Source organism: Salvelinus alpinus, chromosome 16, assembly GCF_045679555.1.
Source record: "Salvelinus alpinus chromosome 16, SLU_Salpinus.1, whole genome shotgun sequence".
NCBI classification, from domain to species: Eukaryota; Metazoa; Chordata; class Actinopteri; order Salmoniformes; family Salmonidae; genus Salvelinus; species Salvelinus alpinus.
Window position 1 is genome coordinate 54,170,153 of NC_092101.1, and position 72,089 is coordinate 54,242,241.

The 72,089-nt window shown below is 43.4% G+C and overlaps 1 protein-coding gene across 1 annotated transcript; it reads left to right on the forward strand.

The window, feature by feature from the left end:
* Positions 1 to 16,925: 16,925 nt before the first annotated feature.
* Positions 16,926 to 52,281, forward strand: LOC139541685 (sodium/potassium-transporting ATPase subunit beta-233-like). The gene is made up of 6 exons (XM_071346618.1): positions 16,926 to 17,255; positions 25,996 to 26,124; positions 35,945 to 36,100; positions 40,512 to 40,702; positions 47,623 to 47,706; positions 47,992 to 52,281. The coding sequence occupies exons 1-6, from the start codon at positions 17,162 to 17,164 to the stop codon at positions 48,250 to 48,252; spliced, it is 915 nt and encodes a 304-aa protein (XP_071202719.1). The 5' UTR covers positions 16,926 to 17,161; the 3' UTR covers positions 48,253 to 52,281.
* Positions 52,282 to 72,089: the final 19,808 nt, after the last annotated feature.

A 72,089-nucleotide genomic window follows, 5' to 3' on the forward strand; every position in this document is an offset into this window, starting at 1 on the left:
GGCCTACACATCCCCTGTTTCACCTGTTACTAGTGGTGTCTGAATAAAACCTCTCAGAATGACTAGGCCTACACATCCCCTGTTTCACCTGTTACTAGTGGTGTCTAAATAAACCTCTCAGAATGACTAGGCCTACACATCCCCTGTTTGTCCTCTGTTTCACCTGTTACTAGTGGTGTCTGAATAAACCTCTCAGAATGACTAGGCCTACACATCCCCTGTTTGTCCTCTGTTTCACCTGTTACTAGTGGTGTCTGAATAAACCTCTCAGAATGACTAGGCCTACACATCCCCTGTTTGTCCTCTATTTCACCTGTTACTAGTGGTGTCTGAATAAAACCTCTCAGAATGACTAGGCCTACACATCCCCTGTTTGTCCTCTGTTTCACCTGTTACTAGTGGTGTCTGAATAAAACCTCTCAGAATGACTAGGCCTACACATCCCCTGTTTGTCCTCTGTTTCACCTGTTACTAGTGGTGTCTGAATAAAACCTCTCAGAATGACTAGGCCTACACATCCCCTGTTTCACCTGTTACTAGTGGTGTCTGAATAAACCTCTCAGAATGACTAGGCCTACACATCCCCTGTTTGTCCTCTGTTTCACCTGTTACTAGTGGTGTCTGAATAAAACCTCTCAGAATGACTAGGCCTACACATCCCCTGTTTGTCCTCTGTTTCACCTGTTACTAGCGGTGTCTGAATAAACCTCTCAGAATGACTAGGCCTACACATCCCCTGTTTGTCCTCTGTTTCACCTGTTACTAGTGGTGTCTGAATAAAACCTCTCAGAATGACTAGGCCTACACATCCCCTGTTTCACCTGTTACTAGTGGTGTCTGAATAAACCTCTCAGAATGACTAGGCCTACACATCCCCTGTTTGTCCTCTGTTTCACCTGTTACTAGTGGTGTCTGAATAAACAATGTCTGTATCTGTCAAATCTTAAGATTAAGACACCAAATTTCCTTTGATCAACCCAGGTTCAAGATCAGCTTTCACTTTAGAAAAAGGGCTGATATTAAAGTGGTACAGTCCGGTAATAAATAGCAGGGAGGGGGGGGGGGGGTTACGCCGTACTGGTAAAACGGGAGTCTATCACAATAATGAAAAGAAAACGTCCAGAAAACTGTGGGCTATGGCACCACTATTAATCATTACCACATGTCAGAGGCAGGGAAACATTAGCGAATGGACTTGAAAAACGGGTGGTATAACCTACATTCAAAAATGCGATGTGGTTTCGACGAGAACACTGACATTTTGCCAAGGCAGAGATGAGTGGCTGAAACTGTGACGGGGGACTATGACTACGCCCACAGAGATCCTATGGAATTCATAGGGATTATATACGTACTTATATGATTAAGAGCATTCACACACAGGAGGTTCATACAGGAGGTCCACACAGGAAGTCCACACAGGAGGTACACACAGTACCACACATCTAGAGAAATGAGATAAACATCACAGGGGGCAACCCAGGAAACCTCCACATCTATAGAGATTACAGACAACTGGAGATGCAGACGGACAGAGCCCTCAGACGGACAGAGCCCTCAGACGGACAGAGCCCTCAGACGGACAGAGCCCTCAGACGGACAGGGCCCTCAGACGGACAGAGCCCTCAGACGGACAGAGCCCTCAGACGGACAGAGCCCTCAGACGGACAGAGCCCTCAGACGGACAGAGCCCTCAGATGCCATAAACATTCAACATTATAGACTTGGATCAGGGCACAGAACGCCCAGAGGTCACAGAGGTCAAAGCCCAGAAGTCACAGGGGTCAAAGAGGGACAAAGGTCAAAGAGAGACACAGAGGGCCAGAGATGGCACCAGGGACTTACCACTCCGTCCCGACACAGTTGATGTCGTGGTGGGAGTCTGGCCCAGAGGCGGTCGGACCCCTCCTCTCTGCAGGGCCACCAGCACCTCTCCATGGGGACATGGGATGTTGAACCCCTGGTGGAAAGTGTGGATCCAGGGGACAGAGAGCGGTCGATACTGACACAGTGGCTAGAAGGGTCAGAGCTCACAACAACAGCACAGCATTTTTGGGGGGTTTCGTTCAAACTTTTCTAAAAGTATTTGGATTGGAGAGTCCCCCGGTGTGTTTTGAATTTTTTTTCCGTTCTGTAGCCAATGGAAACAGAGCAATAACAAACACGCAAGGTGATAGGACATTTATTTTTCATTTATGAAACACCCAATATCCTATACTGTTTACAGTATACAAAGAGAGGGCATTAGAGGCTTTATAAATATTTTATAAACATCCGTTTATGTGACATATGCTCAGTTTATGACAGGCAGTGTGATCTGGGAGGAACTATAGTCTAATTCACCTAGGGGGCTATCTTCAAACAGAGTTAATGAGAAGCTATGGATCTGATACCCTGGTAATAAAGGATGACTGCAAAACAAACACATTTCATCAGCCTTCCCCTCTCTGTGAAAACAGAATGATCTCGTAAAAGACGTGAGAAAAGAGAGAGAGAGAGTAGAAAGAGAGAGAGAGTAGAAAGAGAGAGAGGGTAGAAAGAGAGAGAGAGAGAAGAAAGATAGAGAGAGTAGGAAGAGAGAGGGTAGAAAGAGAGAGAGAGAGAAGAAAGAGAGAGAGAGAGAGGGTAGAAAGAGAGAGAGAGTAGAGAGAGAGAGAGAGGGTAGAAAGAGAGAGAGTATAGAGAGAGAGGTTAGAGAGAGAGAGAGAGAGTAGAAAGAGAGAGAGAGAAGAAAGAGAGAGAGAGAGAAGAAAGAGAGAGAGTAGAAAGAGAGAGCGAGAGAGAGTAGAAAGAGAGATAGAGAGAGAGAGGGTAGAAAGAGAGCGAGAGAGAGCAGAGAGCTGTGGGTTGGCAGCGCACTACATTGCTGCCTGCCATAAGTTGAGGGACAGTGTCTGACAGAGCAACCAACCTGCACATGTCCTCTACTGTTTGCTTATTGTTATTGTTGTCCTCTACTGTTTGCTTATTGTTATTGTTGTCCTCTACTGTTTGCTTATTGTTATTGTTGAATGTATGTGTAACGGTTTTCTTCCTGGGATGAAGGAGAGGACCAAAACACAGCGTGGCTAGTGTTCAACATGTTTAATAAAGAATAAGAACGTGAACACTACAAGCTACAAAACAATAAAATGTGAAAACCGAAAACAGTCCTATCTGGTGCAGAACACAAAGACAGGAAACAATCACCCACAAACCAACAGTGCAAACAGGCTACCTTAATATGGTTCCCAATCAGAGACAATGACAAACACCTGCCTCTGATTGAGAACCATATTAGGCCAAACAACGAACCCAACATAGAAACACAAAACATAGACTACACCCACCCAGCTCACGTCCTGACCAACTAAACAAAGACTAAACCAAGGAAATAAGGTCAGGAACGTGACAGTATGGTTATTTTGACCCTTGGTTATTGTTGTTACTGTTGTCCCGTTGACAATATTGATTCTCATTTTTAAATTGTAAATAGCCAAAATAAGCTTTGGCAATATGTACACATGCCAATAAAGCAAATTGAATTGAATTGAGTAGAGAGAGAGAGTAGAAAGCCTAAACAGTATATTTACCTTTCAGCATCCCCATCAAATGAAACAATTTCAAACAGACAACCTAAGAAAATGAAAAACAATTACAAATGATTTGATGAAGAATGCAAAAACCAAAGAAAGAAATTGAGAGACCTATCCAATCAAAAACACAGAGACCCAGAAAACCTGAGTCTACGCCTTCACTATGGCGAATCACTAAAACAATACAGAAATACACTACGGAAAAAGAAGGAACAGCACGTCAGAAATCAGCTCAATGTAACTGAAGAATCCATAGACTCTAACCAATTCTGGGAACATTGGAAAACACTAAACAAACAACAACACGAAGAATTATCTATCCAAAATGGAGATGTATGGGTAAACCACTTCTCCAATCTATTTGGCTCTATAACAAAGAATAAAGAGCAAAAACATATACATGATCAAATACAAATCTTAGAATCAGTTATTAAAGACTACCAGAACCCACTGGATTCTCCAATTACATTAAATGAACTGCAGGACACAATACATACCCTTCAACCCAATAAGGCCTGTAGTGTTGATGGTATCCTCAATGAAATGATCAAATATACAGACAACAAATTCCAATTGATTATACTTAAACTATTTAACATCATCCTCAGCTCTGGCATCTTCCCCAATATTTGGAACCAAGGACTGATCACGCCACTCCACAAAAGTGGAGACAAATTTGGCCCCAATAACTACCGTGGGATATGAGTCAACGGCAAACTTGGGGAAATCCTCTGCATTATCATTAGCAGCATACTCTAACCAAGAATTTACAAAATGGGGCACACACGAAATTGAGACTTGACATGCAAAATTCAGCAAAAATATCCTTGGGTACAACGTAAAACACCAAATAATGCATGCAGAGCAGAATTAGGCCGATACCCGCTAATGATCAAAATCCAGAAAATAGACGTTAAATTCTACAACCACCTAAAAGGAAGCAATTCACAAACCTTCCATAACAAAGCCATGTGACTGTGACTGACCCCAAATTAAGGACTATGTACAGACTCAGTGAGCATAGCCTTGCTATTGAGAGAGGCCACCGTAGGCAGACCTGGCTCTCAAGAGAAGACATATGTGCACACTGTCCTCAAAAGGAGGTGGAAACTGAGCTGCACTTCCTAACCTCCTGCCAAATGCGTGACCATATTAGTGACACATATTTCCCTCAGATTACACAGATCCACAAAGAATTAGAAAACAAACCCGATTTTGATAAACTCCCATATCTACTGGGTGAAATACCACAGTGTGACATCACAGCAGCAAGATTTGTGACCTGTTGCCACAAGAAAAGGTCAACTAGTGAAGAACAAACACCATTGTAAATACAACCCATATTTATGCATTTTTATTTTCCCTTTTGTAGTTGAACTATTTGTATATCATTACAAAACAGACTACACAGCCATCATATGACATTTGAAATGTATATTCCTTTGTAATGTGTAATGTCTACTGTTCATTTTTTGGTTAATTTCACTTTTGTTTGGTATCTAGTTCACTTGCTTTGGCAATGTAAACATGTGTTTCCCATGCCAATAAATCCATTTAAATTGAGAGAGAGAGAGAGAGAGTTTCAGAGACAGAGACAGAAAGAGCGAGAGAGAGTTACAGGGACAGAGAGAGAGAGAAAGAGAGACAGAGAGAGAGAGAGTTACAGAGACAGAGAGAGAGAGAGAGAGAGAGAGAGAGAGAGAGAGAGAGAGAGAGAGAGAGAGAGAGAGAGAGAGAGAGAGAGAGAGAGAGAGAGAGAGAGAGAGAGAGAGAGAGAGAGAGAGAGAGTAAAATAGAGAGAGGACGAGACAGAGACAGAAAGAGAGAGAGAGAGAGAGAGAGAGAGAGAGAGAGAGAGAGAGAGAGAGAGAGAGAGAGAGAGAGAGAGAGAGAGAGAGAGAGAGAGAGAGAGAGAGAGAGAGAGAGAGAGAGAGAAAGAGAGAGAGAGAGAGAGAGTAAAATAGAGAGAGGACGAGACAGTGAGAGATAGAGAACGTGACTGCAGCGGCCATGTCTGAAGGCAAACGAGAGTTTAATGTGGGTGTCTCTTGTGTGTTCGTACGTGGCAAGCGTTTGTACTTTCACAGAACAGTACACAATTACAGTCACTCACCCTCACTCAAATCTTACCAGGTCTTGTGTATTGCTTGCTATTTGGGGTTTTAGGCTGGGTTTCTGTATAACACTTTGTGACATCTACTGATGTAAAAAGGGCTTTAGTCAACTTATTTCGAAAATTAGCTTCATCCCGACCGTGGCAAAATTGGTTTGACTTTGGATAGCCTAGCTCTGGGGCTAGTCAGGGACCGTCAATAAATTACCCAATGTAAATGGGATAATATTTTTATGTTGCACATCTTTTAGTTTTCTCATTAAATACTTTTAATATTTTTATATGAATTTCTACAATTTATAGTTGTTTTGAGGTTTTAAAGTCATTGAAATTTGGAGCTATTGACATTTTTAAATATTGTCCCGTGTACGTTGTGTAATTTACTGATGGTCCCTAACTATCCCCAAAGAGATATTGAATGTCAAACCAAATTGACCTTGGGCATTACGATCTGGTCACTTGGAGCTGTGCTCTGAATTGATTACTTGGGTGCTGCCAGCCATATGGGCAGGGTTGAAACAAACCAAGGAAAACTGTTACTCTTCATTCCTTGGCATACATTTTTTCCCTCGCACAGCTCAGTTTTGGACGAGACGGACTTTATGAATAAATAAATTCTGTTTACACTTTGTAGTCAATTTTGACCCTGGAATAAATGTTTCTGACTCATATCAATGCCACTTAGGCCGTTTTCAAAATGAGAAGTTGCTTTTTAGGGACAGCTGCTCTTTACTAAGCTATTGGCCTTTTACATTCAAACATTAACTGAAACTTATTAATGATTGGATGAAAAACTCAGCAAACTTTGTACCGGCATAGCAACCTGAAACGTCAGCTAGTCATTGGAGGAGCTGGTACGCAGCGGTTTGTTCAGCAATGAGTGTTTCAACACATCAATTAGGTGACCAGTAGTGTGTGGATTGAATATTACTGACGGAAGTCACACTTTGTTCCCTGACTCTGCAGTAGAGGACAGAGGTTGTATAAGAGGCCTCAGAGATCTTTATCAGGTGTGTGTGTGTGTGTGTGTGTGTGTGTGTGTGTGTGTGTGTGTGTGTGTGTGTGTGTGTGCATGTGAGAGAGAGTGAGAGAGAGAGAGAGTGAGAACAGTGTGAGCTGTATACTACCACAAGAACCCACTGGTCTTCTGTTTGGAGGAAAGACAGAGAGTCGAAGGTCACCCTTATTCCCCCCACAAGCCACTGCAGTACGTTCTGACTTCTCACCACTGGTTTCCTCTAAATGACAGATCTACCAGTACTACTACTACCACCTCTGTTAAAACGACCTCTGTGATCTACAGTATAGCCACCTCAATTGGACATTAGTAACTCAATTATTGTTCATTGTTAATAAACAAAATAGTCAAATCATGATAATTAACTATTTCTCAGACATCTCGTCGCTCAGAGTTGAAGAGGAATGAAAGATAGTCATGTCGTAGATTTATAATATATATATATATATATAATTTATTAAAAAAAATAAAAAAAAATAATAATAATAATATATATATATATATATACAGTGGGGAGAACAAGTATTTGATACACTGCCGATTTTGCAGGTTTTCCTACTTACAAAGCATGTAGAGGTCTGTCATTTTTATCATAGGTACACTTCAACTGTGAGAGACGGAATCTAAAACAAAAATCCAGAAAATCACATTGTATGATTTTTAAGTAATTCATTTGCATTTTATTGCATGACATAAGTATTTGATCACCTACCAACCAGTAAGAATTCCGGCTCTCACAGACCTGTTAGTTTTTCTTTAAGAAGCCCTCCTGTTCTCCACTCATTACCTGTATTAACTGCACCTGTTTGAACTCGTTACCTGTATAAAAGACACCTGTCCACACACTCAATCAAACAGACTCCAACCTCTCCACAATGGCCAAGACCAGAGAGCTGTGTAAGGACATCAGGGATAAAATTGTAGACCTGCACAAGGCTGGGATGGGCTACAGGACAATAGGCAAGCAGCTTGGTGAGAAGGCAACAACTGTTGGCGCAATTATTAGAAAATAGAAGAAAATAGAAGAAGTTCAAGATGATGGTCAATCACCCTCGGTCTGGGGCTCCATGCAAGATCTCACCTCGTGGGGCATCAATGATCATGAGGAAGGTGAGGGATCAGCCCAGAACTACACGGCAGGACCTGGTCAATGACCTGAAGAGAGCTGGGACCACAGTCTCAAAGAAAACCATTAGTAACACACTACGCCGTCATGGATTAAAATCCTGCAGCGCACACAAGGTCCCCCTGCTCAAGCAGGCGCATGTCCAGGCCCGTCTGAAGTTTGCCAATGACCATCTGGATGATCCAGAGGAGGAATGGGAGAAGGTCATGTGGTCTGATGATTCAAAAATAGAGCTTTTTGGTCTAAACTCCACTCGCCGTGTTTGGAGGAAGAAGAAGGATGAGTACAACCCCAAGAACACCATCCCAACCGTGAAGCATGGAGGTGGAAACATCATTCTTTGGGGATGCTTTTCTGCAAAGGGGACAGGACGACTGCACCGTATTGAGGGGAGGGTGGATGGGGCCATGTATTGCGAGATCTTAGCCAACAACCTCCTTCCCTCAGTAAGAGCATTGATGATGGGTCGTGGCTGGGTCTTCCAGCATGACAACGACCCGAAACACACAGCCAGGGCAACTAAGGAGTGGCTCCGTAAGAAGTATCTCAAGGTCCTGGAGTGGCCTAGCCAGTCTCCAGACCTGAACCCAATAGAAAATCTTTGGAGGGAGCTGAAAGTCCGTATTGCCCAGCGACAGCCCCGAAACCTGAAGGATCTGGAGAAGGTCTGTATGGAGGAGTGGGCCAAAATCCCTGCTGCAGTGTGTGCAAACCTGGTCAAGAACTACAGGAAACTTATGATCTCTGTAATTGCAAACAAAGGATTCTGTACCAAATATTAAGTTCTGCTTTTCTGATGTATCAAATACTTATGTCATGCAATAAAATGCGAATTAATTACTTAAAAATCATACAATGTGATTTTCGGGATTTTTGTTTTAGATTCCGTCTCTCACAGTTGAAGTGTACCTATGATAAAAATTACAGACCTCTACATGCTTTGTAAGTAGGAAAATCTGCAAAATCGGCAGTGTATCAAATACTTGTTCTCCCCACTGTATATATATATCGGGGCAGCAGGTAGCCGAGTGGTTAGAGCATTGGACTAGTAACCAAAAGGTTGCTAGATCAAATCCCCTGAGCTGACAAGGTACAAATCTGTCGTTCTGCCCCTGAACAAGGCAGTTAACCCACTGTTCCTAGGCCGTCATTGAAAATAAGAATGTGTTCTTAACTGACTTGCCTAGTTAAATAAAGGTAAAAAAAATGTAAAAAATATACACTACAGGTCAAAACTTCAGACACACCTACTCATTCAAGGGTTTTTTCTTTCGTTTTACTATTTTCTACATTGTAGAATAATAGTAAAGACATTAAAACTGTTAAATAACACATATGGAATCAACTCCTTCAAGACTGTTGGAAAATCATTCCTCATGAAGCTGGTTGAGAGAATGCCAAGAGTGTACAAAGCTGTCATCATGGCAAAGGATGTCTTCACTATTATTCTACAATGTAGAAAATAGTAAAAACAAAGAAAAACCCTTGAATGAGTAGGAGTGTCCAAACTTTTGACTGGTTCTGTATATATTCTAGGTAAAGGTGCTGGATTTGTCATTAAGAACAGAAGTGTAGTAGGGTCATTATATATTCTAGGTAAAGGTGCTGGATTTGTCATTAAGAACAGAAGTGTAGTAGAGTCATTATATATTCTAAGTAAAGGTGCTGGATTTGTCATTAAGAACAGAAGTGTAGTAGGGTCATTATATACTCTAGGTAAAGGTGCTGGATTTGTCATTAAGGACAGAAGTGTAATAGGGTCATTATATACTCTAGGTAAAGGTGCTGGATTTGTCATTAAGAACAGAAGCTGATCCATGTGTATAGTAATGGATGTCCTGTATTTCTATGAAAATGTGGTCAAATGTAGGCCCCAGGACCGATTTAAAATAATAATAAATAAATACAAATTATTATTTAACGTTTTTGCAACTCAGTCGGGGTCTCAACTTACTGTTGAGAGTTATAACACTAGAATACACAAGGTTCATTTTCGAAATTTGGTTCTGCATAAGCAGTCACTCAATTAGCGTATGTGAGCGAAACATTTTTAGATCAGTAAGTTAGTCTAGTGGCCAGCTATCAAAACTTGTAGTAAGCATGGTTGAATTACCGACCAGGGTGGGTGTCACACCCTAATCTGTTTCACCTGTCTTTGTGCTTGTCTCCACCCCCCTTCAGGTGTCACCCATCTTCCCCATCATTCCCAGTGTATTTATTTCTGTGTTCTCGATTTGTATGTTGCCAGTTCGTCTTGTCTTGTCAAGCTTACCAGCGTGTTTTTCCGAGCTCCTGTTTTTTCCTAGTCTCAGTTTTTCTAGTCCTCCCGGTTCTGACCTCTTGCCTGCCCTGACACTAGCCAGCTAGCCTGACCATTTCAGCCTGCCCTGACACTAGCCAGCTAGCCTGACCATTCAGCCTGCCCTGACCTCTTGCCTGCCCTGACACTAGCCAGCTAGCCTGACCATTCAGCCTGCCCTGACCTCGAGCCTGCCTGCCGCCCTGTACCGTTTGGAACTCTGACCTGATTTATGAACTTTTGCCTGTCCTCGACCTGCCTCTTGCCTGCCCCTTGTTGTTCAATAAATATCAGAGACTCGAACCATCTGTCTCCTGTGTCAGCATCTGGGTCTCTCCCTGTGTCGTTATTGTAGGAACTGGCCATGACTGACCCAGCAGGCTCGGACCAGGTCTGCAACACTGTCTCCCTGCATGGAGCCACCATTGGAAGACATAAGGAGCTACTCCAGAACCTTATGGAAGAGCTCCGTTCGCTGACGGAACGCCACGACCAGGGGTTCAAGACGTTACTGGATCAATTCGGTGGATTATCTTACAGGCAGCATAGCACAACGGAGACCTCCCAGTCGCTCAGTAACCCCCCTACCAGTGATGGGTTGGTACAGCCTACCCCGGCTCCCCGAGAACCCCGCTTACCTCCTCCTGAGCGATATTCTGGGGATCCTGGAACCTGCCGGGCGTTTTATTTCTCAGTGCACCCTCGTTTTTGAGCTGCAGCCATCTTCGTTCCCTTCGGATCGGTCTAAGATAGTGTATCTGATTATGCTAATGTTTGGGAGGGCGCTCGCCTGGGCGACGGCAGTTTGGTAGCAACAATCCGCCATTTGTCGTCATCTGGAAGATTTCATGGCAGAGGCGAGGAAGGTGTTAGATTCTCCGGTATCCGGGAGAGAAGCATCCCGAAAACTACTTAGATTACATCAAGTGTGGCAGACTACGCAGTAGATTTTCACATGTTGGCCGCCGAGAGTGCCTGGAATCTGGAGTCCCTATTCAATACCTTCCTTCACTGACTGTCGGAGGAGATAAAAGATGGCCTCGCAGCTCGGGAGTTATCTTTGGACCTCAATCCCCTCATTGCCCTAACCATTGGGATTGATGGGCATCTACGGGAACGCAGGAGTGAAAGGAGGTCAGGTCTCAGTCACACTCGTTCATCCGCTGCTACCTTCTCACCTCCTAAGAAGTCCGGAAGTCCCCGACGTCTGCATGTCCAAGAGGAGCTGAAGCCACCCGAGTTCCCTCGGGAATCATCAGCAACAGGTGACTCGTTTACTCTGGAGTCAATTCAACTGGGCAGAACTAGATTATCTCCTAAGGAATGTTCACAAAGGGTGAGCTCCAACTTTTGTCTGTATTGGGGTGCTGCTGGGCATTGTATTACCACCTGCCCCGTCAAAAGACCAGGCTCATCAGTAGGAACGAGTACGCTGGTGGGCCAGACTGGGACTTTTCTAACTCCCATTGCTCGTACTCCCTTTTTTGTTATCCTGCTGTGGGGTGAAGTCTCTCCGGGTGCTCATCGCCTCTGGGGCAGATGAGAGTTTTATGGATGCTACCCTGGTATCTAAGCTAGATATCCCCACACAACTCCTCTCCCTTCCCATGGACGCCAGAGCACTGGACGGTCGCTACATTGGCAGAGTCATGCACAGCACAGTTCCCATTAACCTGCGGGTATCAGGCAATCACAGTGAGTCCATACAGCTTCTCCTTATTGAATCTCCACACGTCCCGGATGTTTTGGGATTCTCACAACCCCGTTGTTGACTGGACCACGGTTCAATCCTGGGTTGGAGCCCGTTTTGCCACTCCCACTTAAGGCGGCGCAGCCTCCCCCAGAACGTCCTCCTCCAGGTTTAAGTACAGCCTCGGATTTCTCTGCCGTTCCTGCAGAGTATCATGACCTCCTGGAGTTTTTCAGCAAGGCTCGTGCTATCTCTCTTCCTCCGCATCGTCCCTACGATTGCGCTATTAACCTCCTCCCGGACACTACACCGCCTCGAGGCCGGATATATTCCCTCTCTGGCCCTGAGACCAAGGCCATAGAGGAGTACATTGAGGACTCTCTGGCTGCTGGAAGCATTCGCTCTTCTGCCTCCCCTGTGGGCGCAGGGTTCTTCTTTGTGGAGAAGAAGGACAAGACCTTGCGTCCATGTATCGACTACCGGGTCCTTAAGGACTTCACGGGTAAGAATCGTTACCCCCTGCCACTCCTCTCCTCTGCTTTCAAACCTCTCCAGGGGGCTACCATCTTTTCCAAGCTGGACCTTCGGAATGCCTACCACCTTGTTCGGATACGCGAGGGAGACGAGTGGAAGACAGCTTTCAACACTGCCAGTGGACATTATGAGTACCTGGTCATGCCGTTTGGGCTCACCAACGCTCCCGCTGTTTTCCAGGCGCTGGTAAACGATGTGCTCCGGGATATGTTGAATCGTTTTGTGTTTTTCTACCTCGACGACATCCTGTTTTTCTCTCGTTCTGCCCAAGAACATGTTCTCCGTGTCCGACAAGTCCTTCAGCACCTCCTGGAGAATCAGATGTTTGTGAAAGCAGAGATGTGCAATTTTCACAGCTCCACCATCTCCTTTCTGGGATACGTCATCGCTGAAGGGAATATCCAGATGGATCCTGAAAAGGTGAGGGTGGTGGTGGATTGGCCCCAACCCACATACAGCACCCTGGCGGCTCCCCTCTCTGCACTCACCCAAGGTACCGTTGATATGGTCCCCAGCTGTTGACAGGGCATTTGCTCACTACAGCGCCCCATCCTCATCCATCTGGTCCCCGTCCGTTTGTGGTTGAGGTCGACGCTTCCGTCGTGGAAGTCGGGGGCCGTCCAAGCGGTCTGTCCAGGACCAAAAGCTTCATCGCTGTGCCCTTCCTGTCCCCATCGTCTCAACTCCGCGGAAAGAAACTATGACGCTGGGAACCGGGAACTTCTGGCGGTTAAGATGGCGCTGGAGGAGTGGAGGCACTGACTGGAAGGGACGGAGCATCCCTTTCTGGTTTGGACCGACCATAAGACTTTAGAATTCCTCCGCACAGCCAAGCAGCTGACCTCAAGTCAAGCCCGTTGGGCCCTGTTATTCACCGGGTTAAACTTCACCATCTCTTACCACCCAGGGTCCAAAAATGTGAAGCCGGACGCACTCTCTCGCCTGTACAGTTTCACTGCCACACCCTCTGAATCTGAGACCATCCTCCTTACCTCATGTCTTGCGGATTTGGTTGTCTGGGGGTATTAAGGCCCTGGTCTGCAAGACACAACGTTCCCAGCTGGACCCTGGGGGGGGGGGCTAACTGGATGTGCGTCCCTCCTGATTCGGCCCGGTCTCAGGTTCTGGAATGGGCTCATTTCTCCAGGCTTACCTGTCATCCTGTCGCCCGTCGAACTCTAGCCTTCCTCCGACAACGCTTCTGGTGGCCCACTAAGGTTCCGGACGTCTCTGTGTGTAGAGTAGAGGTGATCTATAGTTTTATATGTGTCTCTGTGGGTAGAGTAGAGGTGATCTATAGTTTTATATGTGTCTCTGTGGGTAGAGTAGAGGTGATCTATAGTTTTATATGTGTCTCTGTGGGTAGAGTAGAGGTGATCTATAGTTTTATATGTGTCTCTGTGTGTAGAGTAGAGGTGATCTATAGTTTTATATGTGTCTCTGTGGGTAGAGTTGAGGTGATCTAGAGTTTTATATGTGTCTCTGTGGGTAGAGTAGAGGTGATCTATAGTTTTTCGCCTCTAATTGCACAGGTGACATGCTGGTAGAAATTAGGTAAGACGGATTTCAGTTTCCCTGCATTAAAATCCCTGGCCACTAGGAGAGTCGCATCTGGGCAAGCAGTTTTTTGTTTGCTTACGGCCTTATACAGCTCGTTGAGTGCGGTCTTAGTGCCAGCATCGATCTGTGGTGGTAAATAGACAGCTGTGTATAAGCTACAGGCCTACAGCTACAGGCCTGTAAGATGTGGTTCTAATGTACTGGATAACCAACTATAGGATGTGGTTGTAATGTACTGGATACCCTACTATAGGATGTGGTTCTAATGTACTGGATAACCTACTATAGGATGTGGTTCTAATATACTGGATAACCAACTATAGGATGTGGTTCTAATGTACTGGATAACCAACTATAGGATGTGGTTCTAATGTACTGGATACCCTACTATAGGATGTGGTTCTAATGTACTGGATACCCTACTATAGGATGTGGTTCTAATGTACTGGATAACCTACTATAGGATGTGGTTCTAATATACTGGATAACCAACTATAGGATGTGGTTCTAATGTACTGGATAACCAACTATAGGATGTGGTTCTAATGTACTGGATAACCAACTATAGGATGTGGTTCTAATGTACTGGATACCCTACTATAGGATGTGGTTCTAATGTACTGGATAACATACTATAGGATGTGGTTCTAATGTACTGGATAACCTACTATAGGATGTGGTTCTAATGTACTGGATAACCTACTATAGGATGTGGTTCTAATGTACTGGATAAGCTACTATAGGATGTGGTTCTAATGTCCTGGATAACCAACTATAGGATGTGGTTCTAATGTACTGGATAACCTACTATAGGATGTGGTTCTAATGTACTGGATAACCTACTATAGGATGTGGTTCTAATGTACTGGATAACCTACTATAGGATGTGGTTCTAATGTACTGGATAACCTACTATAGGATGTGGTTCTAATGTACTGGATAACCTACTATAGGATGTGGTTCTAATGTACTGGATAACCTACTATAGGATGTGGTTCTAATGTACTGGATAACCTACTATAGGATGTGGTTCTAATGTACTGGATAAGCTACTATAGGATGTGGTTCTAATGTCCTGGATAACCAACTATAGGATGTGGTTCTAATGTACTGGATAACCTACTATAGGATGTGGTTCTAATGTACTGGATAACCTACTATAGGATGTGGTTCTAATGTACTGGATAACCAACTATTTTCATGCGAGTGATCAGTCATCAGAAAGGATTTTTCATAATAGCCATGGTAGTTGTAATGCCCTGTTCGAATGGGGTGATATTTTAAGCCATATTGTACAGGCTGAAGGACAATTGATTGGTTATATATAGTGTTTAGCATAGGCCACAAGTGAAAACCCCTTTACCCATTACATCTAAAACGTTGCTCCACGCCCTTTCTTAATAATATCTCCCTAGTGTCTGAGTGCCCGGGGCTGGATTCTACTAAGCTAACACATGGAATTGTTTTTAAGATGGTCATATGGAATTGTTTTAAGATGGTCATACCAAGGATCATTTAGCTATTTGATTTAGAATTGTAGAACCGCTGTAGGTATCAAAAATATATATTTTAAATGATGATATATTTTAAATGATTTGATGAAACATTGAATTTGGCCTTACTGCTATTAGCCCATAGAAACACACTGAATAACAGATTCATACATGGAAAAACAGATAGTCACCCCAAAAAATATCTGCTGATGTAAAACGGGCTTTATAAATACATATGATTGATTGAATGGCCTTACTGAAGAGCTCAGTGACTTTCAACGTGGCACCGTCATAGGATGACAACAAGTCAGTTAGTCAAAACTCTTCCCTGCTAGAGCTGCCCCCGGTCAACTGTAAGTGCTGTTAAAATGAAATGGAAACGTTTAGGAGCAACAACGGCTCAGCCGTGAAGTGGTAAGCCACACATGCTCACAGAACTGGACCGCCGAGTGCTGAAGCACGTAGTGTGTAAAAATCATCTGTCCATCGGTTGCAAACACTCACTACCGAGTTCCAAACGGCCTCTGGAAACAACGTGAGCACAAGAAGAGTTCGTCGGGAGCTTAAGGAAATGGGTTTCCATGGCCGAGCAGCCGCACACAAGCCTAAGATCACCACGTACACACACTGGGAGACTAATTCACCTTTCAGCAGGACAACAATCCAAAACACAAGGCCACATATACACTGGAGTTGGTAACCAAGATGACATTGACTGTTCCTGAGTGGAGTAGTTACAGTTTTGATTTAAATCGGTTTGAAAATATATGGCAAGACTTGAAAATGGCTGTCTAGCTATGTACAAAAACCAACTTAACAGAGCTTGAAGAATGTTTTAAAGAATAATGTGCAAATATTGTACAATCCAGTTGAGCAAAGCTCTTAGAGAAGTACACAGAAAGACTCACAGCTGTAATTGCTGCCAAAGGTAATTTTAACATGTATTTACTGAGGGGTGTGAATACTTATGTAAATGAGATATTTCTGTATTTAATTTTCAATAAATTTGCAAACAATTCCAAAAACATGTTTTCACTTTGTCATTATGGGCTGTTATGTATAGAAGGGTGATGTTTAAAAAATATATTTAATCCATTTTGAATTCAGGCTGTAACACAACAAAATGTTGAATAAGTCAAGGGGTATGGATACTTTCTGAAAGCACTATGTCAGCCCATTTCCCAGGATTTCTAAAGCCATGTAAGTCAGAGCTCTCCCTTGTAAATCAGGTCTTTATAGACCCCAATGTGCCAGCCTGGTCAAATAAATGCCAAAAAAGTTAACTCCTGAAAAAAAGCACTTTTAACACGTGATGTCAAAATAGAACTCCCAAGAATGATCATAGAATGTCGCGGTGCTTATGACATCACAATAGAATTCGAATTCTATTGTAGTTTTAGAATTCTACAATTTGTGTTGTCACGATGTCGTTTTGAACCGCCTGCCTATCCTCTTTTCATGGGGCAGTGGACATAGCAGTCGCCCCCCTGCATACGATTCTTACGCAAAACGATGACTGTTTGTGATTTGCCAGAGAGTTAGCCCTCCCCGCCTTCTCTTTGTAGGTAACTTATTACAAGAGTTTGCGGGCGGAGTCGGTTACCGTAAGAGATAAATTGTGTGCGGTACAATAGGGAGAGCCGGGTACGACGCTGTCCTTTACTATTCTGTACAGGGGATAGTTTGGGAATCTGGTACCTTAAAGCCCATTAGAGCACCTTAATTGAAAAGTGAAATTAAAAAGCAAAACAATATGTCGGCAAATAAAGATGGAGACGGTGGATGGAAGAGCTTTCTGTGGAATTCGGAAAGGAAGGAATTTCTAGGACGCACGGGTGGCAGTTGGTGTAAGTACATACATCCGTAATAAGCTACTTTTTGGGGGGGAGACAGAGGGATATTAACTCGAGGATAAAGAAGGATACGTGTCCGAGCTCTGTTGTTTCCAGAAGATGTCCGTTTATTCCTCTGAATATTGTAACGGCACGGAGGGTTCCAGACTCTGTCCCCCATTTCTTGATTGACAAAATAAAGAGCCAGTTAGATTTGACTTGTAGCATCGTGACTTTCACTTTCAATGGAAAAGTACACGAAAAAACACATTCAAGAATTAACTGTGAAATGGGCTATGAACTAATCTGTAAAATAACTTTACTAACCCATTGATGGAATAAGATTACAATACACGTAACGAAAAAATCCGGACCGTCTAAAATGTCGTTTTCATATATTTCATATATACTTTTCGGTCCAGTGAACGTTAATTATGTCTCTATTCGTTATTAGACTAAACCGGATCGATCATGTATACGTTAGTGAAAGCAAGAGGCTCTCTCTCGGTGTCATTTGCCAAGGAGGTCATTTTGAAGGACATGGCTAGCTAATTGACATTCTATGGTGGGATTCCGGAGTGTTGGATTGCAACTAACATGGGGGTCGACTTGCCAAAATGGCATGCTTGTTTCTGGTGTCACATAGTTAGCCTAGATACAAATAATAAAGTTGATGAATATGAACTAGTTTCTTTCTCTGTGAACAAAATAATGTTCCAAATGACAGGGGAACATCCATAACCTCGGTAATTAGGTGTTTTATCCTAATACTTAATGTTTCATAGGCATCATAGTTCAAGGTTAGTCAAGGTGATCAGTCCTTTTAGCCTGAAACCGCTGTCATTGTTCTGGACAGGAGAGATCATCTAATGTAAATGTGGGAAACAATGGGCATTGATTTAGCAATAAGCGACTTTCCTGCTCTCCCGGTGAGCTTGTCACATTGTAACGCGGTGGCATCGACTTTTACATTGTTACCGTTTCGCTCGATATTCGAGCGGGAGACTTGTTTCGGTAGGCCGTTTTTTTGTTGTCAACATTTCGTTTTATCTCGTCGCTTTTTCGACATAAGAGGAGGAAGCCGACGACTCACGTGCTCTCTAAGGGCCCGGTGGAAAAGTTTCTGTTAGCAGGCAGCTACCGCTAACAATCTGTTGCTAATTCAATTCCTCGAGTTCACATAGGCTACCGTTTGCTTTTGTAGGCTGCCAGAAGGGCGATTATTACGGTATGATTTCACAACCGGAGAACAATACAGATTTAGACTACGAGCTCTAGTGGGTGACGGGAACAACGGTTGTCCGTTTCCTGAATCCTGCCACCGCAGATGGTGCTTGTTACTGAAAAGTTTTGGTTTATCTCTGGCAACTGTTGCTCATCTCGGAATGGTTTTATTGAATTCAGAAGCTCGATTAAATGGTCTACGTTTTGAAAGGCAAAGGTTTTCTGGCGTGTACGCTGTGTTTGCATAGTCTACATAAACTACCCCCCTCTGTATTATCGATGTGGTTATGACGCATTGTTATGACGCATGGATAAACCTTCGGCGAGTCTGGCTCAGACTATATGTATATATAGTAGTATATATATATATATAGTATATATGACTGGGCTGCCTGAATGGCACCATCTCATTTTTTTTGCATCAAATCACAATTGATCATCGTCAAAGAAACGGTTCTGTATTTTGGTGACACTTGTAACCAATGACAGTGTAATACCCCCGTTTACCATTACGCCTTAAACGTACATTACGCCTTAAACGTACAATACGGATCATCTCATCAATCTCTGTGCTGCCTGCCGTGAGAAATGTCTGGGTTGTCCATTCACAACAGGAAGCCATGTCTGTCTTCCCCGCCCGCTGCTCTGGGGGAGGGACATAGACCAAGCTGAGAGAGAGAGAGAGAGGGTTATCACAAGGAAGGTATTCAACAAGTCTCCTATTGGCCAATTCAACTAGTAGGGTTTTATAAAGAAAATGTAGATGTTTAACACTTGATAATGCTCACCTTGTACAAGACAGACAGAGATAATGGTCTGAATTTAGTAATTCACCGTGAGCAGTTCACCCTGGTGAACACATACACATGCTAACCATGTGTATGTGACAAATAAAATGTGATTTGATTTGATTTGGTCGTGGCTGTGGAAGAAAAGCATGGAGTTGAATAGACTAATAAATGAATAGACTTCAGGTTCCCGAGTGGTGCAGCGGTCTAAGGCACTGCATCTCAGTGCTAGAGGCATCACTACAGACCCTGGTTCGATTCCAGGCTGTATCACAGCGGTCTAAGGCACTGCATCTCAGTGCTAGAGGCATCACTACAGACCCTGGTTCGATTCCAGGCTGTATCACAGCGGTCTAAGGCACTGCATCTCAGTGCTAGAGGCATCACTACAGACCCTGGTTCGATTCCAGGCTGTATCACAGCGGTCTAAGTCACTGCATCTCAGTGCTAGAGGCATCACTACAGACCCTGGTTCGATTCCAGGCTGTATCACAGCGGTCTAAGTCACTGCATCTCAGTGCTAGAGGCATCACTACAGACCCTGGTTCGATTCCAGGCTGTATCACAGCGGTCTAAGTCACTGCATCTCAGTGCTAGAGGCATCACTACAGACCCTGGTTCGATTCCAGGCTGTATCACAGCGGTCTAAGTCACTGCATCTCAGTGCTAGAGGCATCACTACAGACCCTGGTTCGATTCCAGGCTGTATCACAGCGGTCTAAAGGCACTGCATCTCAGTGCTAGAGGCATCACTACAGACCTGGTTTGATTCCAGGCTGTATCACAGCGGTCTAAGTCACTGCATCTCAGTGCTAGAGGCATCACTACAGACCCTGGTTTGATTCCAGGCTGTATCACAGCGGTCTAAGTCACTGCATCTCAGTGCTAGAGGCATCACTACAGACCCTGGTTCGATTCCAGGCTGTATCACAGCGGTCTAAGGCACTGCATCTCAGTGCTAGAGGCATCACTACAGACCCTGGTTTGATTCCAGGCTGTATCACAACTGGCCGAGATTGGGAGTCCCCATAGGGCGGCGCACAATTGGCCCAGGTTTGGCCGGAGAATTTGTTCTTAACTGACTTGCCTAGTTAAGTAAAAATACATGTTAAAAACAAAATTGGCCCTACAGTATCTATCAATACCTTAAATGTGATTTGATTGCAGCTCTCACACACACAATATGACATGTTTTTTCCTGAAGATTGTTTAGTGTTGTAATCAGTGTTGCGGAAGCTACTCTGAAAATCTAGTTTACCAAGCTATCAATTACTTCACACTGGAAGAAGAAGGTAAGCTACACTAAAGCTACCCTTAAGTAAATAATATTTTGTAACTAAAGTTACTTTGAAAAAGTAGTCTCCAAACTACTTTGTGAACAGTGATCACATATCTAAATATGAAATGTCATAGAATACAAAATTGCAAGATCAGATCAGTCTGTCGTCAGCTGTTGACCGAATGTGTCATTTATCCTATTAAACCCAAAAAAGGATGTTTCAAGTGAAAATTAGGTAAATCTGTTGCCTACATTTTTGTTTTGTTTCTGTAGTTATCTACACCTCGACATGGCTAAACAGTTATTAACTACTGAAAACATGAGTTGATTTACTACAGTCACCTTCACAAGCAGGGAAATAAATGAACTTCTCTGGCCACACTTGTCTCTGCTTGCCTGTCTGCCTAACCCCACGGCCCACACCTGTCTCTACTTGCCTGCTTGTCTAGCCACACCTGTCTCTGCCTGCCGGCTGTGTTGGTGGCGGGGGAGGGGAGGTGAGGGGAGGTGTGAGTTTAGGGATGTTTGTAAATGAGGCTGACAGAGGAGAGAGACTGGTAACCGTTGACAAAGACCCAGAGTGACTGATAGTGTCGTTGCCCTCCGTTATTATTGCATCACGAGAGGTCAACGAGATTCAGTTTAACACAAAGCGTATGTAGAGTTAGAGAAGTGTAGCTTTAGAGTAGAGAAGTGTAGCTTTAGAGTAGAAAAGTGTAGCTTTAGAGTAGAGCATTGTAGAGTTAGAGAAGTGTAGCTTTAGAGTAGAGAAGTATAGCTTTAGAGTTAGAGAAGTGTAGCTTTAGAATAGAGAAGTATAGCTTTAGAGTAGAGAAGTGTAGCTTTAGAGTAGAGAAGTGTAGCTTTAGAGTAGAGAAGTGTAGCTTTAGAGTTAGAGAAGTGTAGCTTTAGAGTAGAGAAGTGTAGCTTTAGAGTAGAGAAGTGTAGCTTTAGAATAGAGAAGTGTAGCTTTAGAGTTAGAGAAGTGTAGCTTTAGAGTTAGAGAAGTGTAGCTTTAGAGTAGAGAAGTATAGCTTTAGAGTAGAGAAGTGTAGCTTTAGAGTTAGAGAAGTGTAGCTTTAGAGTTAGAGAAGTGTAGCTTTAGAGTAGAGAAGTGTAGCTTTAGAGGAGAGAAGTGTAGCTTTAGAGTAGAGAAGTGTAGCTTTAGAGTAGAGAAGTGTAGCTTTAGAGTTAGAGAAGTGTAGAGTTAGAGTAGAGATGTGTTTTTAAATAAAATGTTTTATTTTATTTCACCAATATTTAACCAGGTAGGCTAGTTGAGAACAAGTTCTCATTTACAACTGCGACCTGGCCAAGATAAAGCAAAGCAGTGTGACACAAAGTGTAGAGGTAGAGTAGAGAAGTGTAGAGGTAGAGTGGAGAAGTGTAGAGTGGAGAAGTGTAGAGTAGAGAAGTGTAGAGGTAGAGTAGAGAAGTGTAGAGGTAGACTGGATAAGTGTAGAGGGAGAGTAGAGAAGTGTAGAGTGGAGAAGTGTAGAGAAGTGTAGAGGTAGAGTAGAGAAGTGTAGAGTGGAGAAGTAGAGAAGTGTAGAGTGGAGAAGTGTAGAGTGGAGAAGTGTAGAGGTAGAGTGGATAAGTGTAGAGGGAGAGTAGAGAAGTGGAGAAGTGTAGAGGGAGAGTAGAGAAGTGGAGAAGTGTAGAGGTAGAGTAGAGAAGTGTAGTTAGAGTAGAGAAGTGTAGTTAGAGTAGGGAAGTGGAGAGGTGGAGTGGAGAAGAAAAGAAAAGTAGTGAAGTGTACTTTAGTAGTATATGCATGGGGAAGTGTACTTTAGTAGTATATGCGTGGGGAAGTGTACTTTAGTAGTATATGTGTGGGGAAGTGTACTTTAGTAGTATATGTGTGGGGAAGTGTACTTTAGTAGTATATGTGTGGGGAAGTGTACTTTAGTAGTATATGTGTGGGGAAGTGTACTTTAGTAGTATATGTGTGGGGAAGTGTACTTTAGTAGTATATGTGTGGGGAAGTGTACTTTAGTAGTATATGTGTGGGGAAGTGTACTTTAGTAGTATATGTGTGGGGAAGTGTACTTTAGTAGTATATGTGTGGGGAAGTGTACTTTAGTAGGGTAGTGAAGTGTGGAAATGCACGTAGCCTAGCAGTTAAGATGATTGGGGCAGTAACCGAAAGGTTGCTGGTTCGAATCTCCGAGCTGACTAGGTGAAACATATGTAAATGGTCTAGTAGTGTGTTCTAGTAGGGTAGTAAATGTGCTTTAGTAGTTGTTAAGTACTATCAACAGGCTCTGTTTCTATCCTGGCATTAACAGCAGAGTAAGAATTAAATACATGGTGAAGGTTGTACTGAAGTTTACAGTGAATTCAGAGAAAGCTCGAGGTCCAGGAAGATTAACAGTCTTGTGCCTCTTACAGGGATTTAGACAGTTTTTTAAAAATGAAATAAATCGTTGAATTACTTCTCATATTGGATCATAAGCATTTGTAATGACAGCATACGTTTTGTTTAGATAAGCAGATGTTTGGTTTGTTTTTCAGCCATTTGGAAAGTTATTTATTTTCGACATGTTCGTTAGTTACTGAGCTGGGTGGCAAAGGAGGACACAGTAAGTTAAAGCTATATATATATATATATATATATATATATATATATATATATATATATATATATATATATATTATATAAACTCAGCAAAACAAGAAACGTCCTCTCACTGTCAACTGCGTTTATTTTCAGCAAACTTAACGTGTAAATATTTGTATGAACATAACAAGATTCAACAACTGAGACATAAACTGAACAAGTACCACAGACATGTGACTAACAGAAATGGAATAATGTGTCCCTGAACAAAGGGGGGGTCAAAATCAAAAGTAACAGTCAGTATCTGGTGTGGCCACCAGCTGCATTAAGTACTGCAGTGCATCTCCTCCTCATTGACTGCACCAGATTTGCCAGTTCTTGCTGTGAGATGTTACCCCACTCTTCCACCAAGGCACCTGCAAGTTCCTGGACATTTCTGGGGGGAATGTCTCTAGCCCTCACCCTACGATCCAACAGGTCCCCGTGGGGAATGGCCCTAGCCCTCACCCTCCGATCCAACAGGTCCCAGTGGGGAATGGCCCTAGCCCTCACCCTCCGATCCAACAGGTCCCAGTGTAACGCTCATTTCTTCGATGATAAACATGAATCTGACCGGCACACCTGGTGAGACAAAACCGCGACTCGTCAGTGAGTCAGTACCAGTCCTGTTTGGTCCAGCGACGGTGGGTTTGTGCCCATAGGCAACGTTGTTGCCGGTGATGTCTGGTGAGGATCTGCCTTACAACAGGCCTACAAGCCCTCAGTCCAGCCTCTCTCAGCCTATAGTGGACAGTCTGAGCACTGATGGAGGGATTGTGCGTTCCTGGTGCAGGTGTTGTTACACGTGGTCTGCCACTGCGAGGACGATCAGCTGTCCGTCCTGTCTCCCTGTAGCGCTGTCTTAGCCGTCTCACAGTACGGACATTGCAATTTATTGCCCTGGCCACATCTGCAGTCCTCATGCCTCCTTGCAGCATGCCTAAGGCATGTTCACGCAGATGAGCAGGGACCCTGGGCATCTTTCTTTTGGTGTTTTTCATAGTCAATAGAAAGGCCTCTTTAGTGTCCTAAGTTTTCATAACTGTGACCTTAATTGCCTACCGTCTGTAAGCTGTTAGTGTCTTAACGACCATTCCACAGGTGTATGTTCATTAATTGTTTATGGTTCATTGAACAAGCATGTGAAACAGTGTTTAAACCCTTTACAATGAAGATCTGTGAAGTTATTTGGATTTTTACAAATTATCTTTGAAAGACAGGGTCCTGAAAAAGGGATGTTTCTTTTTTTGCTGAGTTTATATAGTTAAAAAAATTTTTTTTATTTAACTAGGCAAGTCAGTTAAGAACAAATTCGTATTTACAATGACGGCCTAGATTTAATAATTAGATTTAATTAGATTGAATAAATAGCCCTCTAACCCTATAATAACGCAATATCTATGGTTAAAGCACATAATATCAAACTTGATTTTCCTATATTTTGATTATTATTTGAATTATAGCTAGCTAAGCCACAACAATACCCAGCACATTCCTAATCACGAGTTACTCAGCCCTTTAAAACCCAGACGTCTTCCATTCAGCAGCCTGTAAAACCCAGACGTCTTCCATTCAGCAGCCTGTAAAACCCAGACGTCTTCCGTTCAGCAGCCTGTAAAACCCAGACATCTTCCATTCAAAAGCCTGTAAAACCCAGACGTCTTCCGTTCAGCAGCCTGTAAAACCCAGACATCTTCCATTCAGCAGCCTGTAAAACCCAGACATCTTCCATTCAGCAGCCTGTAAAACCCAGACGTCTTCCATTCAGCAGCCTGTAAAACCTAGACGTCTTCCGTTTAGCAGCCTGTAAAACCCAGACATCTTCCATTCAAAAGCCTGTAAAACCCAGACGTCTTCCGTTCAGCAGCCTGTAAAACCCAGACATCTTCCATTCAGCAGCCTGTAAAACCCAGACATCTTCCATTCAGCAGCCTGTAAAACCCAGACATCTTCCATTCAACAGCCTGTAAAACCCAGACGTCTTCCGTTCAACAGCCTGTAAAACCCAGACGTCTTCCGTTCAGCAGCCTGTAAAACCCAGACGTCTTCCGTTCAGCAGCCTGTAAAACCCAGACGTCTTCCGTTCAGCAGCCTGTAAAACCCAGACATCTTCCATTCAAAAGCCTGTAAAACCCAGACGTCTTCCGTTCAGCAGCCTGTAAAACCCAGACGTCTTCCATTCAGCAGCCTGTAAAACCCAGACATCTTCCATTCAGCAGCCTGTAAAACCCAGACGTCTTCCGTTCAACAGCCTGTAAAACCCAGACGTCTTCCGTTCAGCAGCCTGTAAAACCCAGACGTCTTCCGTTCAGCAGCCTGTAAAACCCAGACATCTTCCATTCAGCAGCCTGTAAAACCCAGACGTCTTCTATTCAGCAGCCTGTAAAACCCAGACGTCTTCTATTCAGCAGCCTGTTTCTCCCTGGGTGGTTTTCCTGGAGAGTTTCTCCCTGGGTGGTTTTCCTGGAGAGTTTCTCCCTGGGTGGTTTTCCTGGAGAGTTTCTCCCTGGGTGGTTTTCCTGGAGAGTTTCTCCCTGTGAGGGAAGCTGTCCTGAAAGCACCACCACCGTATTCTCAGACTGGAATATCCAGTTAGAATCAATTTAGTCCAAATGTTCAAGGGGACCTGGTAGGATGAATCTATATCAGGATGTTGGGCAACGCTGGAGTATTACTGTCAGTCACCTCAAGATCTACGTCACCCATTTACCCATTCACCCATTCATGGTGATCTGCTAATAGACTACATGCACATCAGTACATAATATACTACTAATGTACAGTATACTACATGTTCAGTACATAATATACTACATGTACAGTATATGTCCATTTGTAATGAACCCCTTCTCTTTCTCTCCACAGTTAAAATCTTGTTGTTCTACCTGATCTTCTATGGATGCTTGGCTGGGATTTTCATCGGGACCATCCAGGCCCTGCTGCTAACCCTTAGTAACTACAAACCCACCTACCAGGACAGAGTCGCCCCACCAGGTAAAGACTGCTCTAATCCCCTTATACTGCTTTATGCTGATTTAAACTGCTTTATACTGATTTAAACTGCTTTATACTGCTTTATACTGCTATATACTGCTCTATGCTGATTTAAACTGCTTTATTCTGATTAAAACTGCTTTATACTGCTTTATACTGCTCTATACTGCTTTATACTGCTTTAAACTGCTTTATACTGATTTAAGCTGCTTTATACTACTGTGTGTTACTTTATACTGCTTTATAGTGCTTTAAGCGGCTTTATACTGCTTTATATTGATTTATACTGCTCCATACTGCTTTATACTGCTTTATACTGCTCCATACTGCTTTATACTGCTCCATACTGCTCCATACTGCTCCATACTGCTTTATACTGCTTTATACTGCTTTATACTGCTCCATACTTGTCACGCCCTGACCTTAGTTTTCTATGTTTTCTGTATTATTTTGGTCAGTTCAGGGTGTGACGAGGGTGGGTATGTGTGTTTTTCTCTTGTCTAGGGGTTTTTGTTTATCGATGGGGATTTTGAATGTCTAGGTAATGTAGGTTTATGGTGGCCTGAATTGGTTCCCAATCAGAGGCAGCTGTTTATCGTTGTCTCTGATTGGGGATCCTATTTAGGTTGCCATTTTCCATTTAGGTTTTGTGGGTTATTGTCTGTGTGTAGTTGTATGTCAGCACTTGTTGTAATTAGCTTCACGTTCATTTTGTCAGTTTCGAAGTGTTCTTCGTTTATTGAAGAAGAATGTTTTCAAATCACGCTGCGCCTTGGTCTCCTCACTACGACAAACGTGACAATACTGCTTTATGTTGCTTTATACTGCTCCATACTGCTTTATACTGCTCTTTACTGCTCCATACTGCTCTCTACTGCTCCATACTGCTTTATATTGCTTTATACTGCTCCATACTGCTTATACTGCTCCATACTGCTTTATACTGCTTATACTGCTCCATACTGCTTTATACTGCTTATACTGCTCCATACTGCTTTATACTGCTCTCTACTGCTCCATACTGCTTTATACTGCTCCATACTACTCTCTACTGCTTTATACTGCTCCATACTGCTTTATACTGCTCCATACTGCTTTATACTGCTCCATACTGCTTATACTGCTCCATACTGCTTTATACTGCTCTCTACTGCTTTATACTGCTCCATACTGCTTTATACTGCTCCATACTGCTTTATACTGCTCCATACTGCTTTATACTGCTCTCTACTGCTTTATACTGCTCCATACTGCTTTATACTGGTCCATACTACTCTCTACTGCTTTATACTGCTCCATACTGCTTTATACTGCTCCATACTGCTTTATACTGCTCCATACTGCTTTATACTGCTTTATACTGCTCCATACTGCTTTATACTGCTCCATACTGCTTATACTGCTCCATACTGCTTTATACTGCTCTCTGCTGCTTTATACTGCTCCATACTGCTCTCTACTGCTTTATACTGCTCCATACTGCTTTATACTGCTTTAGGCAATATCCTTTTGTCGTTTTGTTAAATGTGATTTCCATCAGGAGCTGAATGAAGTGTCAAGGTATGAGACACGCTGTGGGGTTGGTAGTGACTGAGGGGTGAAGTTAAAGTGTCACTCCAGTCTCCAGATTTCCTCTTTTGTCCTCTATTGCTCCTCAAGCAGTGGGGAGGCCGGTGACATCACAGTTTCCCATCAGACCCTACTCCTTGAAGTTTGCAGTTGTCAGTTGTTTTTGTTTTTTTACCCTTTAGTGTATTTATACTTTAGTGTGTTTATACTTTAGTGTATTTATACTTTAGTGTATTTATACTTCACTTTTCAACAGTACATGTAAAAAAATAAAAAATCGCTGGAAGAACTCTTTAAATCTTTAGTCATAACACTGTTTACTATATTGAATTGGCTCAGTGGAACAGATTTAAACCAATTATAATTAGAGGATTCTAGCTGTGTAGTTAATGGGTTTTACAGAGAACATTTCTACAAGTGTACATAAATGGATCTAGAATGATGATTGAAACATATATGCCTAGTAAGTGTATAATAATTATCTGAAAGGCCTAAATAACCTCATATCCATAAATATTTGAATAGGCTTTTATCAGAATCAACCATAATGCTTTGAGCTTCAATTGAGGGCTTCTACCATGTTGTTATTGAGGTCCGGTCGGTGAAGGATTGTGGCTACTGGTCTCCTTTATGCTGCTGTTATGTGGTTGACTGTCCTATTTCCAAGGTTTCTGTCAAAAGCTGCTCTTCAACACCTCCTCCTCCTCTCTACTGAAGGTTCCTCAGACAGCTTCAGCCATTTTGTCCTTCCTCTTCCCTTGCCTGCCTGTCCACTTCCCTCCGCCATTCTTCATCTCTGGGAAACACAACATTTCACAACTTCTACCGGGACTCGATTGGCCTGTCTGTTCATGAACACATCTTTGGGAATGAAGTTGAGCACCCTGCGTGTGGAGGGCAGCTCATATGAGCCTGTTTTTAGTTTTTCCTTCATAAGGTGGAATCAGAAATTCTTTCTGTAATCTTTTAAAGGCATGTTTAAAGAGACGCAACAGTGCAGCCTGTTGTGTGATACGTTACAGCTGCTGTTGCTTCCTTAATATGACAGGGAGTACATTCTCAATATCTCTCTCTCGCGCTTTCTCTCTCTCTCAGCCCTGCCTCCCGTGCCAAGGCCCGTTTGCACAGCACACACTATTGCCCAGGTGGTATTTTTAGCAGCCATTTTAAAGACTGGCACCATCACATGGGTCTGTTTGCCTGTTGGCTATTTAGTTGTGGAGTGTCATGAGCTGAAATGTGTTTCCATTGGCCACATAAAGGAAGGAGCAAGTCCCGCCTCTCATTCTGAGGATAAAAGTTTCCATTGGTGGCCACATAAAGGAAGGAGAAAGTCCCGCCTCTCATTCTGAGGATAAAAGTTTCCATTGGTGGCCACATAAAGGAAGGAGCAAGTCCCGCCTCTCATTCTGAGGATAAAAGTTTCCATTGTGAGTGAAGAGCACGTGAGGCTGGCGGTTGGGGAGGGGGGGGTGGGGGTGTGGAGACTTTCAACAAGCCATGACTGGAAGTAAAACAGCTATATTGAACATTTGACTCCACATAACATGTACTAGGACAAATATTTGGAGTAACACTAAGCTTAAAGACGTGAACGGTTGGTTTTCATTGAGATCTTATGCAATAGACTCTGGATAAGGATTTGTATTTGGATGTTGAGGAAGGAGTCTGGTAAAGAAACAATGATGGTTCCTCTCCCTCTCTCTCGCTCTCTCTTCTCTCTCTCTTTCTATCTCTCTCTCTCTCCTCTCTCTCTCTCTCTCTCCTCTCTCTCTTCTCTCTCTCTCTCTCTCTCTCTCTCTCTCTCTCTCTCTCTCTGTTCTACCTGAAGTTATTTTTACTATTACGTTGACATTACTATTACTACATTGTTGGGTTTAGAGTGTGCAAGAAAGGCATTTCCCTGTACTTGTGCTCGTGACGTTAAAACGTGAAAGTTGCCACGCCTAGCTGTGACCCTGTGTGTGTACCAGGTCTGTCTGTCTGTGGAAAAGTACTGCCACGGTTTACACACAGCCCATCTGAAGAGAGCTATTAGACACCAGGGGGGGGGGGGGCTGAGGTTTCTACTGTTTGATAAACACTAACAAAAATGTATTAATAGGTAACCTTCATTTATAGCTATAAATCATTGAATTCAGGATTATATATGTCTATTAACGCTGGTGTGTATACAGATATTATTGAGTGTTGGTAGATATATTGGAAAAAATAAAACAAAAACAGACTTTAGTTTCCCAGCTGATCTGTGATTCGTCCACATACACTCCCCCTATTCATGTATTTGGACAGGGAAGCTAAAACTTATAATTTGTCTCTATACTCCAGCATTTGGGATTCGAGATCAAATGTTTTAATATATGAAGATACATATCTGTTTTATAATTTAGAAATTAAAGAAATGTATGTATCTAGTCCCCCACAGGATAGTCCCCCCCAGGATAGTCCCCAGCAGGATAGTCCCCCCAGGATAGTCCCCCCCAGGATAGTCCCCCCCAGGATAGTCCCCCCCAAGATAGTCCCCCGCAGGATAGTCCCCAGCAGGATAGTCCCCCCAGGATAGTCCCCCCCAGGATAGTCCCCCCCAGGATAGTCCCCCGCAGGATAGTCCCCCCAGGATAGTACCCCCCAGGATAGTCCCCCCAGGATAGTACCCCCCAGGATAGTCCCCCCCAGGATAGTCCCCCCCAGGATAGTCCCCCCAGGATAGTCCCCCCAGGACGGTCCCCCCCAGGATAGTCCCCCCCAGGATAGCCCCCCCCAGGACGGTCCCCTCAGGATAGTCCCCCCAGGAAGGTAGCCTAGAGGTTAACAGTGTTGCATCATTAACCGTTCGCTGGTTGGCAGTTAACCCCAAACAACAACTGCTCCCCAGATGCTACTGATGTTGATTAAGGCAGCCCCCCACCACCCCCCACCTCTATGATGTTGATTTACATTTACATTTTTAGTCATTTAGCAGACGCTCTTATCCAGAGCGACTTACAGTAGAGTGCATACATTTTATTACATTTTTTTTTTTTTACATACTGAGACAAGGATATCCCTACCGGCCAAACCCTCCCTAACCCGGACGACGCTATGCCAATTGTGCGTCGCCCCACGGATCTCCCGGTTGCGGCCGGCTGCGACAGAGCCTGGGCGCGGACCCAGCCCAGCCTGGGCGCGAACCCAGAGACTCTGGTGGCGCAGCTAGCACCGCGATGCAGTGCCCTAGACCACTGCGCCACCCGGGAGAGCATGTGCTTTCATTGTGCTTTCATTTCTGCCTTGATTAAGGCAGCCCCCCCCCTCTCTGATTCAGAGGGTTAAATGCGGAAGACACATTTCAGTTGAATACATTCAGTTGTGCTACTAACTAGGTATCCCCTTCTCCCTTCATATTACAACTAACTAGGTATCCCCTTCTCCCTTCATATTACAACTAACTAGGTATCCCCTTCTCCCTTCATATTACAACTAACTAGGTATCCCCTTCTCCCTTCATATTACAACTAACTAGGTATCCCCTTCTCCCTTCATATTACAACTAACTAGGTATCCCCTTCTCCCTTCATATTACAACTAACTAGGTATCCCCTTCTCCCATTCATATTACAACTAACTAGGTATCCCCTTCTCCCTTCATATTACAACTAACTAGGTATCCCCTTCTCCCTTCATATTACAACTAACTAGGTATCCCCTTCTCCCTTCATATTACAACTAACTAGGTATCCCCTTCTCATTTGAAGATGCCATAAGTACACATTCACTTATAGTATATTACATATAGTCACACGTGTAATATTGGTCCCATATTCCTCACAGGCAATGACTTTATCAAGAGCAGGAGAGACATTCCTCATGTACATATCTACCTCAAATACCTCGTACCACTGCACATTGATCTGGTACTCCCTGTATATAGCTCCACATTGATCTGGTACTCCCTGTATATAGCTCCACATTGATCTGGTACTTCCTGTATATAGCTCCACATTGATCTGGTACTGGTACTTTCTGTATATAGCTCCACATTGATCTGGTACTTCCTGTATATAGCTCCACATTGATCTGGTACTGGTACTTCCTGTATATAGCTCCACATTGATCTGGTACTCCCTGTATATAGCTCCACATTGATCTGGTACTTCCTGTATATAGCTCCACATTGATCTGGTACTTCCTGTATATAGCTCCACATTGATCTGGTACTGGTACTTTCTGTATATAGCTCCACATTGATCTGGTACTTCCTGTATATAGCTCCACATTGATCTGGTACTGGTACTTCCTGTATATAGCTCCACATTGATCTGGTACTTCCTGTATATAGCTCCATTCTTGTGTATTTTATTTTATTCCTGTTTTGGTGCTGTTTTTACTCTGCATTGTTGGGAAGGGCTTGTAAGCAAAGCATTTCACAGTAAAGTCTAACCAGTTGTTTCGGCGTATTTGACAAAATTAAATTGGATTTGATTTGACTCTACAAACTTGTTGAATTGCTGTTTGTTTTGGCTGCGTTTCGGATTATTTTGAGGCTACAGATGAAATCAGTTATGATGAACTTCACAGGGTGGTGAAAGGTCACGGTGACCAGCTACAGATGAAATCAGTTATGATGAACTTCACAGGGTGGTGAAAGGTCACGGTGACCAGCTACAGATGAAATCAGTTATGATGAACTTCACAGGGTGGTGATAGGTCACGGTGACCAGCTACAGATGAAATCAGTTATGATGAACTTCACAGGGTGGTGAAAGGTCACGGTGACCAGCTACAGATGAAATCAGTTATGATGAACTTCACAGGGTGGTGAAAGGTCACGGTGACCAGCTACAGATGAAATCAGTTATGATGAACTTCACAGGGTGGTGAAAGGTCACGGTGACCAGCTACAGATGAAATCAGTTATGATGAACTTCACAGGGTGGTGAAAGTGAACTGTGAGCTTGATGCTCCTTTACAAATAAATATCCAGGGTCTTATTCTGGTGACACGATGGTCGATGCTGGGCTGCCGTTGGACAAATTAAAATAACCTAGCTCTTTTGTCCATTATAATATCATCATGTAGGCTTTGCCCATACTGTATCAGCCAGCTGTTGCCTAGAGCGAATGTGCCATTACCAAAGTGGGCACATTCATTATGTATCACAAACAGTGGTGACAAAGTGCTTTCATTTCTAAACAGTAAAACAGATACAGTTGAAGTCGGAAGTTTACTTACACCTTAGCCAAATACATTTAAACTCAGTTTTTCACAATTCCTGACATTTAATCCTAGTAAAAATGTCCTGTCTTAGGTCAGTTAGGATCACCACTTTATTTTAAGAATGTGAAATGTCAGAATAATAGTAGAGAGAATGATTTATTTCAGCTTTTATTTATTTCATCACATTCCCAGTGGGTCAGAAGTTTACATACATTCAATTAGTATTTGGTAGCATTGCCTTTAAATTGTTTAACTTGGGTCAAATGTTTCGGGTAGCCTTCCACAAGCTTCCCACGATAAGTTAGGTGAATTTTGGCCCATTCCTCCTGACAGAGCTGGTGTAACTGAGTCAGGTTTGTAGGCCTCCTTGCTCGCACACGCTTTTTCAGTTCTGCCCACAAATTTTCTATGGGATTGAGGTCAGGGCTTTGTGATGGCCACTCCAATACCTTGACTTTGTTGTCCTTAAGCCATTTTGCCACAACTTTGGAAGTATGCTTTGGGGCATTGTCCATTTGGAAGACCCATTTGCGACCAAGCTTTAACTTCCTGATTGATGTCTTGAGATGTTGCTTCAATATATCCACATAATTTTCCAGTCCTTCCTGCAGAAAAGCACCCCCACAACATGATGCTGCCACCCCCGTGCTTCACGGTTGGGATGGTGTTCTTTGGCTTGCAAGCCTCCCCCTTTTTCCTCAAAACATAACGATGGTCATTATGGCCAAACAGTTCTGTTTTTGTTTCATCAGACCAGAGGACAGTTCTCCAAAAGTACAATCTTTGTTCCCATGTGCAGTTGCAAACCATAGTCTGGCTTTTTTATGGCGGTTTTGGAGCAGTGGCTTCTTCCTTGCTGAGTGGCCTTTCAGGTTATGTCGATATAGGACTCGTTTTAATGTGGATATAGATACTTTTGTACCTGTTTCCTCCAGCATCTTCACAAGGTCCTTTGCTGTTGTTCTGGGATTGATTTGCACTTTTCGCACCAAAGTACGTTAATCTCTAGGAGACAGAACGCGTCTCCTTCCTGAGCGGTATGACGGCTGCGTGGTCCCATGGTGTTTATACTTGCGTACTATTGTTTGTACAGATGAACGTGGTACCTTCAGGCATTTGGAAATTGCTCCCAAGGATGAACCAGACTTGTGGAGGTCTACAATTTTTTTCTGACATCTTGACTGATTTCTTTTGATTTTCCCATGATGTCAAGCAAAGAGGCACTGAGTTTGAAGGTAGGCCTTGAAATACATCCACAGGTACACCTCCAATTGACTCAAATGATGTCAATTAGCCTATCAGAAGCTTCTAAAGCCATGACATAATTTTCTGGAATTTTCCAAGCTGTTTAAAGGCACATTCAACGTATATGTAAACTTCTGACCCACTGGAATTGTGATACACTGAATTATAAGTGAAATAATCTGTCTGTAAACAATTGTTGTAAAAATGACTTGTGTCATGCACAAAGTAGATGTCCTAACCGACTTGCCAAAACTATAGTTTGTTGACAAGAAATGTGTGGAGTGGTTGAAAAACGAGTTTTAATGACTCCAACATAAGTGTATGTAAACTTCAACTGTATGTATAAAAATACCCTAAAATAAAAGATGACATTTTGTACTGTCGCTTCAGATATTTTTTTAATCTCAAATCCAAAATGCTGGAGTATAGAGCCAAATGAAAAGTTTTAGCGTCACTGTCCAAATAAATACATAGTATGACCCAATTTATACCCTCTCCACCTGGTAGTACTTCCTCTATAGCCCTATTTAATACCCTTTCTACCTGGCAGTACTTCCTCTATCTTCCTCTATAGCCCTATTTAATACCCTTTCCACCTGGCAGTACTTCTTCTATAGCCCTATTTAGTACCCTTTTCACCTGGCAGTACTTCCTCTATAGCCCTATTTAGTACCCTTTCCACCTGGCAGTACTTCCTCTATAGCCCTATTTAATACCCTCTCCACCTGGTAGTACTTCCTCTATAGCCCTATTTAGTACCCTTTCCACCTGGCAGTACTTCCTCTATAGCCCTATTTAATACCCTCTCCACCTGGTAGTACTTCCTCTATAGCCCTATTTAATACCCTCTCTACCTGGTAGTACTTCCTCTATAGCCCTATTTAATACCCTTTCCACCTGGTAGTACTTCCTCTATAGCCCTATTTAATACCCTCTCTACCTGGTAGTACTTCCTCTATAGCCCTATTTAATACCCTCTCCACCTGGTAGTACTTCCTCTATAGCCCTATTTAATACCCTCTCCACCTACAGGTCTATCATCCATACTAACCCAGTGTGTTGTCTACCATCCATACTAACCCAGTGTGTTGTCTACCTACAGGTCTAACCCAGTGTGTTGTCTACCTACAGGTCTAACCCAGTGTGTTGTCTACCTACAGGTCTAACCCAGTGTGTTGTCTACCATCCATACTAACCCAGTGTGTTGTCTACCTACAGGTCTAACCCAGTGTGTTGTCTACCATCCATACTAACCCAGTGTGTTGTCTACCTACAGGTCTAACCCAGTGTGTTGTCTACCTACAGGTCTAACCCAGTGTGTTGTCTACCTACAGGTCTAACCCAGTGTGTTGTCTACCATCCATACTAACCCAGTGTGTTGTCTACCATCCATACTAACCCAGTGTGTTGTCTACCATCCATACTAACCCAGTGTGTTGTCTAGCATCCATACTAACCCAGTGTGTTGTTTACCATCCATACTAACCCAGTGTGTTGTCTACCTACAGGTTTATCATCCATACTAACACAGTGTGTTGTCTACCTACAGGTCTAACCCAGTGTGTTGTCTACCTACAGGTCTAACCCAGTGTGTTGTCTACCATCCATACTAACCCAGTGTGTTGTCTACCTACAGGTCTAACCCAGTGTGTTGTCTACCTACAGGTCTAACCCAGTGTGTTGTCTACCTACAGGTCTAACCCAGTGTGTTGTCTACCTACAGGTCTAACCCAGTGTGTTGTCTACCTACAGGTCTAACCCAGTGTGTTGTCTACCTACAGGTCTAACCCAGTGTGTTGTCTACCTACAGGTTTATCCCACACCCCACGCTCTGAAAAATTTGAGATCTCTTACAATGTCAACGATGTGGAGACGTATCTGAAGTACACCGAGAGCATCAAGGAGTTCCTGGAGATGTACGATGATGAGAGGCAGACCGACCAGATGAAGTACGAAAACTGTGGAGGCAAGTACAGACTAGTAGACACTAGTACAGACTAGTACAGACTAGTACAAACTAGTACAGACTAGTAGACACTAGGACAGACTAGTAGACACTAGTACAGACTAGAGGTCGACCGATTATGATTTTTCAATACCGATACCGATTATTGGAGGACCAAAAAAAGACGATACCAATTAATCGGCCAATTTATTTAAAAAAAAAAAATATATATATATATATATATATATCATACACACACACACATTTTTGTAAAAATCTCAATTGCAACAATACTGAATGAACAATGAACACTTTTATTTTAACTTAATATAATACATAAATACACACACGCACACAGCTCTGAAGTGACAATGATACTGAAGAGTCTGCTTAGGAGACAAATACTCTCAACTGTTTGAATAAAAATAGAGTTTAAGTTACCTGTGATGAATGTTGAAAACAAAAACTTTAATTTCTATATGCAGGAAATCCTATTTTAATAATGGGCATGGTAAGAATTGACAACCAAAGTGCGAGTCATAATTCCCATGACACCTAGCAAAATCTGAAAAGCGGTTCCTTCATTTATTCCATAGGATATTTTTAGATTCAATTAAAATAAGGTCTGTGTTTCGTGTAGGCTTACATCACCGTGCCAATTTTATAACTGTGTAGATATCCATAGGACAAGGTAACTCTGATCAATATTGGCTAAATATAAGCGAAGATAAAAAAAATTGTAGAGGGGATTTATGAAAATATGTTGACAAACGTTACCTTATCCTAGTGAGATTTACACGGGTATCAAAACGTCGAGGCGGTTTAAGCCTGCACGAAACACAGACCTTATTTGAAGTAGATCAAGACATTCTCTATGGAAGACATGAACGGTAAAATAACGAAGGAACCCCTTTCAAATTCATCCGCAAGTTATTACAGGAATTATAACGCGTCGACTATTTCTCTCTAAACCATATACCTTTGACTAATCCGGAAACTATCACCTCGAAAACAAAACGTTTATTCCGTTCCGTATTTTATCTAACAGGTGGCATCCATGAGTCTAAATATTCCTGTTACATTGCACAACCTTCAATGTTGTCATAATTACGTAAAGTTCTGGCAAATTAGTTCGCAAAGAGCCAGGCGGCCCAAACTGTTTAATATACCCTGACTCTGCGTGCAATGAACGCAAGAGAAATGACACAATTTCACCTGGTTAATATTGCCTGCTAACCTGGATTTCTTTTAGCTAAATATGCAGGTTTAAAAATATATACTTGTGTATTGATTTTAAGAAAGGCATTGATGTTTATGGTTAAGTACACATTGGAGCAATGACAGTCATTGATTGATTGTTTTTTATAAGATAAGTTTAATGCTAGCTAGCAACTTACCTTAGCTTACTGCATTCGCTAACAGGCAGGCTCCTCGTGGAGTGCAATGTAATCAATGCAAGATTGGATCCCCGAGCTGACAAGGTTAAAAGTCTGTCGTTCTGCCTCGTTTAGGGGGTTCCTAGGCCGTCATTGAAAATAAGAATGTGTTCTTAACTGACTTGCCTAGTTAAATAAAGATTAAATAAAGGTGTAAAAAAAAAAAAAAAAACGGCAAATCAGCGCCCAAAAATACCGATTTCCGATTGTTATGAAAACTTGAAATCGGCCAATTAATCGGTCGACCTCTAGTACAGACTAGTAGACACTAGTACAGACTAGTACAGACTAGTAGAAACTAGTACAGACTAGTAGACACAAGTACAGACTAGTAGAAACTAGTACAGACTAGTACAGACTAGTAAAGACTAGTAGACACAAGTACAGACTAGTAAAGACTAGTAGACACAAGTACAGACTAGTACAGACTAGTAGAAACTAGTAGACACTAGTACAGACTAGTAGACACTAGTACAGACTAGTATACACTAGCACAGACTAGTAGAAACTAGTACAGACTAGTATACACTAGTACAGACTAGTAGAAACTAGTACAGACTAGTAGACACTAATACAGACTAGTAGAAACTAGTACAGACTAGTAGAAACTAGTACACACTAGTACAAACTAGTACAGACTAGTAGAAACTAGTACACACTAGTACAAACTAGTACAGACTAGTACAGACTAGTAGAAACTAGTACAGACTAGTAGACACAAGTACAGACTAGTAGAAACTAGTACAGACTAGTACAGACTAGTAAAGACTAGTAGACACAAGTACAGACTAGTGTCTACTAGTAGAAACTAGTAGACACTAGTACAGACTAGTAGACACTAGTATATACTAGTAGACACTTGTACATACTAGTAGACGATAGTACAGACTAGTAGACACTAGTACAGACTAGTAGACACTAGTACAGACTAGTAGACGATAGTACAGACTAGTAGACACTAGTACAGACTAGTAGACACTAGTACAGACTAGTAGAAACTAGTACAGACTAGTAGACACTAGTACAGACTAGTATAAACTAGTACAGACTAGTAGAAACTAGTACAGACTAGTAGACACTAATACAGACTAGTAGAAACTAGTACAGACTAGTAGAAACTAGTACACACTAGTACAAACTAGTACAGACTAGTAGACACTAGTACAGACTAGTAGACACTAGTACAGACTAGTAGACACTATCCATATCTAGTCCCAAATGGCACTATATTCCCTTCATAGCACACTACTTTTATTTATTTAACCTTTATTTAACTAAGCAATTCAGTTAAGAACAATTTCTTGTTTTACTATGACGGCCTACCCCAGGCCAAACCGTCCCCAAACCCGGACGACGCTGGGCCAATTACGCACCGCCCCATGGGACTCCCGATCACGGCCGGCAGTGATACAGCCCGGGATCGAACCAGGGTCTGTAGTGACACATCTAGCACTGAGATGTGGTGACTTAGACCGCTGAGCCACTCGGGAGCCTTTTGACCAGGGCACCGAATAGGGAATAGGGTGCCTTCTGGGATGCAAGTCTGGAACAGTACTGAATGAATATGCATGGCTTCATCAATATGCAATATCATGTCAGATTGATCATTGGCTGATTGATTGAATTTATGTTGGGTGTTTAATATTGTTTCAACGTCTGGTACATTGGGGTTATTGTAAACTGTTGTCGTGTAGGTTACTTTATGAAACCACGGACTACTTCTGTGCATTTATACTGTTTTAATATAAAATCATGAAAGGCATTTACAGAACACACACGCTGGCTTAAACATTTCTAGGTACCCTGTTTAGCTATGCTGTGTCTGGTGTATTAATGTACCCTGGTAGGGGTTAGTCATGCTGTGTGTGGTGTATTAATGTACCCTGTTAGGGGTTAGTCATGCTGTGTCTGGTGTATTAATGTACCCTGGTAGGGTTTAGTCATGCTGTGTCTGGTGTATTAATGTACCCTGGTAGGGGTTAGTCATGCTGTGTCTGGTGTATTAATGTACCCTGGTAGGGGTTAGTCATGCTGTGTCTGGTGTATTAATGTACCCTGGTAGGGGTTAGTCATGCTGTGTCTGGTGTATTAATGTACCCTGGTAGGGGTTTAGTCATGCTGTGTCTGGTGTATTAATGTACCCTGGTAGGGGTTAGTCATGCTGTGTCTGGTGTATTAATGTACCCTGGTAGGGGTTAGTCATGCTGTGTCTGGTGTATTAATGTACCCTGGTAGGGGTTTAGTCATGCTGTGTCTGGTGTATTAATGTACCCTGGTAGGGGTTAGTCATGCTGTGTCTGGTGTATTAATGTACCCTGGTAGGGGTTAGTCATGCTGTGTCTGGTGTATTAATGTACCCTGGTAGGGGTTAGTCATGCTGTGTCTGGTGTATTAATGTACCGTGTTAGGGGTTAGTCATGCTGTGTCTGGTGTATTAATGTACCCTGGTAGGGGTTAGTCATGCTGTGTCTGGTGTATTAATGTACCCTGGTAGGGGTTAGTCATGCTGTGTCTGGTGTATTAATGTACCCTGGTAGGGTTTAGTCATGCTGTGTCTGGTGTATTAATGTACCCTGGTAGGGGTTAGTCATGCTGTGTCTGGTGTATTAATGTACCCTGGTAGGGGTTAGTCATGCTGTGTCTGGTGTATTAATGTACCCTGGTAGGGGTTAGTCATGCTGTGTCTGGTGTATTAATGTACCCTGGTAGGGGTTAGTCATGCTGTGTCTGGTGTATTAATGTACCCTGGTAGGGGTTAGTCATGCTGTGTCTGGTGTATTAATGTACCCTGGTAGGGGTTAGTCATGCTGTGTCTGGTGTATTAATGTACCCTGGTAGGGGTTAGTCATGCTGTGTCTGGTGTATTAATGTACCCTGGTAGGGGTTAGTCATATTGTGTGGTGTATTAATGTACCCTGGTAGGGTTTAGTCATGCTGTGTCTGGTCTATATTGTCTGCTCAGGTGACTGATCTAATAGGTGTCTCTGTGCTTGCAGAATTACCTGGATCGTACATTGACCGTGGTGAGCTGGAGAGTGACGCAGGAGCGAGGAAGGCCTGCAGGTTCAAGCGGACCTGGCTGGGACCCTGTGCCGGTCTGGGTGGTCACGACGAAAGCTTTGGCTTCAAGGATGGGAAACCCTGCCTGATCGCCAAGCTCAACAGGATCGTCAACTTCAGACCAAGGGTATGTAATCTAATCTAGTTTTATAGCATTGATTAGCTAACTCTCAAAATGTATTTATTTATTTTAGGTTTCTTAAACTAACATGTGTTATACGCAATTCAGTTTTTTTGCTGCAATGTATAGCCAACCATCCTGTGATCTTAAGGTATCTTATGTGCTAGAACATGTTTTCAAGACCCCCCAGCAGTGGCGGTTGTATGAGCTTGTATGGCTCCCTGGCAAAAAAAAGACAAGATGGCTCCCTGGCAAAAAAAGAAAAGATGGCTCCCTGGCAAAAAAAGACAAGATGGCTCCCTGGCAAAAAAAAGACAAGATGGCTCCCTGGCAAAAAAAGAAAAGATGGCTCCCTGGCAAAAAAAGACAAGATGGCTCCCTGGCAAAAAAAGACAAGATGGCTCCCTGGCAAAAAAAAGACAAGATGGCTCCCTGGCAAAAAAATAAAAGATGGCTCCCTGGCCAAAAAAGACAAGATGGCTCCCTGGCAAAAAAATAAAAGATGGCTCCCTGGCAAAAAAAGACAAGATGGCTCCCTGGCAAAAAAGGACAAGATGGCTCCCTGGCAAAAAAAGACAAGATGGCTCCCTGGCAAAAAAAGAAAAGATGGCTCCCTGGCAAAAAAAGACAAGATGGCTCCCTGGCAAAAAAGGACAAGATGGCTTCCTGGCAAAAAAAGACAAGATGGCTCCCTGGCAAAAAAAGAAAAGATGGCTCCCTGGCAAAAAAGGACAAGATGGCTTCCTGGCAAAAAAAGACAAGATGGCTCCCTGGCAAAAAAAGACAAGATGGCTCCCTGGCAAAAAAAGACAAGATGGCTCCCTGGCAAAAAAATAAAAGATGGCTCCCTGGCAAAAAAAGACAAGATGGCTCCCTGGCAAAAAAAGACAAGATGGCTCCCTGGCAAAAAAAGACAAGATGGCTCCCTGGCAAAAAAAGAAAAGATGGCTCCCTGGCAAAAAAAGACAAGATGGCTTCCTGGCAAAAAAAGACAAGATGGCTTCCTGGCAAAAAAAGACAAGATGGCTCCCTGGCAAAAAAAGAAAAGCTCCGTTCTGCACTAACTGTCATTTTTATTCAGACATTTGGAACAACACAAATAAATAATCCTAACATTTAAAACTATATAAATATAAAACTATATACACTACCGGTCAACAGGTTTACAACACCTTCTCATTCCAGGGCTTTTTATTTTCGACATTGTAGAATAATAGTGAAGACATCAAAAACTATGAAATAACACATATGGAATCATGTAGATTTGTTAAACAAATCAAAAAATAATTTAAGTGAATCTAATTATTACACTATTATAACAACAAATACACAAATAATACTAAATTGCACAAATCCTATATCACACAAATACACAAATAGAATAACACATTTATAAAGAAGAAAACCTGATTATTACACTATTGGTCTTCAAACAAGAAACACACAAACTAAATTGCACAACTGCCATCTAAACCCTGACCTGTCTTACCTTCCTTGATGCATAGTCATCAATTACATCATCATAAGAAATCTGCCCAGCAATTACATGGTTAATACTGATGACAGCAAGGCTACTAAGGCGTTCTTGTGACATGGTGGACCTCAGGTAGGATGTGATGAGCTTCAGCTTTTGAAAAGCTCCTCTCTGCTTCAGCTACGGTCACTGGAAGATGAGGACAAATTCTGAGAGCAGTCCACAAATTTGGGATACGTTTCTGAGATCTCCCTTTACGTGTATAAATATCAGCAGCTCAAGCAGGGTCATGGTCTTCGAATGGCAAGTCAGACAAGTTCTTCCGTTCCTGTGCAAGTTCTCTGCCATCCAAGTCTGAGTGTTCTTTATAGTGCAGTGTCATAGTAAGGGGCCTCACATTGTTCTGTCAGCTCCTCATTGTAGAGACTTTGGAAGGTAGACAGCACTTCAAACTTCCCTCCCACATTTTCCCTTGTGGAACATCTTTCCTGAAGGACTGAGGTTGATGTCCACCTCCAGCTTCTTCAGATCATCACTCAAAAGGCTCATCAAACGATTCGTATGAAAAGTGCCGCTTTGTGGACCTCAGCCTTTTGTGTTGTAGAACGGCCTCTACGTTCATCCCCTCGCAAATATCCTTGGCTGACGTTTGTGCAGTCATAAAGCCCGTTGCCCTGTAGTTGCTGAGACTTCTCCCTGTCTTTCTGAGAAGACTGACTGTAACATCCACGTGCATGCTGGGAGACGGCATCAGCTTGCTCACATGTTGGATGTGGCTCTAGATGTCATACCACACCACTGTACAGATGCTGAAACGGTATGATCCCACCTTGTCTCAGTCCACATCTTCAAAGTGATGTCCACATGTTTTTTCAGGATGACCCATCGCTGTGTGCAGGCTGAGAACAAGGTGTACAGTTTGTGTAAGATGCCAAAGTAACCTGTGGCATCGACAGAACCTTGAGCAGCATCAGTCACAACCAGGTTCAATGTGTGAGCTCCACATGGCACCAATAGAGCTCTTGGATTCATTTCCAGGAGTCTGGCTTGGACATCTTTGTTTTTGCCTCTCATGTTTGCCCCATTATCATAAGACTGTCCTCTGCAGTCCTCAAAAGGAATTTTTAGCTCCTCTAATCTTTTGAGAATCAGGAATGCCGATTCCACTATGTCGGCCCGTGGACTCCTCTGCCTCCAAAAACCCCATAAAAGGTTCCTCCTTCAGTGACACAATTCTAATCACAACTGAAAACTGTTCAGTGTGGCTGACATCTACATTACCCATCCCCCAACACTGTCAAACAGGAGTCAAGACTACATTACCCATCCCCCAACACTGTCAAACAGGAGTCAAGACTACATTCCCCATCCCCCAACACTGTCAAACAGGAGTCAAGACTACATTACCCATCCCCCAACACTGTCAACCAAGAGTCAAGACTACATTACCCATCCCCCAACACTGTCAAACAGGAGTCAAGACTATATTACCCATCCCCCAACACTGTCAAACAGGAGTCAAGACTATATTACCCATCCCCCAACACTGTCAACCAAGAGTCAAGACTACATTACCCATCCCCCAAACACTGTCAAACAGGAGTCAAGACTACATTACCCATCCCCCAACACTGTCAACCAAGAGTCAAGACTACATTACCCATCCCCCAACACTGTCAAACAGGAGTCAAGACTACATTACCCATCCCCCAACACTGTCAACCAAGAGTCAAGACTACATTACCCATCCCCCAACACTGTCAAACAGGAGTCAAGACTACATTACCCATCCCCCAACCCTGTCAACCAAGAGTCAAGACTACATTACCCATCCCCCAACACTGTCAACCAAGAGGCAAGACTACATTACCCATCCCCCAACACTGTCAACCAAGAGTCAAGACTACATTACCCATCCCCCCAACGCTGTCAACCAAGAGTCAATACTACATTACCCATCCCCCAACATTGTCAACCAAGAGTCAAGACTACATTACCCATCCCCCAACACTGTCAACCAAGAGTCAAGACTACATTACCCATCCCCCAACACTGTCAACCAAGAGTCAAGACTACATTACCCATCCCCCCAACACTGTCAACCAGGAGTCAAGACTAAACCAATTCACCTTGGTGGTGTGCAGACAGCTTTTATATTATTCTTAACGATTTCAAACAAACCAGAAAAAAATGCAATAATATGTCTGTGTATATAAACTTCTGACTGTATATTTTCACAGTATTATGAATGAATTGTGGTTTATTTGGTAGCATTTCGTAGTGTGACTGATTTGACTAATTGCATTAGTACTGTACAAAGTTAGGCGGCCCATGTCGCCCATACCTACATTTCGCCACTGCCCTCCAGACCTGAAACATAGCCTGTATTCAAGACCCTCCAGACCTGAAACATAGCCTGTATTCAAGACCCTCCAGACCTGAAACATAGCCTGTATTCATGACCATCCAGACCTGAAACATAGGCTGTATTCACGACCCTCCAGACCTGAAACATAGTCTGTATTCACGACCCTCCAGACCTGAAACATAGTCTGTATTCAAGGCCCTCCAGACCTGAAACATAGCCTGTATTCACAACCCTCCAGACCTGAAACATAGCCTGTATTCACGGCCCTCCAGACCTGAAACATAGCCTGTATTCACGACCCTCCAGACCTGAGAGGTAGCCTTTATTCACGACCCTCAAGACCTGAAACATAGCCTGTATTCACGGCCGTCCAGACCTGAAACATAGCCTGTATTCACGACCCTCCAGACCTGAGAGGTAGCCTGTATTCACGGCCCTCCAGACCTGAAACATAGCCTGTATTCACGACCCTCCAGACCTGAAACATAGCCTGTATTCACGACCCTCCAGACCTGAGAGGTAGCCTGTATTCACGACCCTCCAGACCTGAGAGGTAGCCTGTATTCACGACCCTCCAGACGTGAGAGGTAGCCTGTATTCACGACCCTCCAGACCTGAAACATAGCCTGTATTCACGACCCTCCAGACCTGAGAGGTAGCCTGTATTCACGACCCTCCAGAACTGAAACATAGCCTGTATTCACGACCCTCCAGACCTGAAACATAGCCTATATTCACGACCCTCCAGACCTGAAACATAGCCTGTATTCACGACCCTCCAGACCTGAAACATAGCCTGTATTCACGACCCTCCAGACCTGAAACATAGCCTGTATTCACGGCCCTCCAGACCTGAGAGGTAGCCTGTATTCACGACCCTCCAGACCTGAAACATAGCCTGTATTCACGGCCCTCCAGACCTGAGAGGTAGCCTGTATTCACGACCCTCCAGACCTGAAACATAGCCTGTATTCACGGCCCTCCAGACCTGAGAGGTAGCCTGTATTCACGACCCTCCAGACCTGAAACATAGTCAGTATTCACGACCCTCCAGACCTGAAACTGAAACATAGCCTGTATTCACGACCCTCCAGACCTGAGAGGTAGCCTGTATTCACGACCCTCCAGAACTGAAACATAGCCTGTATTCACGACCCTCCAGACCTGAAACATAGCCTATATTCACGACCCTCCAGACCTGAAACATAGCCTGTATTCACGACCCTCCAGACCTGAAACATAGTCTGTATTCACGACCCTCCAGACCTGAAACATAGCCTGTATTCACGGCCCTCCAGACCTGAGAGGTAGCCTGTATTCACGACCCTCCAGACCTGAAACATAGCCTGTATTCACGGCCCTCCAGACCTGAGAGGTAGCCTGTATTCACGACCCTCCAGACCTGAAACATAGTCAGTATTCACGACCCTCCAGACCTGAAACATAGCCTGTATTCACGACCCTCCAGACCTGAAACATAGCCTGTATTCACGACCCTCCAGACCTGAGAGGTAGCCTGTATTCACGACCCTCCAGACCTGAGAGGTAGCCTGTATTCACGACCCTCCAGACCTGAAACATAGCCTGTATTCACGACCCTCCAGACCTGAAACATAGCCTGTATTCACGACCCTCCAGACCTGAGAGGTAGCCTGTATTCACGACCCTCCAGACCTGAAACATAGCCTGTATTCACGACCCTCCAGACCTGAGAGGTAGCCTGTATTCACGACCCTCCAGACCTGAGAGGTAGCCTGTATTCACGACCCTCCAGACCTGAAACATAGCCTGTATTCACGACCCTCCAGACCTGAGAGGTAGCCTGTATTCACGACCCTCCAGACCTGAAACATAGCCTGTATTCACGACCCTCCAGACCTGAAACATAGCCTGTATTCACGACCCTCCAGACCTGAAACATAGCCTGTATTCACGACCCTCCAGACCTGAGAGGTAGCCTGTATTCACGACCCTCCAGACCTGAAACATAGCCTGTATTCACGACCCTCCAGACCTGAAACATAGCCTGTATTCACGACCCTCCAGACCTGAGAGGTAGCCTGTATTCACGACCCTCCAGACCTGAAACATAGCCTGTATTCACGACCCTCCAGACCTGAGAGGTAGCCTGTATTTACGACCCTCCAGACCTGAGAGGTAGCCTGTATTCACGACCCTCCAGACCTGAGAGGTAGCCTGTATTCACGACCCTCCAGACCTGAGAGGTAGTGGGAATATATTAAAGTGAAGGAGCAGTTTCTCTGGGATTCTACCTGTAGTTTTGTGTGTGATGTTACCACTTCACAGAAACAGTTTCAGGATGAAAAAGTGATAATGACAACAACAAGATAATGCTTATTGGTCTGTCCGGGTTAGGTTAATATGGTAATGCTGATTGGTCTGTCTGGGTTAGGTTAAGGTGATAATGCTGATTGGTCTGTCTGGGTTAGGTTAAGGTGGTAATGCTGATTGGTCTGTCTGGGTTAGGTTAAGGTGATAATGCTGATTGGTCTGTCTGGGTTAGGTTAAGGTGATAATGCTGATTGGTCTGTCTGGGTTAGGTTAAGGTGATAATGCTGTTGGTCTGTCTGGGTTAGGTGATAATGCTGATTGGTCTGTCTGGGTTAGGTGATAATGCTGTTTGGTCTGTCTGGGTTAGGTTAATATGGTAATGCTGATTGGTCTGTCTGGGTTAGGTGATAATGCTGATTGGTCTGTCTGGGTTAGGTTAATATGATAATGCTTATTGGTCTGTCTGGGTTAGGTTAATATGGTAATGCTGATTGGTCTGTCTGGGTTAGGTTACGGTGATAATGCTGATTGGTCAGTCTGGGTTAGGTTAAGGTGATAATGCTGATTGGTCAGTCTGGGTTAGGTTAAGGTGGTAATGCTGATTGGTCTGTCTGGGTTACGTTACGGTGATAATGCTGATTGGTCTGTCTGGGTTAGGTTAAGGTGATAATGCTGATTGGTCTGTCTGGGTTAAGGTGATAATGCTGATTGGTCCGTCTGGGTTAGGTGATCATGCTGATTGGTCTGTCTGGGTTAAGGTGATAATGCTGATTGGTCTGGGTTTTGTTTCAGCCTCCAACCAACAACGCCTCCGTCCCTGAAGCCGGCCACATCAGAGTCCAGGCCAACGTCATGCCCATCCACTGTCAGAACAAGGTACGCCACACATGGCACCATGAAGCATATCATAAACATATAAAGTATAACTGCATCCAAAATTGCACCCTAGTCCCTATATAGTGCACTACTTTTGACCAGGGTCAATAGGGCTCTGGTGAAAAGTAGTGCACTATATAGGGTTCCATTTCTGATGCAGCCGTACCATGAAGCTGTCGTCATCTGGCAAGCTGTCAGGGAGAAATGCTCTGCTCGGTCTCTGTATGTGGTTTTTACCTTCGGGAAAGCCCATTAACTGTGATGCCATCCTGTCGTTCTCTACAGAGAGAGGAGGATGCTAGCAAGATTGGTGAGATCAAGTACTATGGCATGGGCATGGGGTTCCCCCTCCAGTACTACCCCTACTATGGCAAGCTGCTGCAGCCCCAGTACCTGCAACCTCTGGTGGCCATTCAGTTTACCAACCTCACCTTCAACGAGGAGCTGCGTCTCGAGTGCAAAGTGTACGGAGCGAACATTGACTACAGCGAGAAAGATCGCTACCAAGGACGCTTTGACGTTAAGTTCACTATCGCCAATTCATGACCTCAGCTATGAAAATAGCACTTTTCTCTGCCCCTATTTCAAAACAAGTTGATTTAGAGAAATAAAGAAAAATAGTTCAATTAAAACACGACTAGTCTTGGAACAAACTTTCATAATATACGGGACCTACAGTTAATCTGTGTGCTTTAAACTGGCTTCCTGCATAATGTCTAGGGTTAGAATGTACATTACACCGGCTTCCTGCATAATGTCTAGTGTTAGAATGTACATTACACCGGCTTCCTGCATAATGTCTAGGGTTAGAATGTACATTACACCGGCTTCCTGCATAATGTCTAGGGTTAGAATGTACATTACACCGGCTTCCTGCATAATGTCTTGGGTTAGAATGTACATTACACCGGCTTCCTGCATAATGTCTAGGGTTAGAAGGTACATTACACCAGCTTCCTGCATAATGTCTAGGGTTAGAATGTACATTACACCGGCTTCCTGCATAATGTCTTGGGTTAGAATGTACATTACACCGGCTTCCTGCATAATGTCTTGGGTTAGAATGTACATTACACCGGCTTCCTGCATAATGTCTAGGGTTAGAAGGTACATTACACCGGCTTCCTGCATAAGAATGTACATTACACCGGCTTCCTGCATAATGTCTAGGGTTAGAATGTACATTACACCGGCTTCCTGCATAATGTCTAGGGTTAGAATGTACATTACACCGGCTTCCTGCATAATGTCTAGGGTTAGAATGTACATTACACCGGCTTCCTGCATAATGTCTTGGGTTAGAATGTACATTACACCGGCTTCCTGCATAATGTCTAGGGTTAGAAGGTACATTACACCAGCTTCCTGCATAATGTCTAGGGTTAGAATGTACATTACACCGGCTTCCTGCATAATGTCTAGGGTTAGAATGTACATTACACCGGCTTCCTGCATAATGTCTTGGGTTAGAATGTACATTACACCGGCTTCCTGCATAATGTCTAGGGTTAGAAGGTACATTACACCAGCTTCCTGCATAATGTCTAGGGTTAGAATGTACATTACACCGGCTTCCTGCATAATGTCTAGGGTTAGAAGGTACATTACACCGGCTTCCTGCATAATGTCTAGGGTTAGAATGTACATTACACCGGCTTCCTGCATAATGTCTAGGGTTAGAAGGTACATTACACCAGCTTCCTGCATAATGTCTAGGGTTAGAATGTACATTACACCGGCTTCCTGCATAATGTCTAGGGTTAGAATGTACATTACACCGGCTTCCTGCATAATGTCTAGGGTTAGAATGTACATTACACCGGCTTCCTGCATAATGTCTAGGGTTAGAATGTACATTACACCGGCTTCCTGCATAATGTCTAGGGTTAGAAGGTACATTACACCAGCTTCCTGCATAATGTCTAGGGTTAGAATGTACATTACACCGGCTTCCTGCATAATGTCTAGGGTTAGAAGGTACATTACACCGGCTTCCTGCATAAGAATGTACATTACACCGGCTTCCTGCATAATGTCTAGGGTTAGAATGTACATTACACCGGCTTCCTGCATAATGTCTAGGGTTAGAATGTACATTACACCGGCTTTCTGCATAATGTCTAGGGTTAGAATGTACATTACACCGGCTTCCTGCATAATGTCTAGGGTTAGAATGTACATTACACCTGCTTCCTGCATAATGTCTAGGGTTAGAATGTACATTACACCGGCTTTCTGCATAATGTCTAGGGTTAGAATGTACATTACACCGGCTTCCTGCATAATGTCTAGGGTTAGAATGTACATTACACCGGCTTTTCTGCCTAATGTCTATAGTTGGAATGTAAATTACAGGAAGAGTAACAATAGCAACATATTTATTCTACTGTAAATGAGAAGTCCTTGAGCCATGGGACATTCATCTTTTACTGTAAATAACAATTCCACTACTGATATTGTAGCAAGCAGTGTTTCTGTCTGTCCGCTAAGTATTCTGCCTAATGTGCTTTCTATATATTTTTGGAGTGTCCAGTACAGTAGTGGCATACAGTGGTCCTTTCCAAGCCATGTTGTAATTTCTCTTGTCTATTGTCAGTAAGCTTTAGTGGTCCAAGGTGTGTGTGTCTTAGTGTTTGTGTTTATGTGTTAAGTGTGTTAGTTTATTAAATGTGAGTGTGTGGATGTGTGTTAATGTACTCTTACTAAATGAAATTACTGGCATGGTACGCTCTGATCTCTCTAGGTCTGAGTGATCTCTCTCTAGGTCTGTGTGTGACTTATCTCTCTAGGTCTGTGTGTGACTTATCTCTCTCTAGGTCTGTGTGTGACTGATCTCTCTCTAGGTCTGTGTGTGACTTATCTCTCTCTAGGTCTGAGTGATCTCTCTCTAGGTCTGTGTGTGACTTATCTCTCTCTAGGTCTGTGTGTGACTTATCTCTCTCTAGGTCTGAGTGATCTTTCTCTAGGTCTGTGTGTGACTTATCTCTCTCTAGGTCTGTGTGTGACTTATCTCTCTCTAGGTCTGTGTGTGACTTATCTCTCTCTAGGTCTGTGTGTGACTGATCTCTCTCTAGGTCTGTGTGATCTCTCTCTAGGTCTGTGTGATCTCTCTCTAAGTCTGTGTGATCTCTCTCTAAGTCTGTGTGATCTCTCTAGGTCTGTGTGATCTCTCTCTAGGTCAGTGTGATCTCTCTCTAGGTCTGTGTGATCTCTCTCTAGGTCTGTGTGATCTCTCTCTAGGTCTATGTGATCTCTCTCTAAGTCTGTGTGATCTCTCTAGGTCTGTGTGATCTCTCTCTAGGTCTGTGTGATCTCTCTCTAGGTCTGTGTGATCTCTCTCTAGGTCTATGTGATCTCTCTCTAGGTCTGTCAGTAAATAGCTGCACTCCCTGGAATGCTTTACCTTCATTTATTTTTCAGTTGATTGGGAGAATCATTTTTGTTTGATGCTTCTCTTCTCTCTGTTTGATGCTTCTCCTTCCACCTCCTCCTCTTCTTCTCTCTGTTTGATGCTTCTCCTCCTCTTCTTCTCTCTGTTTGATGCTTCTCCTCCACTTCTTCTCTCTGTTTGATGCTTCTCCTCCTCTTCTTCTCTCTGTTTGATGCTTCTCCTCCTCTTCTTCTCTCTGTTTGATGCTTCTCCTTCCACCTCCTCCTCTTCTTCTCTCTGTTTGATGCTCCTTCCACCTCCCCCTCTTCTTCTCTCTGTTTGATGCTCCTTCCACCTCCTCCTCTTCTTCTCTCTGTTTGATGCTTCTCCTCCACCTCCTCCTCTTCTTCTCTCTGTTTGATGCTCCTTCCACCTCCACTTCTTCTCTCTGTTTGATGCTTCTCCTTCCACCTCCTCCTCTTCTTCTCTCTGTTTGATGCTTCTCCTTCCACCTCCTCCTCTTCTTCTCTCTGTTTGATGCTTCTCCTCCACCTCCTCCTATTCTTCTCTCTGTTTGATGGTTCTCCTCTTCTTCTCTGTTTGATGCTTCTCCTCTTCTCTCTGTTTGATGCTTCTCCTTCCACCTCCTCCTCTTCTTCTCTCTGTTTGATGCTCCTTCCACCTCCTCCTCTTCTTCTCTCTGTTTGATGCTTCTCTTCTTCTCTCTGTTTGATGCTTCTCCTCCTCTTCTTCTCTCTGTAGTCTAGAGCTAGCTGTGTTTTGTGTGTCCAGCAGCAGGCAGGGGAGACTAGCTTCCTTCCTCCTTCATGGAAACACTGACAGCAACTCAGTGCTTTTAAAAACAAACCATTTTGTTGTTGCTGGAGACATCACATGACGTGGTGTAACTTTCTAACAAATGTTTTAGTCATTTTCACGGTGGAAGAATTATATATTTATGCAGTTGTACATTTTTTATTTTTTTTTAGCAGGAAAAAGTCTAAATGTATGAATCCGATACCAAAGTCGCTGGTCAAAAAGTTAGAATATCAGAAACAATGCAGTACCCTGTGTAATAGGAGGTTTTGTTGGTGTAAAAGTGTTTATTCGTGTTTATCATCCGGACCATTGTCAGTAGTCCGTCTGCTCCTGTCATTTAATTAAATCTGGGTAAGACCTTAAAGACAAATAAATTGAGAAACGTATCCTGCAGTCAAATGTCTCTTATTTAAATTATTTCTCTTTTATACATACTATATACATACACTCATAGAAATGGAAAGTGCATATTTGTATTTGTGGTGTAAAAAAAGAAGAAAAAAAAGAGTTTATCCATCCTAAATCTGGAAGAAATATTGGACCTGTTGAAAGGGAAAATTAACATAGAATTAACTATGAAAAAGGCTTCTCAAATTCTAGTTTATATTTAATGTAGCTAACATATTACATTGATAGATAGATAGGAGTTGGACAGGTCTATAACAGAGGGAGTTGGACAGGTCTATAACAGAGGGAGTTGGACAGGTCTATAACAGTTAGACAGGTCTATAACAGAGGGAGTTGGACAGGTCTATAACAGTTAGACAGGTCTATAACAGAGGGAGTTAGACAGGTCTATAACAGTTAGACAGGTCTATAACAGAGGGAGTTAGACAGGTCTATAACAGAGGGAGTTAGACAGGTCTATAACAGAGGGAGTTAGACAGGTCTATAACAGAGGGAGTTAGACAGGTCTATAACAGTTAGACAGGTCTATAACAGAGGGAGTTAGACAGGTCTATAATAGTTAGACAGGTCTATAACAGAGGGAGTTAGACAGGTCTATAACAGAGGGAGTTAGACAGGTCTATAACAGAGGGAGTTAGACAGGTCTATAATAGTTAGACAGGTCTATAACAGAGGGAGTTAGACAGGTCTATAATAGTTAGACAGGTCTATAACAGAGGGAGTTAGACAGGTCTATAACAGAGGGAGTTAGACAGGTCTATAACAGAGGGAGTTAGACAGGTCTATAACAGAGGGAGTTAGACAGGTCTATAACAGAGGGAGTTAGACAGCTCTATAACAGAGGGAGTTAGACAGGTCTATAACAGTTAGACAGGTCTATAACAGAGGGAGTTAGACAGGTCTATAATAGTTAGACAGGTCTATAACAGAGGGAGTTAGACAGGTCTATAATAGTTAGACAGGTCTATAATAGTTAGACAGGTCTATAACAGAGGGAGTTAGACAGGTCTATAATAGTTAGACAGGTCTATAACAGAGGGAGTTAGACAGGTCTATAACAGAGGGAGTTAGACAGGTCTATAACAGAGGGAGTTAGACAGGTCTATAACAGTTAGACAGGTCTATAACAGAGGAAGTTAGACAGGTCTATAACAGAGGGAGTTAGACAGGTCTATAACAGTTAGACAGGTCTATAACAGAGGAAGTTAGACAGGTCTATAACAGAGGGAGTTAGACAGGTCTATAACAGTTAGACAGGTCTATAACAGAGGGAGTTAGACAGGTCTATAACAGAGGGAGTTAGACAGGTCTATAACAGAGGGAGTTAGACAGGTCTATAACAGTTAGACAGGTCTATAACAGAGGGAGTTAGACAGGTCTATAATAGTTAGACAGGTCTATAACAGAGGGAGTTAGACAGGTCTATAACAGAGGGAGTTAGACAGGTCTATAACAGAGGGAGTTAGACAGGTCTATAACAGAGGGAGTTAGACAGGTCTATAATAGTTAGACAGGTCTATAACAGAGGGAGTTAGACAGGTCTATAACAGAGGGAGTTAGACAGGTTTATAATAGTTAGACAGGTCTATAACAGAGGGAGTTAGACAGGTCTATAACAGAGGGAGTTAGACAGGTCTATAACAGAGGGAGTTAGACAGGTCTATAATAGTTAGACAGGTCTATAACAGAGGGAGTTAGACAGGTCTATAACAGAGGGAGTTAGACAGGTCTATAACAGGGAGTTAGACAGGTCTATAACAGAGGGAGTTAGACAGGTCTATAACAGTTAGACAGGTCTATAACAGAGGGAGTTAGACAGGTCTATAACAGAGGGAGTTAGACAGGTCTATAACAGAGGGAGTTAGACAGGTCTATAATAGTTAGACAGGTCTATAACAGAGGGAGTTAGACAGGTCTATAACAGAGGGAGTTAGACAGGTCTATAACAGAGGGAGTTAGACAGGTCTATAACAGAGGGAGTTAGACAGGTCTATAACAGAGGGAGTTAGACAGGTCTATAATAGTTAGACAGGTCTATAACAGAGGGAGTTAGACAGGTCTATAACAGAGGGAGTGGACTGTGGACTGTTTCCAGTCCAGTGTAGTGGTTCTATCCGCTCCGCTCTGTGTTGGGCCACAGTGGTTCATCTGGGCCCTGGAATGTGTTAGGCAGCTCAGCCAGTCACCAGGCTAATGATTAACAAGGAGCCAGGCCACTGCGCCACAGATCAGGAGCTCTGCTCTCTCTCTCTCTCTCTCGCCCCAACAATGTTGTCCAACAGGTCAGACCCCCTCCCTCCCTCCCCTACTAAACAATATGTTTGTTTCTAACTGCCCAGCTGGATTTGTAGCGGCTCGGCCCATAGACTGGAGTCATTTTGCTGCTTTAGTATGTGTCCCAAATGGCACCCTATTCCCTATATAGTGCACTACTTTAGACAGGGGCTGGCACCCTATTCCCTATATAGTGCACTACCTCTGACCAGAGCTGGCACCCTATTCCCTATATAGTGCACTACTTTTGACCAGGGCTGGCACCCTATTCCCTCAAATGTAGTGCACTATGTAGGGAATAGGATGCCAGCCCTGGTCAAATGTAATACACATACAATTATCTGTAAGGTCCCTCAGATTCAACCACACAGACCAGGGAGGTTTTCCAATGCCTTGCAAAGAAGGGCACCTATTGGTAGATGGGTAAATACGTTTTTAAAAATAAAGCAGAAATGTTATATCCCTTTGAGCATGGTGAAGTTATTAATTACACTTTGGATGGTGTATCAATACACCCAGTCACTACATAAGATACGTTCTTCCTGACTTTAAAATCAGTTACAGAGTTTAATGGCTGTGATAAGAGAAAACTGAGTATGGATCAACAACATTGTAGTTACTCAACAATACTAACCTTAATCAGAGTGAAAAAAAGGAAACCTTTACAGAATAAAAAATATTCCAAAACACACATCCTATTTACAAACAAGGCAGTAAAGTAAAACTGCAAAAAATGTGGCAAAGAAATTTACTTTATATCCTGAATACAAAGGGTTATGTTTGGAGCAAATCCAACACAAACATCACTGAGTACCACTCTTCAAATTCTCAAGCATGGTGGTGGCTGCATCATGTTATGGGTGTGCTTGTCATCAGCAAGGACTAGGGAGTTTTTTAGGATAAAAAGAAATAGCAAAGGTCAAATCCTAGAGGAAAACCTGCCTGTTGTTCTTTCCAACAGACACTGGGAGCCAAATTCACCTTTCAGCAGGACAATAACCTAAAACACAAGGCCAAATATACACTGGAGTTGCTTACCAAGAAGATATTGAATATTTCTGAGTGGCCTAGTTACATTTTTTAAATTTAAAATCGGCTTGAAAATCTTTGGCAAGACTTGAAAATGTCTGTCTAGCAACTTGATGTAACGCTCGTCGTTGGGAGAAAGAGAGGAGGACCAAGATGCAGCGTGGTGAGTATTCATTTTAATTGAATACTTGAACAAAACAAAAACAAAAAAAACAACAAACAAACGACGACGAAACAGTCCCGTAACGTGAACACAAGTACACATAAAACAGGAACAATAACCCACAATACAAAACAGGCTACCTAAATATGGTTCCCAATCAGAGACAACGACAAACACCTGCCTCTGATTGAGAACCATATCAGGCCAAACACATAGAAATAGACAAACTAGACAAACAACATAGAATGCCCACTCAGATCACACCCTGACCAAACAAAACATAGAAACATACAAAGCAAACTATGTTCAGAGCGTGACACTTGAATAATTTTATAAAGAATGATGTGTAAATATTGTACAATCCAGGTGTGCAAAGCTCTTAGAGACTTACCCAAAAAGACTCACAGCTGTCATTGCTGCCAAAGGTGATTTTACCTTTTTATTTTTTTATTTAACGAGGCAAGTCAGTTAAGAACAAATTCTTATTTACATTGACAGCCTAGGAACAGTGGGTTAACTGCCTTGTTCAGGGGCAGAACGACAGATTTTTACCTTGTCAGCTCGGGGATTCAATCTCGCAACCTTTCAGTTACTAGTCCAACGCTCTAACCACTAGGCTACCCTGCCGCCCCTCCACTCTAACCACTAGGCTGCCCTGCCGCCCCTCCACTCTAACCACTAGGCTGCCCTGCCGCCCCTCCACTCTAACCACTAGGCTGCCCTGCCGCCCCTCCACTCTAACCACTAGGCTACCCTGCCGCCCCATTGACTGAGGGGTTGGAATACTTACTAAAGTTGCAAAAAATTCTAAAAACATGTTTTCATTTTGTCATTATGTGGTATTGTGTGTAGACGGGTGAGTTAAAAAATAAAATAATGATCCATTTTGAATTCAGACTGTAACACAACAAAATGTGGGGGTGTAAATACTTTGTGAGGGCACTGTATCTCAGAGCCTAAATTACTGTGCTCAGTGTAAAAGCCTGCGTGTAAATAGAGAATCATACATCCCATCATTCCAACTGCTGGAAAGATGCAAATTGAAAGCATGAAGTAAAATTTGACAATTAGCTTAATAATGATAATGATCGTCAACTAACGTCTTTCATGTGTTTTGAAGAACATTACTGCCATGGTTGTGTTATATCATATACATTATATCATCCAGGTAGACAGTGATAGCTACTCAACATGGTTGTGTTATATCATATACATTATATCATCCAGGTAGGCAGTGATAGCTATTCAACATGGTTGTGTTATATCATATACATTATATCATCCAGGTAGGCAGTGATAGCTACTCAACATGGTTGTGTTATATCATATACATTATATCATCCAGGTAGGCAGTGATAGCTACTCAACATGGTTGTGTTATATCATATACATTATATCATCCAGGTAGGCAGTGATAGCTACTCAACATGGTTGTGTTATATCATATACATTATATCATCCAGGTAGACAGTGATAGCTACACAGACAGACAGACAGACAGACAGACAGACAGACAGACAGACAGACAGACAGACAGACAGACAGACAGACAGACAGTGATAGCTACTCAACATGGTTGTGTTATATCATATACATTATATCATCCAGGTAGGCAGTGATAGCTACTCAACATGGTTGTGTTATATCATATACATTATATCATCCAGGTAGACAGGGATAGCTACTCAACATGGTTGTGTTATATCATATACATTATATCATCCAGGTAGACAGTGATAGCTACACAGACAGACAGACAGACAGACAGACAGACAGACAGACAGACAGACAGACAGACAGACAGACAGACAGACAGACAGACAGACAGACAGACAGACAGACAGACAGACAGACAGACAGACAGACAGACAGTGATAGCTACTCAACATGGTTGTGTTATATCATATACATTATATCATCCAGGTAGGCAGGGATAGCTACTCAACATGGTTGTGTTATATCATATACATTATATCATCCAGGTAGGCAGTGATAGCTATTCAACATGGTTGTGTTATATCATATACATTATATCATCCAGGTAGACAGGGATAGCTACTCAACATGGTTGTGTTATATCATATACATTATATCATCCAGGTAGACAGGGATAGCTACTCAACATGGTTGTGTTATATCATATACATTATATCACCCAGGTAGACAGTGATAGCTACACAGACAGACAGACAGACAGACAGACAGACAGACAGACAGACAGACAGACAGACAGACAGACAGACAGACAGACAGTGATAGCTACTCAGACAGACAGAGACAGACAGACAGACAGACAGACCAGACAGACAGACAGACAGACAGACAGACAGACAGACAGACAGACAGACAGACAGACAGTGATAGCTACTCAGACAGACAGAGACAGACAGACAGACAGACAGACAGACAGACAGACAGACAGACAGACAGACAGACAGACAGACAGACAGACAGTGATAGCTACTCAGACAGGCAGACAGACAGACAGACAGTGATAGCTACTCAGACAGACAGACAGACAGACAGACAGACAGACAGACAGACAGACAGACAGACAGACAGACAGACAGACAGACAGACAGACAGACAGACAGTGATAGCTACTCAGACAGGCAGACAGACAGTGATAGCTACTCAGACAGACAGGCAGACAGTGATAACTACTCAGACAGACAGAGAGTAATAGTACTCAGACAGACAGAAAACATCAATCACTATGATGAAACTAGCTCTCATGAGGACCGACACAGGAAAGGAAGATCCAGAGTTACCTCTGCTGCAGAGGACAAGTTCATTAGAGTCAACTGCACATCAGATTGCAGCCCAAATAAATGCTTCACAGAGTTCAAGTAACAGACACATCTCAACATCAACTGTTCAGAGGAGACTGTGTTAATCAGGCCTTCATGGTCGAATTGCTGCAAAGAAACAACTACTAAAGGACACCAATAAGAAGAACAGACGTGCTTGGGCAACATGAGCAATGGACATTAGACCGGTGGAAATCTGACCTTTGAAATCTGTCCAAATTTGAGTGTTTTGGTTCCAACCACCGTGTCTTTATGAGATGCAGAGTCGGTGAACGGATGATCTCCACATGTGTGTTTCCCACCGTGAAGCATGAAGGAGGAGGTGTGATGGTGCTTTGCTGGTGTAACTGTCAGTGATTGATTTAGAATTCAAGGCACACTTAACCAGCACGGCTACCACAGCATTCAAGTTTCCTGAAGTAAGAAAAGACAAACTAGCTGTGTAACACTAACCAATAGACAAACTAGCCGTTTACAGACAAGTTCTCAACTGGCAGCTTAAATAGTACCGGCAAAACACCAGTCTCAACGTCAACAGTGAAGAGGCGACTCCGGGATACTGGCCTTCTAGGCAGAGTTGCAAAGAAAAGGCCATATCTCAGACTGGCCAATAAAAATAAAATATTAAATGTGCAAAATAATACAGACACTGGACACAGGAACTCTGCCTAGAAGGCCAGCATCCCGGAGTCGCCTCTTCACTGTTGACGTTGAGACTGGTGTTTTGCCGGTACTATTTAATGAAGCTGCCAGTTGAGGACTTGTGAGGCGTCTGTTTCTCAAACTAGATACTCTGACGTACTTGTCCTCTTGCTCAGTTGTGCATCGGGGCCTCCCACTCCTCTTTCTATTCTGGTTAGAGCCAGTTGCATTGTTCTGTGAAGGGAGTAGTACACAGCGTTGTATGAGATCTTCAGGTTCTTGGTAATTTCTCGCATGGAATAGCCTTCATTTCTCAGAACAAGAATAGACTGATGAGTTTCAGAAGAAAGTGCTTTGTTTCTGGCCATTTTGAGCCTGTAATCGAACCCACATATGCTGATGCTCCAGATACTCGACTTGTCTAAAGAAGGCCAGTTTTATTGCTTCTTTAATCAGAACAACAGTTTCAGCTGTGCTAACATAATTGCAAAAGGATTTTCTAATGATCAATTAGCCTTTTAAAATGATATACTTGGATTAGCTAACACAACGTGCCATTGGAACACAGGAGTGATGGTTGCTGATAATGGGCCTCTGTACGCCTATGTAGATATTCCCCCAAAAATCTGCCGTTTCCAGCTACAATAGTCATTTACAACATTAACAATGTCTACACTGTATTTCTGATCAATTTGATGTTATTTTTAATGGACAAAAAATGTGCTTTTCTTTCAAAAACAGTTCAATATTCTTGGGATATTCTGGTGTGAATCGCTCTCTGGAGGTCCTGTCACAGCATCTCAATCGGGTTGAGGTCATGCCACAGCATCTCAATCGGGTTGAGGTCAGGCCACAGCATCTCAATCAGGTTGAGGTCAGGCCACAGCATCTCAATCGGGTTGAGGTCAGGCCACAGCATCTCAATCGGGTTGAGGTCAGGCCACAGCATCTCAATCGGGTTGAGGTCATGCCACAGCATCTCAATCGGGTTGAGGTCAGGCCACAGCATCTCAATCGGGTTGAGGTCAGAACTCTGACTGGGCCACTCCAGAAGGTGTATTTTCTTCTGTTGTTGATTTACTTCTGTGTTTTGGGTCGTTGTCCTGTTGCATCACCCAACTTCTGTTGAGCTTCAATTGGAGGACAGATAGCCTAACATTCTCCTGCAAAATGTCTTGATAAACTTGGGAATTCATTTTTCCGTCATTGATAGTAAGAGTTCCTTCCAAACATCTCAACTGTAGTGTCATCTGTCCACAGAATATTTTGCCAGTAGCGCTGTGGAACATTCAGGTGCACTTTTGCAAACTTCAGACGTGCAGCAATGTTTTTTTTGGACAGCAGTGACTTCTTCCGTGGTGTCCTCCCACTCCTAGGAAGTGTAGCAACAGTGATGAACTTTCTCCATTTATAGACAATTTGTCTTACCATGGACTGATGAACATCAAGGCTTTTAGAGGTACTTTTGTAACCCTTTCCAGCTTTATGCAAGTCAACAATTCTTAATCTTGGGTCTTCTGAGATATCTTTTGTTTGAGGCATGGTTCACATCAGGCAATGCTTCTTGTGAATAGTAAACTCACATTTTGTGAGTGTTTTTTATAGGTCAGGGCAGCTCTAACCAACATCTCCAATCTCGTCTCATTGATTGGACTCCAGGTCAGCTGACTTCTGACTCCAATTAGCTTTTGGAGAAGTCATTAGCCTAGGGGTTCACATACTTTTTCCAACCCACACTGTGAATGTTTAAATGATGTATTCAATACAGACAAGAAAAATACATTAATTTGTGTGTTATTAGTTTAAGCAGACTGTGTTTGTCTATTGCTGTGACTTAGATGAAGATCAGATCTAATTTTATGACCAATTTATGCAGAAATCCAGATAATTCCAAAGGGTTCACATATTTTTTCTTGCCGCTGTATATATTTATTCCGTAGAGACCTACATCTGATCTAAAGCGTTAGTCAGGCTATACTGCTACAGTAAATAACATGCCGACTGTCCTGGTCACCTGTCTGTTTCATTCAGACCTCTCTCTGCTTAGTGACGGGACCCAAAGAGATTAAATGTCCCAAGGACACAGACTGCCCTTCTCGCCTGTTAGACTGGCCCTCTCCCCTGTCCTCTGCTAATCTCCACTGCCTATCGCCTGCCTGTCTGTCTCTCTGTCTGTCTGCTCTGCCTTTGAAAAAATGTGATCGTCCCCCAGAAGAAGAGGGGAGGTTGTATGTAAATGAGCAGTAGAGAGATAGAGAGACAGGGAACAGCAAGCATCAACAGAACCTCTGTATCACTGTAAACTCCTCATGTTCAACTGAACCTCTGTATCACTGTAAACTCATCGTGTTCAACTGAACCTCTGTATCACTGTAAACTCATCGTGTTCAACTGTATCACTGTAAACTCATCGTGTTCAACTGAACCTCTGTATCACTGTAAACTCCTCATGTTCAACTGAACCTCTGTATCACTGTAAACTCCTCATGTCCAACTGAACCTCTGTATCACTGTAAACTCCTCATGTCCAACTGAACCTCTGTATCACTGTAAACTCATCGTGTTCAACTGAACCTCTGTATCACTGTAAACTCCTCATGTTCAACTGAACCTCTGTATCCCTGTAAACTCATCGTGTTCAACTGTATCCCTGTAAACTCATCATGTTCAACTGAACCTCTGTATCCCTGTAAACTCATCGTGTTCAACTGAACCTCTGTATCCCTGTAAACTCATCGTGTTCAACTGAACCTCTGTATCACTGTAAACTCATCGTGTTCAACTGAACCTCTGTATCACTGTAAACTCATCGTGTTCAACTGAACCTCTGTATCACTGTAAACTCATCATGTTCAACTGTATCACTGTATCACTGTAAACTCATCATGTTCAACTGTATCACTGTAAACTCATCATGTTAAACTGAACCTCTGTATCACTGTAAACTCATCGTGTTCAACTGAACCTCTGTATCACTGTAAACTCATCGTGTTCAACTGTATCACTGCAGCTGCTCTGCACATGCTCTGAGGATGTGGCTTGGGATGCTGTCTGGGCTGGCAGCTTAGCGAGGGTTAACATGCCTAAATGTATGACTCACTTCGACCACGGAGAACGTGGAACGAGAGCTCCTTGTGAACGGAGGTGGCCCTCTGGCATTCCTTTTATAATCCATGATTATTTGGAGTCCCTGCCACATATACGTCTCGTGTCTGCCGGTTGAATTGCAACTCTACTTTGTCCTGTCGTTTTGCGTGTTCGACTGACTCACAGAGGGCAAAACAATCAAAACAATATTGAAGCATAGGTTCCGATTGGAACAGATCAACGTTGAACAGTCCTTACCACGGGTACGTTCTGTTAAATTGTCTGCCTATAGGAGGGGAGGAGCAAAATGGAGATGTGATCTGATTTCCAGAAGGGAGGGCCTTGTAGACATCCTGAGCAGTAGAAATGTTCCAGCTCGATGAGTGAGTAGCACAGGAGATGTGTTTATAAAACGTTGATAGCGTTTTCCTCAGATTTCCTTTATTAAAGTCCCCAGCTATTTACATTTTTTATTTTTTTTATTTAACCTTTATTTAACTAGGCAAGTTAGTTAAGAACAAATGATTATTTACAACGATGACCTACACCAGCCAAACCCGGACGATGCTTGGCCGATTGTGCGCCGCCCTATGGGACTCTCAATCACGGGCCGGTTGTGATACAGCTATAATAAATGCAGCCTCAGGATATACGGTTTCCAGTTTGCACAAAGTCCAGTGTCGTTCCTTGAGAGCGGCCGCGGTGTCGGTTTTGGTCGAATATACACGGCCGTGACGATGACCAAAGATAATTATCTCGGAAGGTAATGCCGTCGGCATTTGTTGGTGAAGTATTCCAGGTCGGGAGAACAAAAGGATGGAGAACCCTGCTGGCTGAATGGACGGGGACCACAATCACTGTATTGATAACATGAGTAGTTAATCATGAAACATACACCTCCACCTTTCTTTTTCCCAGCGAGATATTTCTTCCTGTCCGCCCGAAGGATGGAGAACCCTGCTGGCTGAATGGACGGGGACAGTATATCCGGAGAGAGCCATGATTCTGAGTATGTTTACAGTCCCTCTGAAAGGAGATCCTTGCCCTGAGCTCGTCTACCTTATTGCCTAGGGACTGAACGTTAGCGCGTAATGTACTCGGAAGCTGTGGACGGTATGCACGCCTCCTGAGTCTGACTAAAAGCCCACTTCTTATACCTCTTCTCCGGCGACGCCGTCTTGGAGCAGGCCCCCTGGGATGAATGGAATTGCCTCGGGAAGTTGAAACAAAGGATTCAATTCAGGGAATTTGAATTTTTGGTCGAAATGCTGGTGAGTGACTGCCGATCTAATATCCCAAAAGTTATTTCCGGCTGTAGGTCATAATGCAAGTAACGTTCTGAGCAAATAATGTAAGAAATAACACTGAAAAAACTAACAAAATACTGCAATGTTGGCTAGGAGCTAGAAACGACCATTGCTTCACTTCAAAAAATCTTCCCTGAGCCTCTACCATAACCAGTCGTAGTGGGTCACCTGGAACAGACAGAGAGACAGACAGACAGAGGTTGGAGGCTAGACACAGTGAACAGAGGCTATATACTGTCAAGTATGTTTCTGTCCCAAATGGCACCCTAGTCCCTAATATAGTGCGCCGGTTGTGTTTTAGTATGGGAGGAAGCTAGCTGAACCCTCCAGGGGTAACTACTAACAGGCTAGTGAGTAACATTACAGTGACCTTGATGAGGAGGTCGACATTTATTAAAGTGTTTGTAGCGACAACAAAAAAAAGAGACTCTAAACCTTGCGTGAAACACTTTTCCCACAAAGGTTGGTATTTATCCAATTTCCTCTTGGCAGGAAAGTGTGAATATTACCAAGCAAATCTCAAACCATGTGTACTCACAACTTCTAGTGGTTGAAGAATTGTATTACAATCAAATATTGTTATTTGGGGGGTATATTGAGGTGTTTGACGGACAGGAATTATAATAATGGTGAACTAATAATAACATCAAAACATAGACTAATGATAAAAACAGATGCATTTGACGTTGGTAAGGAGATCGCATAGCAACAAGTAGACTAATATTTTTCTTTGACGTTTATAATATGGGCGTTAATCATAATCATATTATATGACATGACAGGTTTATTCCCACGAGACAACCACTACCATTTATCCATGGCTCATTCAATAGACAAACATGCTGGACAGCAAATAGACAAGTAACCACCTAGACAGTATGGGTAGGCTGCCGTATTGCTGTGAGATAGGAGTGCTACATCATAGCCTAGTTAATCTCAGAGCCTATACCAAGACAGGACAGGAGCATGACATCATAGCCTAGTTAATCTCAGAGCCTATACCAAGACAGGACAGGAGCGTGACATCATAGCCTAGTTAATCTCAGAGCCTATACCAAGACAGGACAGGAGCGTGACATCATAGCCTAGTTAATCTCAGAGCCTATACCAAGACAGGACAGGAGCGTGACATCATAGCCTAGTTAATCTCAGAGCCTATACCAAGACAGGACAGGACAGGACTGTGACATCACAGCCTAGTTAATCTCAGAGCCTATACCAAGACAGGACAGGAGCGTGACATCACAGCCTAGTTAATCTCAGAGCCTATACCAAGACAGGACAGGAGCGTGACATCATAGCCTAGTTAATCTCAGAGCCTATACCAAGACAGGACAGGAGCGTGACATCACAGCCTAGTTAATCTCAGAGCCTATACCAAGACAGGACAGGACTGTGACATCACAGTCTATTTAATCTCAGAGCCTATACCAAGACAGGACAGGAGCGTGACATCATAGCCTAGTTATTCTCAGAGCCTATACCAAGACAGGACAGGAGCGTGACATCATAGCCTAGTTAATCTCAGAGCCTATACCAAGACAGGACAGGAGCGTGACATCATAGCCTAGTTAATCTCAGAGCCTATACCAAGACAGGACAGGAGCGTGACATCATAGCCTAGGTTAATCTCAGAGCCTATACCAAGACAGGACAGGAGCGTGACATCATAGCCTAGTTAATCTCAGAGCCTATACCAAGACAGGACAGCAGCGTGACATCATAGCCTAGTTCATCTCAGAGCCTATACCAAGACAGGACAGGAGAGTGACATCACAGCCTAGTTAATCTCAGAGCCTATACCTAGACAGGACAGGAGCGTGACATCACAGCCTAGTTAATCTCAGAGCCTATACCAAGACAGGACAGGACATGAGCGTGACATCACATCCTAGTTCATCTCAGAGCCTATACCAAGACAGGACAGGAGCGTGACATCACATCCTAGTTAATCTCAGAGCCTATACCTAGACAGGACAGGAGCGTGACATCACAGCCTAGTTAATCTCAGAGCCTATACCAAGACAGGACAGGAGCGTGACATCATAGCCTAGGTTAATCTCAGAGCCTATACCAAGACAGGACAGGAGCGTGACATCATAGCCTAGTTAATCTCAGAGCCTATACCTAGACAGGACAGGAGCGTGACATCACAGCCTAGTTAATCTCAGAGCCTATAGCTAGACAGGACAGGAGCGTGACATCACAGCCTAGTTAATCTCAGAGCCTATACCAAGACAGGACAGGACATGAGCGTGACATCACATCCTAGTTAATCTCAGAGCCTATACCAAGACAGGACAGGAGCGTGACATCATAGCCTAGTTAATCTCAGAGCCTATACCTAGACAGGACAGGAGCGTGACATCACAGCCTAGTTAATCTCAGAGCCTATACCAAGACAGGACAGGAGCGTGACATCATAGCCTAGGTTAATCTCAGAGCCTATACCAAGACAGGACAGGAGCGTGACATCATAGCCTAGTTAATCTCAGAGCCTATACCTAGACAGGACAGGAGCGTGACATCACAGCCTAGTTAATCTCAGAGCCTATAGCTAGACAGGACAGGAGCGTGACATCACAGCCTAGTTAATCTCAGAGCCTATACCAAGACAGGACAGGACATGAGCGTGACATCACATCCTAGTTAATCTCAGAGCCTATACCTAGACAGGACATTGTGTTTCTATCATCTATTGACAAACAAAATATTGAACAAAAGTTAGTCTTTTGCATAGTCTGGGCTGTATGAATAAACAACCAAGTTCTGTAAGGAGCATCAACTAAACAGAAAACATAGAAATAAAGAAACTAGAATGCCCACCCTAGTCACACCCTGGCCTAACCAAAATAGAGAATAAAATCCTCTCTATGGCCAGGGCGTGACAGTATGCATTTTTAGTTTGAAAAGGTCGCTGCAAAAGATTAAAACATTCTGGCCATACCTCTACAGAAATGTGTTCCCAACATTTCCAAATCATACAGCAAATGGGGGGCGACAGTTTGATAAATCACAATAATTTGTGGCGCACACAAATCCTAGAATGTCCACGTATGCCAGAATTTAGTGAGACATTTTGATAAATGAGGCCCCAGGAAAGGAGAGTGGTAGAGAGAGAGAGAGAGAGAGAGAGAGAGAGAGAGAGAGAGAGAGAGAGAGAGATAGAGAGAGAGAGAGAGAGAGAGAGAGAGAGAGAGAGAAGAGTGAGAGCAAAAGCGAGGGAGAGGATGGAAATCAAGGGGAGATTTGCTCATTGCTGAAAGAATTCCTGTCCAAAACGGGCTCTCTGTAATTGCATTAGTTATCCACAAGTGACTTGGCAGTGGGAGAGCTTAATTTAATTTAAATGAACCCATGTTCTCACAACCAGTAGCTTTTGTTGAGAATAATCAGCCTGGCTTAAAGAGACAGTTGCTTCAGAGCTAGCCATGCGATCTCATAATACCGCAGGGTGCTATGGAGCACATACCAGACCCAGATGGATCCCCTTACCTTACTCCTTCAGATATTAGCCTAGTCTGTGTTTTGGACAGATTCTGATTGTGTGTTGGATCTGTTTCCAAGTTTTCGTCTCAGGAATTTTTTAAAATGTAGAATAAGGAGATTTGGGGAATTTAGATCGACTACTGTTGCTGTATCTGTCTCTTGCTGTATCTGTCTGTTGCTACTTGGTCTCGTTGTCTGTTTCCTGACAGTCTGACATCACACTCAGCCCTGCGTCCTAATCCTGCCCCCTTAAGGCATCAGCGTGCTTCAATTCGGCTGGAGCCTAGCCGAACTCGGCTAGCTAATCTGAACGAGTGTGCTCACATACATAAAACCGCATTAGTACAGTTCGTCCATTTTGAGACACTGTAGCCAATATACTGTACACTTCCTCAAAGTAGTCCGAATTAATCTAAGATGACAAAAGAAATCTGTCATTCATTTTGACCGAATTTTGCCAAGGAGATCTAAGTGCGAGGAGATTTTTGTCCGAGGAGATCTAGTCCGAGGAGATCTAGACCGAGGAGATCTAGACCGAGGAGATCTAGTCCGAGGAGATCTAGACCGAGGAGATCTAGACCGAGGAGATCTAGTCCGAGGAGATCTAGTCCGAGGAGATCTTAGTCTGAGGAGGTCTAGTCCGAGGAGATCTAGTCCGAGGAGATCTTAGTCTGAGGAGGTCTAGTCCGAGGAGATCTAGTCTGAGGAGGTCCTAGTCTGAGGAGATCTAATCTGAGGAGATCTAGTCTGAGGAGGTCTTAGTCTGAGGAGATCTAGTCTGAGGAGATCTAGTCTGAGGAGATCTAGTCTGAGGAGATCTAGTCTGAGGAGGTCTTAGTCTGAGGAGATCTTAGTCTGAGGAGATCTAGTCTGAGGAGATCTAGTCTGAGGAGGTCTTAGTCTGAGGAGATCTAGTCTGAGGAGATCTTAGTCTGAGGAGATCTTAGTCTGAGGAGATCTAGTCTGAGGAGATCTAGTCTGAGGAGATCTAGTCTGAGGAGATCTTAGTCTGAGGAGATCTAGTCTGAGGAGGTCTAGTCTGAGGAGGTCTTAGTCTGAGGAGATCTAGTCTGAGGAGATCTAGTCTGAGGAGATCTAGTCTGAGGAGATCTAGTCTGAGGAGATCTAGTCTGAGGAGATCTTAGTCTGAGGAGGTCTAGTCTGAGGAGGTCTTAGTCACGCAATTCTACATCTAACTAAGATGTTTGTTGCAGTATTTCTCAATGAAAAAAATGTGCATGAAAACGAGTCGTCTATCGTTGAATGACAATTAAGAGTTTATTGAAGAATCCAATCACCGACGAAGGGGCGTAGACTTCGACTCCGAACTTCAGCTTCCCTCCAGAAACATTTTTGCACCCGGCCCCCAAACCCTGCCAAGCCCCCTTCAAATAATGGCTCACAAAACATAAATACTCATGACACCGTCACTGACGTCACCCAGCGGGTCTATATGGAGGGACAGGGACAAATAAACCATTTACCTTGCGGCACCCCTCTGCTCTCTTGGTGTGTGTCTGTATTGACAACACGAGGCTTGTTGTACCCATGACATCTCTCTCTCTGTCTGTATTGACAACACGAGGCTTGTTGTACCCATGACATCTCTCTCTCTGTGTGTATTGACAACACGAGGCTTGTTGTACCCATGACATCTCTCTCTCTGTGTCTATATTGACAACACGAGGCTTGTTGTACCCATGACATCTCTCTCTCTCTGTCTGTATTGACAACACGAGGCTTGTTGTACCCATGACATCTCTCTCTCTGTGTGTATTGACAACACGAGGCTTGTTGTACCCATGACATCTCTCTCTCTGTGTCTATATTGACAACACGAGGCTTGTTGTACCCATGACATCTCTCTCTCTGTCTGTATTGACAACACGAGGCTTGTTGTACCCATGACATCTCTCTCTCTGTGTGTATTGACAACACGAGGCTTGTTGTACCCATGACATCTCTCTCTCTGTGTGTATTGACAACACGAGGCTTGTTGTACCCATGACATCTCTCTCTCTGTGTCTATATTGACAACACGAGGCTTGTTGTACCCATGACATCTCTCTCTCTCTGTCTGTATTGACAACACGAGGCTTGTTGTACCCATGACATCTCTCTCTCTGTGTGTATTGACAACACGAGGCTTGTTGTACCCATGACATCTCTCTCTCTGTGTCTATATTGACAACACGAGGCTTGTTGTACCCATGACATCTCTCTCTCTGTCTGTATTGACAACACGAGGCTTGTTGTACCCATGACATCTCTCTCTCTGTCTGTATTGACAACACGAGGCTTGTTGTACCCATGACATCTCTCTCTCTGTGTCTATATTGACAACACGAGGCTTGTTGTACCCATGACATCTCTCTCTCTCTGTCTGTATTGACAACACGAGGCTTGTTGTACCCATGACATCTCTCTCTCTCTGTCTGTATTGACAACACGAGGCTTGTTGTACCCATGACATCTCTCTCTCTCTGTCTGTATTGACAACACGAGGCTTGTTGTACCCATGACATCTCTCTCTCTCTGTCTGTATTGACAACACGAGGCTTGTTGTACCCATGACATCTCTCTCTCTGTCTGTATTGACAACACGAGGCTTGTTGTACCCACGACATCTCTCTCTCTGTGTGTATTGACAACACGAGGCTTGTTGTACCCATGACATCTCTCTCTCTGTGTCTATATTGACAACACGAGGCTTGTTGTACCCATGAACATCTCTCTCTCTGTCTGTATTGACAACACGAGGCTTGTTGTACCCATGACATCTCTCTCTCTCTGTCTGTATTGACAACACGAGGCTTGTTGTACCCATGACATCTCTCTCTCTCTGTCTGTATTGACAACACGAGGCTTGTTGTACCCATGACATCTCTCTCTCTGTCTGTATTGACAACACGAGGCTTGTTGTACCCATGACATCTCTCTCTCTGTCTGTATTGACAACACGAGGCTTGTTGTACCCATGACATCTCTCTCTCTCTGTCTGTATTGACAACACGAGGCTTGTTGTACCCATGACCACTCTCTCTCTGTGTGTCTGTATTGACAACACGAGGCTTGTTGTACCCATGACATCTCTCTCTCTCTGTCTGTATTGACAACACGAGGCTTGTTGTACCCATGCCATCTCCCTCTGTCCCACCAATATAACAGTAGACCAGTAGATGTCTCATCTATCTGCTAGCAGACACACTTCAAATACTAGACAACAGTTCATCTGTCTCTCTGCTCGTATTACGTAAAACATATTAAAGTGGAACTGACATCATTTTAGCATCATGACATCTTATTCAAATCTGTTCATAAACATCCCCAGGAAGAATGTGACTCCTTTTTTAATTTGACATTTTCTCACAAGCAATCACTTAGATCACAATGGTCATTTTCAGGTATTCATAAATTATTGAATGTTTGGGAATTACGTATACTAAGGCATTTGTAAAACCTCTATAGCAATATATAGTGGGAAAGCGGCCGTGCGTTTGGACAATTAATAGACACTGCAGGAAATATACCCTAATAGAAACATCTGTCCAAGACCGAAGTCTACACAAACTGGTGCACCATAGCCAATCACTGCTACAGTAGGCCTATATGCAAATAAGCCATTTGTCACACGGGCCTGCCATCATTTGCTATGTACTGGACAGTGTGTTACAGGTTGCTGGGCCTAGCTATCAGTCAGGTTGAGCTGGACTAGTGTAGCTACAGGTAGTTGGGCCTGTCAGTCAGTTCAGCTATGAGCTGGACTGTAGCTTACAGGTAGGTTGGGCCTGCCATCAGTCACTATGAGCTGGACTGTGGTTAGCTGGATAGTTGGGCCTGTCATCAGTCAGTATGAGCTGGACTAGTTAGTCTACAGGTAGTTAGGCCTGCCATCAGTCAGGTTGAGCTGGACTAGTGTAGCTACAGGTAGTTGGGCCTGTCAGCAGGTCACTATGAACTGGACTAGTGTAGCTTACAGGTAGGTTGGGCCTGGCATCAGTTCAGCTACGAACTGGACTGTGTTTAGCAGGATAGTTGGGCCTGCCATCATTCAGCTTTGAGCTGGACTAGTGTAGCTACAGAGGTTAGCTGGGCCTAGTCAGCATTCAGTAGTGAGCTGGACAGAGTGTTTGCTGGATAGTTGAGCCTGCCATCAGTCACGATGAGCTGGACTGTGGTTAGCTGGATAGTTGGGCCTGCCATCAGTCAGGTTGAGCTGGACTAGTGTAGCTACAGGTAGGTTGGGCCTGGCATCAGTCACTATGAACTGGACAGTGTGGTTAGCTGGATAGTTAGGGCCTGTCATCAGTCAGTATGAGCTGGACTAGTGTAGGTTTAGCAGGCAGTAGGACCTGTCATCATTCACTTTGAACTGGACTGTGTGTTTACAGGAAGTAGGGCCTGTCATCATTCACTATGAACTGGACTGTGTTTACAGGTAGTAGGACCTGTCATCATTCACTATGAACTGGACTGTGTGTTTACAGGAAGTAGGACCTGTCATCATTCACTTTGAACTGGACTGTGTTTACAGGTAGTTGGGCCTGTCATCATTCACTATGAACTGGACTGTGTGTTTACAGGAAGTAGTAACAACGTGACTTTAGATCATTAGAACACATTTACCAAAAGCCACAAAAAACACCTGAATGGATTTCTGCAAATATGTAAAACACCACGGGAGTCGTCTTCCATCTGGGAACTTTACAGTCCTATTGATCAAACAACCATGAATAGGTAGGCTCTCTCTCCCTCTAGGCTCTCTCTCCCTCTAGGCTCTCTCTCCCTCTAGGCTCTCTCTCCCTCTAGGCTCTCTCTCCCTCTAGGCTCTCTCTCCCTCTAGGCTCTCTCTCCCTCAGTTATGCACATCAACAAGATCAACAACTAATGCTAGCCAGATCAACAGCTAATGCTAGCCAGATCAACAACTAATGCTAGCCAGATCAATAACTAATGCTAGCCAGATCAACAGCTAATGCTAGCCA

Coding starts and splice junctions, on each gene's coding strand:
- LOC139541685 (XM_071346618.1), top strand. CDS start 17,162: ATGTCGGCAAATAAAGATGGAGACGGTGGATGGAAGAGCTTTCTGTGG. Junction 40,703..47,622: donor TCGTCAACTTCAGACCAAGG/GTATGTAATCTA, acceptor GTTTTGTTTCAG/CCTCCAACCAACAACGCCTC. Junction 47,707..47,991: donor CCATCCACTGTCAGAACAAG/GTACGCCACACA, acceptor CGTTCTCTACAG/AGAGAGGAGGATGCTAGCAA.